At 35.2% G+C, this 61,144-nt stretch overlaps 4 protein-coding genes across 4 annotated transcripts; all 4 read left to right on the top strand.

Annotated features, from left to right (window-relative positions):
- Nucleotides 1-3,018: 3,018 nt before the first annotated feature.
- Nucleotides 3,019-15,619, top strand: LOC126691674 (zinc finger protein ZAT11-like). The gene is made up of 2 exons (XM_050386766.1): nt 3,019-3,638; nt 15,357-15,619. Exon 1 carries the CDS (start codon nt 3,101-3,103, stop codon nt 3,614-3,616), a length of 516 nt encoding a protein of 171 aa, XP_050242723.1. The 5' UTR covers nt 3,019-3,100; the 3' UTR covers nt 3,617-3,638; nt 15,357-15,619.
- LOC126691673 (zinc finger protein ZAT11-like) lies at nt 14,757-15,350 on the top strand. Its single transcript, XM_050386765.1, has one exon. It carries the CDS (start codon nt 14,820-14,822, stop codon nt 15,333-15,335), a length of 516 nt encoding a protein of 171 aa, XP_050242722.1. The 5' UTR covers nt 14,757-14,819; the 3' UTR covers nt 15,336-15,350.
- Nucleotides 15,620-21,547: 5,928 nt separating the features above from the next.
- Nucleotides 21,548-22,361, top strand: LOC126691675 (zinc finger protein ZAT11-like). Its single transcript, XM_050386767.1, has one exon. It carries the CDS (start codon nt 21,670-21,672, stop codon nt 22,180-22,182), a length of 513 nt encoding a protein of 170 aa, XP_050242724.1. The 5' UTR covers nt 21,548-21,669; the 3' UTR covers nt 22,183-22,361.
- A 4,981-nt stretch (nt 22,362-27,342) lies between these two features.
- LOC126691676 (zinc finger protein ZAT11-like) lies at nt 27,343-28,140 on the top strand. The gene has a single exon (XM_050386768.1). The coding sequence runs from the start codon at nt 27,460-27,462 to the stop codon at nt 27,970-27,972; it is 513 nt and encodes a 170-aa protein (XP_050242725.1). The 5' UTR covers nt 27,343-27,459; the 3' UTR covers nt 27,973-28,140.
- Nucleotides 28,141-61,144: the final 33,004 nt, after the last annotated feature.

Genomic DNA, 61,144 nt, shown 5'->3' with positions numbered 1-61,144 from the left:
TCCACAACATTTTCACCAAAAATTATAAATGGTAACTTGTTATTAGTTTTAATTTGAATCTATCACTAAAATTACTTTTTTATTTACTAATAACAACTAGTTATAACCAATCATTTACTATTCATTGTGAAAGTGATATAAAAATATTATGAACATAACATTTCTTTTTTCAAAATGGTTTAACAAATGCTTGAACGCACCTTTAACATTAAAAAAATATATAAACAGCAGACACTCTCCTTTCATATTCTTTCTTGATGAGAACGTAAGCTAACCAATCCTATAGTGTGCGTATACTTTAGGGAGCAGCACGGTGTGTAACTTTGTAAAATTCAACCCATAAGAAAAATATTGCGCAAACTGTGAGTCTGTGAACACACAGTACAATCTTGTATTCTTCGTCGTCTTGTATGAACGACCTGATATTTGACCGTTCCATAATTAACAACTAAAATCAACATCTGGACTAGACTGGGTATAAACTTTTGTGTAGTTTATCTGCTAGTACGTACCCACCAAAAAAGTTTGTGGCGGTTCCGAATTAAAAAAAGAAATCATGTTAATGAATGTTCTTAAGGTATATTAAGAAAGTTTTTAATATCACTTCTATGAGAAATATAAAATGCTATCAAAAAAATTAATTTTTTTTTTTTTATAAAATATTTTTAGAAATAGTTTATAAATCAATGCTCTTAAGACGTTAATTAAGATTTCAAATCTTGATGTACCCTGTTTTGGAGAGAAAATGGGATTAAGACACTTTTTGTGACCATAACCTACACCAACTTTGAGATTTCAAACTAGCAGGATTATTCGTAAAACCTTGGAAGCCAAAAGGAAGATTCATTTATTAGCTTAGCTCGCCACTCATGACCTCATATTAATCTGTTGGTTCACCAACTTAGAGTCACTACTTACGTCTCACCCCAAATTAAAAGAAATAATAATAATAATACAATAAAATATAAAGAAATTTTATTCCCACAACATTTTCACAATAAATTATAAGCAATTGGTTTTTATTAGCGGACAAAAAAATAATTGTAACAATGTGTTCATCAAATTAGAAATAATAATAATTTATCACTTATGATTTATGAGTAATGTTACATTCACAAACTATTTTACAATATTTTTACAAATTGCTGATATGGATCAAGTATTTTCAAAATAATAATTGGTAAGTAAAAATGTGATGTTAATGGTGGGCTCAGATTAGAACTAGTAAGAATTTGTCACATTAATATTTTGTAAAAATATTATAAAATAATTTATGATTGTAGTATTACTCATGATTTATTACAAAAATATTATAAAAGTACTATATAAATATATAGGACTTTTCTAAAATATAAAAGTCACAGTTCACATGTTATTTAATTTATATGCTTAATTAAGTATTAAGACAGGCCGCCACACGGTATGAAATTTGAACATTCGTCACCTATAGTGTGGAGGGCAGGGCACGTGGATAAAACTATATCATCAATTCATCATTCATCATTTAATACGAAAAAGACAATGAACTATTATAGATTCTTAACATAAAAGTAATATATACCAATAATATTGCTATTCTCTCGTGATTGCACTAGTCAAAGAAATAGTCCAAGTTCTGACTAATCTATATATATATATATAAAACCGAAGCCTCTGCTGGCACCACAATTTTCCACGTCAGCACAATATTTAAAAAATAAATATATAAAACCGAAGCTTCTGCTGGCACCACAATTTTCCACGTCAGCACAATATTTAAAAAATAAAAATAAAAACATTATAACACCTCAAAACCCTAGCAACCTTACCCTCAAAACCCTAGCAACCTTACCCCTCTCTCAAGTTAAGAAATATAAAGTCACAGTTTCTGCAAACTCTCTCTCTCCAAACGTAAATATCAAATTCAACCCCTTTAATTTCTCTTTATATTTTTGAGGCTTCTATAGAGTTATAGTGAGTTATGCTGATTTTGTTTTTTTTGTGTGTGTGTATAGATGGTCATAATACTCCGGTATTCCAAGAAAAATTTGTGTTTTCGTTAATTGAAGGCCTTAGAGAGATAAGTGTTGCAATTTGGAACAGCAATACAAAAGACGATTTCATTGGCAGCGGAAAGTAATTACTTTGTCTCATATTTTTGTTTTTTGAATTGATTTTGTGTGCTTTTTAGACCCTTTTGGATCAATTTTGTTAATTGGGTTTTTTTTTTTTTTTTTTTGATAGGGTCCAATTGGGGAAGGTTCTTTCAAAGGGTTACGATGACCGCACTTGGTATCTGTATACTAATAGTGGGGGGTAAGTGCTATAAATTACTAACCCTTTTAAGTGTATAATCTGTTTCTAAAATTATCTATAATATTTTGTCCTCCGAAAATTTTATCTCTTTAATTTTATTATATTGTGTTTCTTAAGGTATAGACAGATTTTCTTTGTTTCTTATTTTCAATAATAAATCATTTTATTGCAATACCGGTAATTGTTTGAGAAATCCAATATGTTCATATCTTTATAGAATAGAGAATAGTAGAAGCCAATTTTATAACAACTACTTAAATTAAGTTGACTTAATTCTATACAATTACAAAGTATAGCATGAAAGATAATGGAATTAATTGTTGTAATTTTTATTTTCTTTCCATGTTTTGAATTTCCATGTTTTTATTGTTGATGAGAAATTAAGGCTCAGTTGCACAATATGTGTAAATTCTTCAGAAGGCTACTTTAAATAGTAAGTCAATGTGTCTCTTATATTTGAGTATTAATTAGAATTATTTTCAAATGATTGTACCAATAAAAGTGAATGTGTATAAATTTTATTTAACTATCCCGTGCATCGCACGGGTTAGCGACTAGTAGTACTATATTTCTATAGTGTGAAACCGCTGCTCAGTCCAATCCCGTTCAATTTGGTCCAATAAACCATTCTAGACTTCTAGACCCTTTAACTGGCCCACACGCTACACGCCACACGCCACACGCCACACGCCTATTATAAATACCCAGACTTCCTTGCTTTTCTTCCTCGTTAAACATTTGCCTTTCATATCATTTTCGTTACCAAAAGTTCAACATTTGTGTTCAAACTTCTTTTTACATAGCTATGACAATGAAGAGGATGAGAGAAGATGGTGGGATAGAGAGCTTAGACATGGCTAATTGTCTAATGTTGCTCTCTCATAGCTTAGAGACCAAGCACAGGAAAGCCTCACGGGCTGATGTGTTTGAGTGCAAGACTTGTAATCGTCAATTCCCATCGTTTCAAGCTTTGGGTGGCCACAGATCAGCGAGCCACAAGAGACCAAAATTGATGGGGGAAGAACTGAAAGAGAGTACAAAAACTCAGAACTTGGGGAATAAGCCTAAGATGCATGAGTGCTCAATATGTGGGCTTGAGTTTGCTATGGGGCAAGCTTTGGGTGGTCACATGAGGAGGCATAGAGCAATGATGGATGGTGCATTTTCTTCCGCTATCATAGAAAAGAGAGTGCCGGTGCTGAAAAGATCAAATAGTAAGAGGGTTATGTGCTTGGACTTGAACTTGACACCTTTGGAGAATGATTTGAAGTTACTATTTGGGAAGAAGGCTCCTCAAATTGACTTTACTTTGATGATTTGATTTGATACCACAATTGTAGTAGGTGCTAACAATTTTTCATTTCAGATTCATTGATTTATTTTATGTACAATTCCATTCTTTTTAATTTTTTACAATTTTGTATTGAATATATTGGATCTTAGTTGTAAAAATGGTTTTGGCCTTTTGCATTGGCATGTCCTTAAGTTTGGCATTCATTGAGGAGATGAGAACACCTGCCTATGAAATTTCAGAGAAAGGAGTGAAGTTGGCTCTTACAGAAAGCAAGATACCGCATCTTCAGAGAACTCCTTTTGCAGATTTAAATTGACTTCTGATTAGTTAGTGTTAGTTTTAGTTAACTCCTTAATAATGATGGAAAGATATTAATTAAAGCTAGCTTGTTAGTATGTTAACTAAATCTCCTTTTTCCGTTAAGAATTGTGCTCATCAACTGATGAGCATGAGTCCAAATATCATATCACTAACAGGAGTAGTGGGTTTCTCCCATCCGTATTCAACGGAGTTCCAGACTCTCTCATCAATCGATTTTAGGAATGCTTTCATCCTTACTTTCCAATAAGCATAATTATTCCCATCAAAGTGAGGAGAAATAACTAAAGAGTATGTTCCATGACAATAGGGGTCAAGGATCAGCTTAGTGATCAAAAGATCAACAATAAGAGAGCAACTCGCTCTGATACAACTTGATAGTTTTTAGACCCCTTAAAACAATTGATTTAACCTAGGTAATTAGTCAAGTTGTTACTTAGTCCAATTTAACAAATCTAGGTTATCACAATCACAGAGATCATATTATGCAAAGCAGCGAAAAGATAAATAACACAAAGATATGATCACCCAGGAAACCAAACCGGTAAAAACCTGGGGAGGATTTGACCTAACTATCTTCAAGGTAAACTTGAATCCACTATCTTGAAAGAATCGAAATTCATACAATAAGACTTACAAGCCCCCACGCTCGATTTCTTATTACTACCAACCAGTAGAACTTACTGATACGACCACGTGCAAGCTCTGAATCCACGGACTCCTTCTTTCTTGGATTCACCACCAGATACAAGCACACCTGCTTGTGTTTTCTTTAAACTTCAATGGCAGCAACCGAGTTGATCATCAAGGTGTAGATAATATCTCCTCCTTGAAAACCCTAAGTTTGTGTAAAGGAAAGCTCTTTTAGATCTCACAAGAGATTTACACAAATAGCAATATAAGCAACACTAAAACGTGACTAGGGTTTGCCTTTTATACTTAGGACAAATTAGAAAACCCTAAACGTTTTAAACAACTAGGGCTGAGTTAGAAATCTATAGAAAAACACATTCTGCCTGAGATTCGATCGATCGAGCCTAAGTTTCGATCGATCGAGCCAGGCCAAAATGCACAATACTTTCTGCATTAGCTCGATTCCAACTTTACATAAAATATACAACTTTGAGCAAGACTAAAACACTTCTAAACACATTGTTTTGATCATGGTTTGCCAACAATACACATTAGAGTTCTAAATACATAAATACCTAAGTCTTTAGAACCTAACAGGTTGGTTATCTAATAATATTGCTAAACCTTTGCCATTTGTCACAGATCTTAACATAAGCCTCGGCATCCTTCTGCATGGTGGGCCAATAGTACCCTGCTCGCACAAGTTTGTGCACTAATGACCTTGACCCCGAATGGTTTCCGCAAATCCCCTCGTGTACCTCCCTCATGACGTAATCCGCATCTTCCGCACCCAAGCATCTCAAATATGGACGGGAGAAACCTCTTTTATACAGGATATCTTTTATTAAGACGAATCTCGCTGCCTGGACCTTCAGCTTTCTCGCGGCTTCCTTCCCGTCTGGCAAGACGCCATTCTTTAAGTATGAAACCAACGGTGTGGTCCAGTTACTCTCAGAGCCAATCTCCTGTACATCGTCGGGATCTATTAATGGATAAAATTGAACAAAAAAGAGTACGTTACCGAGAGTGATCATATGTTCTCCTGAAGCGGCTTTGGCAAGATGGTCGGCTTGCTCATTTTCTCCTCTGGGGATCTAGATGACCTTGACTTTCAAGTCACCTACTCTTTTCCTTACTTGATCCATATACTTCTTCATCCTCTCGTTCTTGCAGTCATAGTCTCCATTCACTAAATTAGTAATGACCTGAGAGTCGCAATAAATGACTACGCTCATGACCCCTGCCGCTTTGGTAAGATCGAGCCCCGCCATTAGTGCTTCGTATTCCGCTTCATTATTGGTAGTGGGGAAGTCGAGACGGACCATACACTCAACCATGTCCCCTTCGAGCGACAGTAGTACGATGCCGGCCCCCCTAGCTTGTCTGTTGGATGATCCGTCCGTATATATGCTCCAACGAAGGGACTCTTCTACCCCCTTGTCTTCGTCGTGAGTGAACTCTGCTATGAAGTCCGCGACAACCTGTCCTTTGATGGCAGTCCGTGGGCGATACTGGATATCAAACTCGCTCAACTCTATAGCCCATAGCGCTAATCAACCCGCGGCTTCAGGATTGCTTATCGTCCATCGCAAGGGTTTGTCGGTCAAAACGTTCACTGTATGGGCTTGAAAGTATGATTTGAGCTTGCGAGCTGCTGTTACTAATGCAAAGGCAAGTTTCTCCATAGGTGGGTATCTTTCTTCGGCACCGCGAAGCGCTCGGCTCGCGTAGTATACAGGCTTTTGCACCCTTTCTTCTTCTTTTACTAAAGCAGCGCTGACGACTGCGGGGGAAACGGCCAGATAGAGGAAAAGCTCTTCTCCTAACTGCGAGGGACTTAGCAGTAACGGGGAGGAGAGATAGGCCTTTAGCTCCTCGAATGCTTGCTGACATTCGGCTGTCCACTCAAATGATCTCTTTAACGTGCGAAAGAAGGGCAAACATTTATCTGTTGCCCTCGACACGAACCTATTTAGTGCTGCTATTTTTCCGTTGAGGTTTTGTACCTCCTTCACATTTCTTGGTGGTGTCATCTCCATAATTGCCCGGATCTTGTCCGGGTTGGCCTCGATCCCCCTTTGAGACACCATAAATCCTAGGAATTTTCCTGCCGTTACTCTGAAGGCGCATTTTCCTAGATTGAGATTCATGTTGTAAGAACGAAATGTGTCGAATGTTTCTTTAAGGTCTTCTAGGTGATCTTCCTCCCTTCGGCTTTTTACCAGTATGTCGTCCACGTAGACTTGGACATTCCTCCCAATTTGTTGCGCGAACATTTTGTTCATAAGCCTTTGGTACGTTACGCCTACATTCTTTAGGTGGAAGGGCATTACTTTATAACAGAAGAGGCCTTGACTGGTTACAAACGAAGTTTTCTCCTGATCAGCGTCGTGCATTCGGATTTGGTTGTAACCCAAGAAAGCGTCCATAAAGCTTAACAGCTGGTGCCGAGCCGTAGAGTCTATTAGAACGTCGACCCTTGGGAGGGGATACCTGTCTTTGGGGCAGGCCTTGTTAAGGTCGGTGAAGTCCACGCACATCCGCCACTTCTTGCTAGCTTTTTTAACCATTACTACGTTCTCCAGCCAATCGAGGTAGTAAACTTCCCTGATGAAACTTGCCTCCTGTAGTTTGCGGACTTCTTCCGCTATGGCCTGATCTCGCTCCGGGGCGAACACCCTCTTCTTCTGTCAAATGGGTGGGAAGGAAGGCGATACATTCAGCCTATGTACCATCACTGAAGAGTCTATCCCTGGCATGTCTTCATGGCTTCAGGCGAATACGTCCCGATTACTCCTAAGAAAGGTAATGAGCTCTTGGCGGATCGCGGGATTAACGAGGGTTCCAATTTTGGTCGTTCGGTCAGGATCGGAATTGTCAAGGAGTATCTCTTCAAGTTTCTTTTCCGGCTCCGTCACCATCCGGTGCTCTTCTATATTCATGGTCTGGACCTGATCCTCCATTTCCATCATGGCCACGTAGCATTCCTGTGCGGCCACCTGACTTCCACGTAGCTCTCCCACTCCGTAGTCGGTAGGGAACTTGATCATTAGGTGGTAGGTTGAAGTTACAGCCTTCCACGAATTAAGCGTGGGTCGTCCGAGGATAGCGTTGTAGGCAGACGAGCAATCGACCACTAGGAATGTTACGTCCTTGATGATCTGCTGAGGGTAATCGCCTACCATTATGGACAATGTGACCGCGCTCAGGGGGAATACCCGGCTCCCTCCAAAGCCAACGAGCGGGGCGTTCGTCGGAATCAATCGTTCCTTGTTGATCTTCATCTGCTGGAACGTTGGGTAGTATAGGATATCTGCTGAGCTGCCGTTGTCGACCAACACCCAGTGCATGTTGTAGTCTCCTACCCGTTTGTTGATGACAAGCACATCGTTATGCGGGTGGTGAAGACATCGCACATCTTCTTCTGTGAACCCAATAATGGGGCCTTCTCTCCGTGCTATCTTTGGCACAGCTCCCGTCAGCTGAACATTTTGTACCATCCTAAGGTAGGTTTTGCGGGCCTTTTTGGACGACCCAGCGGTAACTGTTCCTCCCATGATCATCCTTATGTCCCCTATGGGGGGTCTCGGTCGCTCATTATCCCGCCGGAGTTGCTGGTCTTGTGGGGGTGGATTTGTTCTCTCCTTACTGACGAACTTCTGCAGTTTTCCTTGTCTGATAAGGGACTCAATTTGCTGCTTTAGGTCATAGCAATCGGCCGTGTCATGACCATGGTCACGGTGGAAGCGGCAATATTTATCCCTAGATCGTTTGTTGGGATCATCCTTCAGCTTTCCAGGGAACATCAGAGCCCCTTCGTCCTTGATTTGCATTAGGACTTAATCTATCGGGCGGTCAATGGAGTGAAGCTTGTGAATCTTCCTCCCAGGGGCTTAGGGTGTCTTTCATCCTTTCGGTCTCCTGTCCTTACCTTCTTCCGGCCTTGGTCCTACCGTGTGTCTTCTTGCCTCTCTCTTTTCTTGGGTCTTTCTTCTCGGGCCAGCAGCACGTCTTCAGCATTTATATACTTGGTAGCCCTGTAAAGCATCTCTGACATGGTTTTCAGGTCGTTTTTGTACAGGGAGAACAAAAACTTACCCTTCTTAAGCCCATTAGTGAATGCCACTACAAGTATCTTGTCGTCGGCTTCGTCGATCAAAAGTGCCTCCTTATTGAAGCGGGATATGTAGGATCTTAGCGTCTCCTCCTCTCGCTGCTTGATGCTCATCAAGCAAGCCGTAAACTTCTTGTACCTATGTCCCCCGATGAAGTGCGCAGTAAATTGAGCGCTTAGCTCCTTGAAGGTGCTGATGGAGTTGGGTGTCAACCGGCTGAACCAAATTCTTGCCGCACCTTTCAGCATTGTAGGGAAGGCCCTACACATGATCGCATCTGCTACTCTTTGAAGGTGCATCAAGGTCTTAAAAGTCTCTAGGTAATCTAGAGGGTCCTTGACCCCGTCATAACTATCTATCTGTGGTATGGGGAACTTACTCGGCAGGGGGAAGGAGTTGACGGAGGCGGTGAATGGCAAGTCAGTTCAGTTAACAAGGTCGTCAAGATCGCTGGACACTCGTCCGTTGAGAGTGTTCATCATAACTTCCATCTATTCCTTCATTACCTGCATCTTCGCGATAATGAGTGGTGGAGCCGTATCCACGAGGGAGGGGAGGCTCACGTTTTGTCACTCCGGTCTACTTGGGCGTTACTGGCCTGTGGTCCCTCTTGATTCCTTCTTTCAGCGCTGGTTCCTTCTTGATCTGCTCCTTGGTTATCCAGTACTGCATTTTTCTGGCGTAGCTGCTCTTTCAGGTCGCGATTTTGTTTGGTGAGGCGTTCCATGGCAGCGGCGAGAGTTTTAACCTATCTCTCGATGGCGGTCGTGGGTGGTTCTTCTTCTTGAATGTCGTTAGTGGTTGCCATTGACCGAGTGAGCACCATGCAACTCTTTTGTCCAGGAAGCAATAATATGGCTTACAATCCGCGAAACGCTTCCCACAGACGGCGTCAACTGATGATGCCGAAAAAATCACCAGTAAGTCACATAGTCCTCGCACGATCGAAATAGCACCTGCACAACAAAAAGAAGAGGACCTAACAGAGAACACCGGTGTGATGCCTGCCAAATACCCTCCGAAAGTCAAGTTAGAACTATTCTCACAACTCTAGAGTGCTAGAGAGGGTAAATCATGTGTACCTTAGTTTGCGAGGGTGCTTGGGTTTTTATAGTAGTAGAGGGTTGACCTATTTTCCTTGGAATAGAAGTCCTTTCTTTATATGAGTCTTCTTGGGCATATTTCGCAGGATTCTTTCCATATAGGAATCCCTTTGGGTATCACTAAACGTGGAGAGCAAGACATTTCCTTATATACGCAATCATGGATGGCAAGCAATCCTTTACTAAGGTCGTCAGCTTACCCTACGCCTTCAGTTTTAATCACGTCAGCTTCATGATCCTGTCAGCCCTTGGGTATGCCTTGTCGGTGCCTCTTTCTAAATATCTCTTTCATCGATACCTTCAAATGAAGGCTGACGGGTTTAATTGTATCCATCCGCTTTTAACCGTCGGCTTGTCTTATTGTAAGTAATCTCTATTTTTATCCACATCAGTAATAATATTAATAACAATAATCAAACTGGACCGCGTAAAATTATGGTGCTAATACGATAATTTGGTGTAGGAGTTCTAACTACTATTCTATCAACCGACATCACACCATAAAAATGGTGGTGTTGAGATTTCACACTTGTTATTATATACACTATTTCACTTACACGCTTTTTGCACCATGGCTTTAAATCAAGATTTTAATTCAAAATTTTTTTTTTAATAACAAATGTGCACTAGTATTTACTAGAAAGAAAAAGAAAAAAGAAGAAGGAAGAGTTAACTAATGTCTTTAAGGGTATTGGTTTATGAAATATGTTAAAGTTTAGACCTCTTAAAAACACAGTTTGTTTAACCTAATATATTAGCTAAGTAGTTACTTAGATTAATTATTCAAATCTAGGTTAAACAATCATTACATGAAATAAACACAATGCAAAAATAAATAACACAAGATGTGATGACTCAGGAAAATCAATGAAATAACTCTTCTCAAGGTAAAAATCTGGGAGGGAACTATCTGAAGAGAACAGTCCACTATATCAAGTTGAGATTTACAATCAAGAATACCAATTCGTAGTAAATCTAACACAGTTATCAAATTGGGCTCTAACTCCACAGACTTCCTTGATTTGGATCTTGTTCTCACATGAACCAATTGTTCATGCTTTGATCTTCAATACACTTGATTGCTAAAGGCTTAGCAACAACTTTATTCCACCGATACTAGCAATCTGGATTTGATCTTTGGTAGGTGCTTGTAGAGTTAAAAGGTTACAAAACCTTACAGATCTCACAGGAGTAACTCTCAAGACTTGAAAAATGTGTATTAGGATTTTCCTTTTATACCTAGTAGTGTTGGACTCAAACCCTAGACATTTCGCGGGCTGTTGAGCCTTATTTAAAATTCTGTAGAATCACAGTTTGATCGGTCAAGGCTTCTCTTTGATTGGTTAAGCTTGACAGTTTTTGAATTCTTCTTTCTGCAGCTTGTATGTTCTTAAATCTTGACTTGTATCAATTTGAGTAATGTCTAAAACACTTCTAAGATAGTAAGATCTTATACTAGACTTGTTTTTGTTTTGAGTTTGCCAGCATATAATAAAATTAGTTTCTAAACATTTAAGACTAAATATTTAAAACCTAACAAAATATTTTTAGAAACTTTCTATAGAAAAAAAGAAAGAAGCAACTAACTTTTTTTACTGTTTTTTATATAAATGCTACAGCGACAAACTATTTTATAATATTTTTACAAACTATTAATGTGACAAATTCTTACTAATTCTAATTTAGGCCCATCACTAATGTCACATTTTTACTTACAATGACTATTTGGAAAATGTTAAAACCACGTTAGCAGTTTCTAAAAATGTTGTAAAATAATTTGTGTCAGTAGCATTACTCTTTTTATATTTCTCATGAAAGTGGTATTAAAACTCTCCTAAAAGATGAGTGCTTACGTCCACAACATTTTCATAAAAAATTATAAGTGGTAACTTGTTATTGGATCTAATTTGAATCTATCACTAAAATTACTTTTTTGTTTACTAATAACAACCAGTTACAACCTATCATTTACTATTCATTGTGAAAGTGATGTAAAAATATTGTGAACATAACATTTCTTTTTTCAAAATGGTTTAACAAATGCTTGAACGCACCTTTAACATGTGTCCTTAAAAAAATATATAAACAGCAGACACTCTCCTCTCATATTCTTTCTTCATGAGAACGTAAGCTACCAATCCTATAGTGTGCGTATACTTTAGGGAGCAGCAAAGTGTGTAACTTTGTAAAATTCAACCCAAAAGAAAAATATTGCGCAAACTGTGAACACAGTACAATCTTGTATTCTTTGTCATCTTGTATGAACGACCTGATATTCGACCGTTCCATAATTAACAACTAAAATCAACATCTGGACTAGACTGGGTATAAACTTATGTGTAGTTTATCTGCTAGTACCCACTAAAAAATTTTGTGGCAGGTTCCAAATAAAAATAAAAGGATCATGTTAATGAATGTTCTTAAGGTATATTAAGAAAGTTTTTAATATCATTTTTATGAAAAATATAAAATTCTATCAAAAAAATTAATTGCTTTGTCATTTTTCTATAAAATATTTTTAAAAATAGCTTATAAACCAATTCCCTTGAGATGTTAATTAAGATTTCAAATCTTGATGTACCCTGTTTTGGAAAGAAAATGGGATTAAGACACTTTTTGTGACCATAACCTACACCTAGTTTGAGATTTCAAACTAGCAGGATTATTCTTAAAACCTTGGAAGCCTAGAGGAAGATTCATTTATTAGCTTAGCTCGCCACTCATGACCTCATATTAATCTGTTTGGTTCACCAACTTAGAGTCACTACTTACGTCTCACCCCAAATTAAAAGAAATAATAATAATAATAAAATAAAATATAGAGAAATTTTATTTCCACAACATTTTCACAATAAATTATAAGCAATTGGTTTTTATTAGCGGACAAAAAAGTAATTGCAAAAATATGTTCAAATTAGAAATAATAATAATTTACCACTTATGATTTATGAGTAATGTCACGTTCACAAACTATTTTACAACATTTTTTACAAATTGCTGATATGGATTAAGTATTTTCAAAATAATTATTGGTAAGTAAAAATGTGATGTTAGTGGTGGGCTCAAATTAGAACTAGTAAGAATTTGTCACATTAATATTTTGTAAAAATATTGTAAAATAGTTTGTAATTGTAGTATTACTTATTGATTTATTGTAATAATATTATGAAAATACTGTATAAATATATAGTACTTTTCTAAGAGCATCCACAGCAATGGATCTATAATTTTAGCTATTTAGCACCAATAAAAGCTATTTTATCTATTTTATCTATTTTACCTACACACATGCTACAGCAGTGGATCTATTTTAGTTTTTAACATAATAAAATAATATAAACATCACAATAAAATATTATAACCACTACAATAAAATAATATATTCCACTACCCAAAAAAACATCACACCACCAACCACAACCACCTCTACCATCAGCCACAGCCACAACCACTACCAACACCACCACCACCAGTCCACAACAGGAAAAAAAAAAAAAAAAAAAACCCAAATCTCCAATCTTTTTCCTCAACCACAGCCACAACCACCACCAACACCACCACCACCACCACTACCAGCAGTCCACAGCAAAAAAAAAAAAAAAAAAAAAAAAAAAAAAAAAAAAAAAAAAAACCCACCACGAGCACAAGCCCACTGCCCACAACAGATCGGAAAACACAAACACAAACCCACATTGGCACTGGGCATGAGATAGCAGAGAGAGGGTGGAGCTCGGAGGTTTGGCCTTTGAGGTGGAGAACGCAAAGAGTGGTCGATGCTGGGCTGGGCTTCGGTCGACGTTAGGCAGAAACAAAGTGTGAGGATTGAGTAGAGAGGAGCAACGGACTGAGTAGAGAGGCACAATCTGATTAAAATGGAGGATTGGAAGAGGAAGAAAGAAGAGAAGCCAGAGAGAGAGAAAGAAAAAGAAAGAAAGAGAAAATATTTTTTTAATAGAAGAGGAGAGAGAAATTCAATAAAATAATTTTTTTTTTTTTTTTTTTAGCTCTCATGAACAGTACACATCTATCTATAGATGTGCACTGTAGCAATGGAGCTAAAATTTTTAGATTTAGCTTCACTGCTGCAGCAAGATTTTTGTGTTTATGGAGCTAAATTTTAGCATTATAGTTACACTGCTGCAAATGCTCTAAAATATAAAAGTCACAGTTCACATGTTATTTAATTTATATGCTTAATTAAGTATTAAGACAGGCCGCCACACGGTATAAAATTTGAACATCGTCACCAATAGTGTGGAGGGCAGGGCACGTGGATAAAACTATATCATCAATTCATCATTCATCATTTAATACGAAAAAGACAATGAACTATTATAGATTCTTAACATAAAAGTAATATACACCAATAATATTGGGCAAAATTTGCCAAATGGTAGATTTTTAGAAAATTTTTTGCCACATAGCATGCAGATGAAACATTTTAGTTAGTTGGACTGTTTTTGAAAATCGAGTTTAGCAAACTCGATTTCCAACCCATTTCCTTTTAGATAAAGTCGGACATGGACCAAAAAAAAGAAGAAAAAAGGTGGAACTCAAGTCTAAGAAACTCGAGTTAAATTTGTACAGAACTCGAGTTTTTCAAACTCAAGTTCCGTGTGAAAAAACTTGGAACTCGAGTTTCAAAAACTAGAATTTCATTTAAAAAAAAAAAAAGTCTAACTGACTAAAATGTTTCCTCCACATGTTTTTTTGCTAATATTTTTACAAAAATATGCTTTTCTGCCAATTTTTCCAATAATATTGCTATTCTCTCGTGATTGCACTAGTCAAAGAAATAGTCCAAGTTGCTACTAATGGTACTATATTTCTATAGTGTGAAACCGCTGCTCAGTCCAATCCCGTTCAATTTGGTCCAATAAACCATTTTAGACTTCTAGAGCCTTTAACTCGCCCACACGCCACACGCAACACGCCACACGTCACACGCCTATTATAAATACCCAGACTTCCTTGCTTTTCTTCCTCGTTTAACATTCGCCTTTCATATCATTTTCGTTACCAAAAGTTCAACATTTGTGTTCAACTTCTTTTTACATAGCTATGACAATGAAGAGAATGAGAGAAGATGGTGGGATAGAGAGCTTAGACATGGCTAATTGTCTAATGTTGCTCTCTCATAGCTTAGAGACCAAGCCCAGGAAAGCCTCACGGGCTGATATGTTTGAGTGCAAGACTTGTAATCGCCAATTCCCATCGTTTCAAGCTTTGGGTGGCCACAGATCAGCGAGCCACAAGAGACCAAAATTGATGGGGGAAGAACTGAAAGAGAGTATAAAAACTCAGAACTTGGGGAATAAGCCTAAGATGCATAAGTGCTCAATATGTGGGCTTGAGTTTGCTATGGGGCAAGCTTTGGGTGGTCACATGAGGAGGCATAGAGCAATGATGGATGGCGCATTTTCTTCCGCTACAACAGAAAAGAAAGTGCCGGTGCTGAAAAGATCAAATAGTAGGAGGGTTATGTGCTTGGACTTGAACTTGACACCTTTGGAGAATGATTTGAAGTTACTATTTGGGAAGAAGGCTCCTCAAATTGACTTTACTTTGATGATTTGATTTGAACCACAATTGTAGTAGGTGCTAACAATTTTTCATTTCAGATTCATTGATTTATTTTATGTACAATGCCATTCTTTTTAATTTTTTCCAATTTTGTATTGAATATATTGGATCTTAGTTGTAAAAATGGTTTTGGCCTTTTACATTGGCATGTCCTTAAATTTGGCATCCATTGAGGAGATGAGAACACCTGCCTATGAAATTTCAGAGAAAGGAGTGAAGTTGGCTCTTACAGAAAGCCAAATACCGCATCTTCAGAGAACTCCTTTTGCAGATTTAAATTGACTTCTGATTAGTTAGTGTTAGTTTTAGTTAACTCCTTAATAATGATGGAAAGATATTAATTAAAGCTAGCTTGTTAGTATGTTAACTAAATCTCCTCTTTCAATTAAGAATTGTGCTCATCAACAGATGAGCATGAGTCCAAATATCATGTCAAGGTTGAAATGTCTTAGATAATACAAATTTCTTATTCAGAAAACCTAGTGTATGTTTTAGAGCAACATGTATCTTATATAAAAGTTGAATAGTTCTTTTGGTAGATGGCACAATGTATCTTGTGACAACTCTTCTATATGAAGCATGTTGGAAGAAAATTATAATACTGTATGTATGTGCACAAATGCTCATTGACGGATAAGTATGAGTCCAAGTTGCTAAGCCAAAATTGAAATGTGTGAAGGTAGTTCCATGTGTAGTTTATCCAACATGTGCATTTTTTATGTTGATGTAGAATATTTCATTGGTGGCTGTGTTTTACCGAATAACTCTTACACGCTATTGGCTTATCTTGTGATTTACAATTTTATTTAGGAGGTCCAATCCATGACTCTTGGACTTGCTAAGCACTGTAAAGAGGGGTAGGGTGTTTGAAAAATTCAAATAAGAACTTAAAATTTGACTATTATGTTGAAAGTTAGCTAGCCTTAATTTCTTTTCCCTTACTTTAAAAAAAAATTATAATATAAAAATGTGGTGTTTCATTTTTTAGCTAGACTATTTTATTTCTTGTCCACGAGTCATCTTGGAAATCTCTTAGAACAATAGTACTATAGAATGTTCCAAAATTTTGAAAAAATACACCCTGTTTCGGATGTATGCTTATCCCCTCTCACAGCTAATAGACCCACATGCAATTGATAGGTTCCACCAACTATGAGGGGAAGAAGTATACAGGGAATACTTCCTCCGGAAGTTGATTTCCACTTGCTGTTCTTACATGTGAACATTTTCTAAACTTTCACCTGAAGAAGTATACACTCGAAATAGGGAATACTTCCTCCGGAAGTTGATTACCACTTGCTGCTCTTGCATGTGAACATTTTCTAAACCTTCACCTGAAATTTGCTCCAAATATTATTCCAAGACAAGTAATGTGCGGTGTGCCCCACACGTTGAGGCATTCTAGCTGCCATATTGATGCTAATATGATAATAACAATAATAATATTAATAACAATAATCAAACTGGACCGCGTAAAATTAAGGTGCTAATATGATAATTTGGTGTAGGAGTTCTAACTACTATTCTATCAACCAACACGAATACTACAAAACATTTTCATCCATAAAAATGGTGGTGTTATATATACAAATAGTATACTCACACACTTTTGTAGCATGACTTTAAGTCATGATTTTAGTTCAAAATAACTGTGTAATAACAAATATGAACTAGTATTTACTTATGAAAAAAAAAAAAAAAAAAACCCAATAACAAACCTTAAGGGTATTTTTAGAAATATTTTATAGAAAAAAAAAAAGGAAGCAACTAACTTTTTTGATAGTTTTTTTTTTTTTTTTTTTTTTCTCATGAAAGTGATATTAAAATTTTTCTAAAAAATGAGTGTTATGTTCACAATATTTCACAAAAAATTATAGGTAGTAACTTGTTGTTGGTTTTAATTTGAACTTAACTATCACTTAAATTTCTTTTTTATCCCTCAATAACAACTAGTTACAATTTGTCACTTACGATTTTTTATAAAAATGTTGTAGATATATAATTTTTCTTCCTAAAATAGTTTATTAACAAATACTCTAGACCACCTATTAACATTAGAAAAGATGTAGTTACAACCCTAAAGTGTGTGTATATTTTAGGGACAACCTTAGGCTACAACTTTATTTAATATTTTTTTATTGGAAATGAATTTTGACAAATCCACTATTGGATTATATCTTTTTTTTATATTCTTCATGCTTGCAAAATTTTTAGAAATTAAAGATTAATAGTTATGTTATCAATAAATTGTTTAAATTGCAAATTTTTATAGTTTAAAATTATGTATAAAATATAAGTTTATAAATCACATAATAAATAATATATGATTGATACAAAATTTGATATGTGTATTAAGAGCATAAAAAATATGTAATTCAATAGTTAAATTTTCAAAATATGTAATAATATTTATTTTATTAAATAAAATTGTAGTTTTAAGCTATAACCAATTTTGTAGTTCAACTTTGTTCATATTTAGGAGCAACACAATTTGTAACTCGTAAAATTCAACCTAAAAGAAAAATATTGCGTAAACTGTGAACACATAGTACAATCTTGTATTCTTTGTCGTCTTTGTATGAATGACATGGTCAGTGAAAATTTTTAAATTTCTAGTTGTAGTATCTAGGTCCTGGTTCGACCATCCCCTAACAACTCAAATCAACTCTCGGCGTTTTCTCTGTCAAGAGTGCAAACAAAGTGGCGGTAAAATATCTCACTAGAGCTAAGGGTAGCGAAGGTAGACCAGGGCAGGGTACGCGGATAATTCCAAAATGCCAGCTATTTGGAAGCTCATTTGCAACACACGGTGCCTAAACAAAATAAAGCACTTCGTGTGGAGAGCATGCTTCTGCATGCTCCCACGAAGCAATGTCCGCCGCATTGAAAATTTGAAAGGTCATAGTGGACAACAGGTGTGACCTTTTTGAAGAAAGTGAAACGTCCCGTTTCGCTTGACCAGTCCTTTCCTACTTCATCCTACGGAGGTTTTTCTTGCCTTACAAAAGTGATGGGTAGGAATGAGGCAAGATTTTAACCCCGCACCACGGGACGGGACAGTGATGAATTTAGACTTTTTAGATTTAACCCATCTCGCCCCACCTCACATTGATAAGGGCTTAATTGTAAATTTTTCATATCTTAAAATCCTACTATTTAAAAAGCATATTATCAACTTATTTTATTCTATTCAACAAGGTTTTCTGTCCTTTTTTTTTTTTTTTTTTTTTTATCAAGGTTGGAAATAAGGTATAAAATTTAACATTTTCTTTTGTTTTTATTATAAACAAATTTATATACTATTGAATCGTTGATTTTGTATTTTGAGATTTTTGTTTTTGTTGTGATATTGTCTTGTTAAACATTTCAATAATATTATTCAATTTTTGCTAAAAATTAGTTTGATTTGATGGGAGAAATTTATTTGTAATTTCAAGTATATTTTTATTAACGAAACAAGTTTTATTAAAAACAATTGTAATAGTTGTAGGTAAATTAACATGAAGTAAAGTTTTACAAGGTGTGGCAGGGCTTTGTAGGGTCCCAAGGAGTAGGGATGAGGTAAGAAAATTTTCCCCGTCATGCAGGGTAGTGCAAGGGCGGAAACCCCATCCTTCGAACCAGCCCCGACCCATTGCCATCCCTAGCCACATTCTATGGGAATGCAAAATAGCCAAAGAAACTTGGAACAACTCAAACTTCAAACTAGGCAACCTATGTTGTCCCCCAAAGGAATTCTTAGATGTGGTTTGGTTGCTCAAGGAGGACCAGGGAGATAGAAACAGAGCTAAAACTTGAAGTTATGGGGCAATTTTGCTGTTAGTTGTGTGCAATAACTCTAGCCTCCGACTCTGTTGCTTAACAGCTAATGGTTTATTTATTTGTGTGTTTTTATGTGTGCATCTAGGTATGGACAATATTATTTTGTTAATTTTTTTTAAAGGGTCAAGTAGTTTGTTTTTAGTAAAATTGATTGATTGGGCTTAATTACTTTTAGCTTTACTGTTAGTAATTTTTGTTCTTGGGTAATTTTTTTGGGCTTGCTTATTTTGTTTTAGATTTTAGATCTGACTTTAAATGGAGGTAAATGTTAAAGTTACAAAAAAAAAAAAAAAAAAAATTGTTAATATGGTCTTTTTTAACCAAAAAAAAAAATATTATTATTAATGTGGTAAGTGATTATTAGTAAGTAAAAATATGATGTAAGTAATGGACTTATATACAAACCAATAAGAATTTACTACTACAACGGTTTGTAAAAATATTGTTGAAAATTTTGTGGTTATAGTAGAGAATCAATAATATTGTTAAAAGAGAAAAGTATAATTTTATAAAACTAAATTGTTAAAATTGATACCTATGTATATATTAATATTTAAAAAAGGGTTGTGTTAACGGGCACCGTATGGTACTTGTTAACAACACATTTTTTGATAACTTTTTGGGTAACTTTTTCAGCTTTTGATAATTTTTCTTTATTTCTTTTGGTAATTTTTCTGACAACTTTTTTTTTGGTTTAATGAAACACAAAAAAGGAAACGTTAACAAGTACGGGACAGTGCTTGTTAACATTTCCCATTTTAAAAAAATAGGGGGGCCATTGCTTGAGAAATCTTCGCTATCACAGCCTGGAGCCTGTGGAATAACAGGAGCTCTGTTGAAAGTACATGCCTTCCTCAGCAACAGCTGGGTGATAAGCTGAGAGCATGCACTAGTCATCAGGACAGGCTGCCATCATGTGCAGCACAGAGTGCACCTCATCATCAGGGCAGGGTACAATTGGGTGCAACAGAGTGTGCACCTCAGCATTGAGGACAGCTGCAATCCAATGCAGCACAGCCTGCGTTGCATCATCAGGAGAAGACTAAAAGGGAAGTTACAACAAGATGGGAGCCATGAGCAAAAAACTAGTGTTTCCCTTGAGAGCTCTAGAAGTAGAAGCCAAAGCAGCCGAAGAGAAGGAATAATCGTCCTTGCATGGGATCTGGGTTTGAAGGACATAGTGGTACGTTGAAGGTGATTCCCAATTGGTCATACAGGCATTATAAGTGGATCTACCCCATCTGCTACCACCATCCAGAAGATCATTGAAGGCTTAACGTGATGTCTGCAGAAGTTTAATTCATGTAAAGCTTCCCACACCAGAAGAAGCAGCAACTCAGATTGTGTAACATGGATGGAGGACACTCCTCCCATTAGGGATAAACTTTTGTGTAGTTTATCTGCTAGTGCATGCCCACCAAAAAAGTGTGTGGCGGTTGCTATCCAATAAAAATAAATAAATCTTTTTTTACTTTTTTAGAAAAACATTTCGGATTAAGACACTTTTTGAGACCGTAACCTACACCAACTTTGAGATTTCAAACTAGCAGGATTATTCTTAAAACCTTGGAAGCTTCAAAGGAAGATTCATTTATTAGCTTAGCTCGCCACTCATGACCTCATGTTAATCTGTTGGTTCACCAACTTAGAGTCACTACTTACGTCATGAAAATGTAGTGTGTATCACATTTTTCTAAAATATAAAAGTCAACGATTTCACATGGTGTTTTAAAACCAATCTATCATTTCTGATTTATTATAAAAGTGCGGTAAGATATAGTGTATATTGCATTTTTCTAATATATAATAGTCAATGATTTTACATATTTTATGTGCTTAATTAAGACAAGCTGTCAAATAATATGAAATTGAGTTCTTTTAGTACCACACAAAGTAACACAGAAAAAGTCACAACTCACCCATGTGACGGGTTGTGGTTGGTGGAAGGGTGGTGGTAGGACATCCCTCTACCAACCATAACTCACTACATAGATGAGTTGTGACTTTTTTTTGCCATCTTATATGACATAAGACTTTTCTTATGAAATTTGAACACGTGAACATCGTCATAGGTGACGTGGAGGGCAGGACACGTTGGTAAAGCTATGTCATCATCCATATTTAATACGAAAAAAGACAATGTATTATTATAGTTTCTTAACAAAAAAGTAATATATTCTAATAATATTGCTATTCTCTCGTGATTGCAATAGTCAAAGAAACAGTCCAAGTTGCCTACTACTACTAATAGTACTATATTTCTTTAATGTGAAACCGCTGCTCAGTCCTCCCGTTCAATTTGGTCCAATAAACCATTCTAGACTTCTAGCTAGACCCTTTAACTCGCCCACACGCCTATTATAAATACCAAGACTTCCTTGCTTCTCTTCCTCGTTAAACATTTGCCTTTCATTAGTTTCATATCATTTACGTTACTAAAAGTTGACCTCTAAAAAACCCCCAACAACAACATTTTTGTGTTCTTACTTCTGTTTTTTACGTAGCTATGGCAATGAAGAGAATGAGAGAAGATGGTGGGATAGAGAGCTTAGACATGGCTAATTGTCTAATGCTACTCTCTCATAGCCTAGAGACCCAGCTCAAGAAAACCTCACGGGTTGATGTGTTTGAGTGCAAGACTTGTAATCGCCAATTCCCATCATTTCAAGCTCTTGGTGGCCACAGAGCTAGCCACAAGAGACCAAAATTAACGGGGGAAGAACTGAAAGAGCGTGCAAAAACTCAGAACCAGGAAAATAAGCCTAAGATGCATGAGTGCTCAATATGTGGGCTTGAGTTTGCTATGGGGCAGGCTTTGGGTGGTCACATGAGGAGGCATAGAGCAATGATGGATGGTTCATTTTCTTCCGCTGCCATAGAAAAGAAAGTGCCGGTGCTGAAAAGATCAAATAGTACGAGGGTTATGTGCTTGGACTTGAACTTGACACCTTTGGAGAATGATTTGAAGTTACTATTTGGGAAGAAGGCTCCTCAAATTGACTTTACTTTGATGATTTGATTTGATACCACAATTGTAGTGGGTGCTAACAATTTTTCTTTTCAGATTCATTGATTTTTTTTATATATATATATATATGTAAAATGCCATTCTTTTTAATTTTTTTCCAATTTTGTATTGAATATATTGGATCTTAGTTGTAAAAATGGTTTTGGCCTTTTGCATAGGCATGTCCTTAAGTTTGGCATCCATTAAGAAGAGGGGTGGAGCCAGAAATTTTTGTTTGGGAGGCCAAGTTGTGGTACTAATATATTTATCAAGATAACTCCGCGCGCACACACACACACATACATATATATACATACATACACGCTTTTTTATTATACACACACACACACATATATATACACACATTTTTTATAAGTTATATCTATATATATATATATACACACACCCAACAACAACAAAAAACTTAGTATTTTTAATCAAAATTATATTTGATGGCGATTTTTCATAAAATAAAATTCATTTTTACCATTTTCATAGTGAAATTCTTAAAAGTATTATTTTCGATACAAATTATCAAATTTTATACTAAAGTTAGTAAAAAAAAATTTTCCATTGAACTAATGCAATTTTCAAAAACTAACCCAAAATTTGGAGGAATAAGTTTAGCTACGAACATATTTGAGACTATCTTGCTCTAACCCATTATGTGGCTACTAAAGAGACATTTCATGTGTTGTTTTAATGACAAGATTTTTTTTAATAAGTCAGTAACTTGTTAAAAGCCACATAACGAGTTGAAAGAGATAGATTTAAACATGTTTGGTGCCAAACTTTATCAAATATTTTATAGATATAAGAGCACATTTTACAATAAAAAATAGAAGGCGAAAAGTACGTTTTAGTCCCTACATTTTCAAGCTATTCCCATTTTAGTCCCTACATTTTATTTTTACCTCTTTTAGTCCCTATCCTGAAAAACGCTTTCCATTTTAGTCTCTCCCGTTACATCAGAAACGGAGAAAGCTGACATGGCAAACAACAGGAATAAATAATACTAAATTAATGTCCACATGGCCTAAATTAATAATAAAAAAAAAAAATTTTGGCATTAAAAAATGCCATGTCAACATTTAAATTAAAAAATTAATTTATTAATTTTAACTAAATAAAAAAATTAAAAACTAAAAATCATATGAATAGAGATCTAAGTGTGTTTTGAACAAGAACATCAAGAACACAAACCTAGATCCAAGAACACAAACCCAGAAATTAAAAAAAAATCCAAACTCAAAATTCTGAACAAATCAAACTTAAATTCTCTAATTTCAATCAAAGCACAGCCATGAATCAAAGTAGAAATTCTTAAACCCGAATTTTAATTTCTCTACAAACTCACCCAAACTCAAATTAGCTACCCCCCCCCCCCCCCCCCAAAAAAAAAAAAAAACTCGATATTGGTAAAAACCTAACAAGATTGAAACCCAGCAAACTCAGGTGGTCTTTCATAGTTTTTAGCAAAACAAACCATGCGACTAAAACCCAGTGGTAGAACCCAGATCAACATATAAACCCGGTGGCAAAAACTGAGATCGGCATCCACAAACAATCCCAAAACCCATATTGAGGAGACAAAACTAGATCGGCGATGAGATTGGTGGACTTGATTGACACTGCAAACTAAGAAATCGATCCTAGAACTGGTTGCGACAACGATGGTGGAGCCGGTGATGAGTTGCGCCAATGAAATATGGAGGGGGAGAGAAGAACCAAGAGATGGAAGGTGATGAGCCCGAGGGTGAGTGACTGGTTGGGCTGCAAAATGTTTTTTTTTTTTTTTTTTTAAAAAAATTTCTAGGTTTGTGTTCTTGGATATAGGATTGTGTTCTTGTTGTTCTTGTTCAAGACACACTTAGATCTCAATTCATATGATTTTTAATTTTTAATTCTGTTTTTAATTTTTTTATTTAGTTAAAATTAATAAATTAATTTTTTTAATTTAGATGCTAGCGTGGCATTTTTTAATGCCAAAAAACATTTTTTATTATTAATTTAGGCCATGTGGATATTAATTTAATATTATTTATTCTTGCCGTTTGTCACATCAGCTTTCTTCGTTTCTGATGTAATGGCAAGAACCAAAACGAGAAGCGTTTTTCAGGATTGGGACTAAAAACAGTAAAAATAAAATGTAGGAACTAAAATGGGAATAGCTTGAAAATGTAGGGACTAAAAGGTGCTTTTCGCCAAATTAGAATTGAGAAAAATAAAGTTATATCTCTATAACTATTAGACCAATTTTTTTTTTAAGAGCATCATTAGACTAATTCAATTATTTGGGGGGAACTCTTATTTTTGTATAATAAATTTTAAAAATATAAAAATAATTATATATATTAAAAAAATTCAAAATTTTGGGGGGTGGACCTGTTACTTACCTCCGCCCTTGATTAAGGAGATGAGAACCGCTGCCTATGAAATTTCAGAGAAAAGAGTGAAGTTGGCTCTTACAGAAAGCAAGATACCGCGCGCATCTTCAGAGAACTCCTTTTGCAGATTTAAATTGACTTCTGATTAGTTAGTGTTAGTTTTAGTTAACTCCTTAATAATGATGGAAATATATTAATTAAAGCTAGCTTGTTAGTATGTTAACTAAATCTCCTTTTTCAATCAAGAATTGTGCTCATCAACTGACGAGCATGAGTCCAAATATCATGTCAAGGTTGAAATGTCTTGGATAATACAAATTTCTTATTCAGAAAACCTAGGAAGTGTATGTTTTAGAGCAACATGTATCTTATATAAAAGTTGAATAGTTCTTTTGGTAAATGGCACAATGTATCTTGTGACAATTCTTCTTTATGATTATGAAGCATGTTGGAAGAAAATTATAATGCTCTATTTATGTGCACAAAAGCTCATTAACTGATAAGTATGAGTCCAAGTTGTTAGGTCAAAATTGAAATGTGAAGGTAGTTTCATGTGTAGTTTATCCAACATGTGCATTTTTTTTTATGTTGATGTTGAATATTTCATTGGTGGCTGTGTTTTACCGAATAATTCTTACACGCTATTGCCTATTTATCTAGTGATTTACAATTTTATTTAGGAGGTCCAATCCATGACTCTTGGACTTGCTAAGCACTGTAAAGAGGGGTAGGGTGTTTGAAAAATTCAAATAAGAACTTAAAATTTGACTATTATGTTGAAAGTTAGCTAGCCTTAATTTCTTTTCCATTACTTTAAAAAACATTATAAATAAAAATGTGGTGTCTCAGTTTTTAATTAGACTATTCCATTTTTTGTTCACAAGTCTTCTTAAAAATCTCTTCAAACAATAATGCCGAATGTCCTAGAACTTGGAGAAAATATATCCTGTTTCGGGTATATATTTCTCGTCTCTCACAAATAGTCGACCCACAATTGACAGATCCCACCAACTATGAAAGGAAGAAGCATACCTGAAACAGAGAATACTTCTCCCAGAAGTTGGTTACCACTTGCTGCTCTTGCATGTGAACATTTTCTAAACATTCACCTGAAATTTCCTCCAAATATTATTCCATCAAGTAGTGTGCGGTGTGCCCCACACGTTGTGGCATTCTAGCTGCCATATTGATGGTGGCTTTTTCACTTATTATGTGAATACATAGCCGCGGAGTAAGGCAAAAACGGCGAAAGAAGGTCAATAATAATATTAATAACAATAATCAAACTGGACCGCGTAAAATTAAGGTGCTAATATGATAATTTGATGTAGCAGTTCTAACTACTATTCTATCAACCGACACGAATACTACAAAACACTCTGGAACGTTCCTCCATAAAAATGTTGGTGTTTATATATACAATAGTATACTCACACACTTTTTGTACCAAGACTTTAAGTCATGATTTTAGTTCAAAATAACTGGGTAATAACAAACATGCACTAGTATTTACTAAAAAAAAAAAAAGAAAAAAAAAAAAGAAGCAACTAACTTTTTTGATAGTTTTTTATATTTTTCATGAAATTGGTATTAAAATTTTCCTAAAAAAACGAGTATTACATCTATAATATTTTCACAAAAAATTATAGGTAGTAATTTCTTGTTGGTTTTAATTTGAACCTATCACTGAAATTACTTTTTTATCCATCAATAACAACTAGTTACAATATGCCGCACATGATTTTTTATAAAAATATTGTGGATATAGCATTTTTCTCCCTAAAATAGTTTATTAACAAATGCTCCAGACCACCTATTAACATTAGAAAAAATATAGTTACAAACCTAAAGTGTGCATATATTTTAGGGACAAAGTTTCGTTATAAAATTAGTTATAATCTTAAGCTACAACCTTACCCAATATCTTTTTATTAAAAATGAATTTTGACAAATCCATTATTGGATTATATCTTTTTCTTATATTCTTCATGCTTACAAAACTTTTAGAAAATTAAAGATTAATAGTTATGTTATCAAAAAATTGTTTAAATTGCAAGTTTTTATAGTTTAAAATTAAACATAAAATATAAATTTATAGATCATATAGTAAATAATATTTGATTGATACAAAATTTGATGTGTATTAAGAGCATAAAAAATATGTAATAATATTTATTTTATTGAGTAAGGATGTAGTCTTAAATTATAACCAGTTTTGTTGCTAAACTTTATCTATATTTTAGAGAGCAGCAGCACAGTGTGTATACATAGTACAATCTTGTATTCTTTGTAAAAATCACTGATCTGATTTCACATAAAAGTCACTGCTTTCACATAATATTTTATAAAAAATTTATAATTTATTATAAAAGTGCTATTAAAACTTCATGTACAATTCATTCCTCTAAAATATAAAAGTCAGTGATTAAGAAAAACCGTCATGCGGTATGAAATTTGAACAAGTGAACATTCGTCACCTATAACGTGGAGGGCAGGGCACGTGGATAAAACTATATCATCATTCATATTTAATACGAAAGGACAATGTATTATTATAGTTTCTTAACATAAAAGTAATATATTCTAATAATATTGCTATCCCTCGTGATTGCACTAGTCAAAGAAACAGTCCAAGTTGCCTACTACTACTAATAGTAGTACTACATTTCTATAATGTGAAACTGCTGCTCAGTCCTATCCCGTTCAATTTGGTCCAATAAACCATTCTAGACTTCTAGACCCTTTAACTCGCCCACACGCCTATTATAAATACCAAGACTTCCTTGCTTTTGATTACCAAAAAAGACTTCCTTGCTTTTCTTCCTCGTTAAACATTTGCTTTTCATATCATTTACGTTACCAAAAGTTCAACATTTGTGTTCTAACTTCTTTTTACGTAGCTATGACAATGAAGAGAATGAGAGAAGATGGTGGGATAGAGAACTTAGACATGGCTAATTGTCTAATGCTACTCTCTCAAAGCCTAGAGACCAAGCCCAGGAAAGCCTCACGGGTTGATGTGTTTGAGTGCAAGACTTGTAATCGCCAATTCCCATCGTTTCAAGCTCTTGGTGGCCACAGAGCGAGCCACAAGAGACCAAAATTGATGGGGGAAGAACTGAAAGAGCGTACAAAGTCTCAGAACCTGGGAAATAAGCCTAAGATGCATGAGTGCTCAATATGTGGGCTTGAGTTTGCTATGGGGCAAGCTTTGGGTGGTCACATGAGGAGGCATAGAGCAATGATGGATAGTGCATTTTCTTCCGCTGATATAGAAAAGAAAGTGCCTGTGCTGAAAAGATCAAATAGTACGCGGGTTATGTGCTTGGACTTGAACTTGACACCTTTGGAGAATGATTTGAAGTTACTATTTGGGAAGAAGGCTCCTCAAATTGACTTTACTTTGATGGTTTGATTTGATACCACAATTTGTAGTGGGTGCTAGCTATTTTTCATTTCAGATTCATTGATTTATTTCATGTACAATACCATTCTTTTTATTTTTTTACAATTTTTGTATTGAATTACAATTTTTTTTCTTATTTTGGTTCATGTCTAATGTATTAAAACTTTACATCCTCTATGTTGTTGGTTTGTTGGACACTTGGACTAATGGAATTCCTAATATTAGTTACGTTCAATTATATTCGTCATTTTGTAAGCAAAACAAAAAACCAAAAGGTTCATCTTGGCAAACAAAAAGAAAAGAAAAACCATCCATTCAATTTTGAAATGAGTTTTTATTGAGTCACTGGTAAGACTTGAATTTCAGATGTAATCTCACTCTAGAAATGCTTGAATGCCTCCTTGAGTATGAAAGGATTTGAGTGATAATTTTCTATTTACTTTGATTTATTATTATATATTAAAAAAAAAAAAAACATAATTTGCAATCTAGAAACATTATTTCCAATTTGACTTTAAAAAAAATAGAGCAAGGGCAGCCAATGAAAAAGCAAAATAAAACTCCAATTTGACTAATCTTCCCTCAATCACAGTTTGGTGGTAAACAGCAAACACCCCAGCACACAAGTTAGGTTTCCACTTTAGTACGTAGCCTTTATGTTTTCTTTTACTTCTTTCAAAAAGAGAGAATTCTCATTCAAATATTAAGAAGTTAATAAAATTACCCAGAAATGCATGTTCTGAATTCTAACTTCTAAGTCAAGAAAAGGAGTAGTACACGCCGTGAAAGACTACAATAAGCCGTGGGTGGTCAAATCTGGCATGTGTTGTGGGCTTTCTTCGTAGTTTCCTTTTCTGGGCCATCCTAAAAATATGAGCATCTTTCTGGAGATGGCCTAAAACAACATGTCCTACTCTTGTCCAACACGACATTGGTTTCACTGGGCCTGACCTAGCAAATTGGGAAACGTTATCCAAATTGGCTACTTGGAAATCAAAATTATTAAATGCAAGTCAAGACCAAGTTTATAATATATATATATATATTAAGAAATGTTAGTTACATAACACTTTCACAATATTTTCCCAACAATCTAACAGTAACAAAATATTATAACCAGTTACAGCATACCACCTAAGTTCGTTGTAAAAATATTATAAAAATAAAATTGCTCTTTTTTTTTTTTTTTACACGACTAACTCTTAAATTGTTTATTACTACTGTACATTTAGTGTTTCTACATCATGCATATGTTTTTTTTATTCCATATATAACATGTCTTGCAAAAAAAATCAAATTACATCAGCAGCCTCATAAGTCATAATATGCACACATAGTAACATTCTTATTTAAGCAACTAATAATGGAAAGGATCCTCGACTATCCTAAATAAAAGTGTATTTAGGAAGAAAATAAAAACAAAGTTAAAAAAAGAAGAAAGTCATACAATTGTAAAAAGTCAAAAGAGGATTTTGATTCATTATGTTGCTTGTGAAAATTGCTTTCAATGAAAATGACCAATCATCTTTCCAATAATGTCAATGAAACTTTCCATTACCATTAGTATATCCAAAGTGTTCTTTCAAAACCCATGTCTCGTAGCAACCAGTCCATGCTTTTGAATAAATAGTCAAAAATTATTTATCAATTGAAATGTGGGTTTTGGACAAAATTTATGTATAATAAGTTAAGTGCAGTGCATTTAGTTCCTTAATTGATTCTCAAAAAATAATTGATTCTCAAAAAAAAAAAAAGTTCCTAAATTAAATTCAAACATACAATTGAATTTAATTTAGCCTGTCACAAATTATTTCATTCTCAAAGAGATCATAATGAAATAGTGATGACTGAATTTTGGCCTTTTGCATTGGGATGTCCTTAAGTTTCAAATCCATTTTTACAACTAAGATCCATAGTTAAAACTTAAAAGGCTCCCTCTAAGTTTATCCATTTTGTATGGAACACATGACTAGGAAATTAACCTCATAACATGATCATTTCTTTTTAATAATTTTTTTATGCAAAGGTGACTAGCATTTATTTGTTCAACCATCAGGATCATTCCCGCTAAAAAATAAAAATGATTCCAATTTTTTTTTCAGTATTAATTAATTATACTAAAATGAAAAAGCTTAGCTAAAATTTTCTTGTGTTTTACAAATCATCATGCTTTCAAAGCAAATGAAAATGTTTTAATAAATTAGTTCGTTATAAGCATACCAAAATAGTGTATTGTCAAATAATACTATTGAATCTTGTCACTAAAAAAAATTATCTATGCATTAATTTAAAATTAGTCGTGGGAAATTTTCAAAAAAAAAATAGTTGTGGGAAGACAAGTGGTGAAGAGTGACCTAAACCGAAATTTAATTAACTAAATTAAGTAATCATCAAGATCTTGTTGGGAAATTTTATGTCTACGACGCCACGCAACCACCATGCCTCTCCGAAGGTATTTTGCTTGCAGCCTCAAGTCAAGTGTTACATCATCAGACATAGACATGGTAGTATTTCATTATTTAGGATTATTAGTTTATATATATGCATGGTTTGTAGAATTTTCTCAAACTGATCAAGAACTGGAAGGAGAATGGCTCCTTGATCAATTCTTCTAGAGGGAAGTAGCTCTAGCTAATACATGCTCCAATCATAAAGCTGAAAACCAAAAATAATATATAAAGCTAATAATATATTAATCATTTATTTTTCTTATCATTATTTAATGTAGGATTTCACTCACATGTGTATACTTAACAATTTTTTTGTATTAAATTGTACAAGAGAGTCTTTATATAGACACACTATGTGACAATGATATGCAGCTAAAAGCAAAGAAATGAACATGTGTGGCATGTGTCAATGGCCGTTGGCACATGTGGGCACATGAGATCTCCTGGCAACGAATGATTGGAGAAGTCATTTACTAGTTTGATCGATCTGAGTACAAGGAATTATATGGGATCAATTTCGCAATATACAAGCTCAATGAAGTCAAGGGATGATTAGAGAACTCCTTTACTAATGGATCGAACTACATAGGGCCATAAGGACGTGGCTCTGATACCATGTTGAGAGAGAGAGAGAGAACGTTCTATATATTTCTATGTATCAAACTGTACAAGATCAGTATATTTATGTGCATCATACTGTACAAGAGAGAGTCTTTATATGCACATTATGTGTGTAGTACAAGTAGTATGAGTGTAGCGCATGTACAACAACACAATGGACCCAGGCCCATTGGGCTAATAACCACTAACAGTATCAGGTAGGAACTAGGAAGTGCTTATCTAATCTAAGGGTCTCTATCACAAACATAACCAACTTTATATTCAAATGCCACTAGGGATTTTTGTGTTTAACTGTCATGAATCATGATCATCTGCTTCTCAAAAATAAAAAAAGAAGAATCATGATCGTCTATTTATATATATTATTGTTCGTAGAAATTTTTATCAATGAAAAGCTTCCTTAAACTTACTATTGGGTTTGCCAAAACATGGTTTTCACAGAAAATGATGGATCATTTTTCAAATCAGTCATTATAAGCTAATGTTTCTCCTAGATATATTACTTTAGAGCCCATGTCGGCAAGAAAATGATTGATGCATTGTATCTAATGCAAGCAGCAGCGCGTGCCTCCCGGAAGGTATATGGCTGCGTCAAGACTCGAGAGACAAACAAGTGGGTCAGTTACATCATGTGATATATATACGTAATAGTATTAGGGTCTAATTAAGTAATTAGAATATAACTTAGTTTACAAATATGCATGGTTAATTTTGTAGTATTTCTCAGTGTGATTATCAACAAGGACCACACTATAGTTCCTCTGGTATAGGGAATTCAGGGCTAGCTACTTGACCAATTCTAGCATACATCACTGTGATATAGGTCGGTCCAATATTATAAAGCTATTAATGGTCGTTTTTGGCTCTCGAAAGATCTTTTTTTATAATTATATATAAGGCTCTCGAATGATCTTATCCTCATTTACTATTTTCAACTGAAGCGTACGTCTCAGGTTCAAATCTTTTATTTCCATTTTAATTATTGAATTGAAAAATTAAAGAAAATGTATTTTAGGATTAGTTCAAGTTGTGGGGAAAATAATAAACTGCTCGCCACTCGATGCAGAGTAGTTTAAACAAATTTTAGATTCACTTAAGTCAGACATGAAGTTATTAATTTGGGAAAATTATTTATCTCGGGTGCAACCCATTCGTGCCTCCTGAGAGGTATAATTGCAGTCTCAATAGTGTTTAATTAGTCAGACTTGCATTATGTTTTCAGGGAAAAAAACAAGGCAGACTTGCATTATATATATTTAGGTATGGGACTTTGCTGAAGTGATCGAGAGGACCACACTAGTAGCTCTATTTGGAGGAGAATAGAGCTCTATGAACAACTGTAATAGACTAAGTGTGAGTTTGGATAGCACTAAGAATTAAATTTTCAACTGTGTTTGGCATTTTGTGTGGGTCCCGTGCACTATTCACGGAACCCACAAGTATGAATTTCAGCAATTTTTTTTTTTTTTAAATTAGGTCCCACGGCACTATTCATACATTTAAAAATTATTTGCTACAATATTTTCAGTTTTCAGCAATAAGCAGTATCTCAAACAGACCCTAACACATCATTGAGATATTTTGTCTTTTGCTTTAAGCTTGTATTTTTGTTTCTTGTTCTCTTAATTTCTAATTGAAGTACTTTTAAGCAAGAAAAAGGAAGGAGGGGGCAAACTCTAAAAGGACTAAAACATCATTGAATTGCTAATGCATGTAAATTTATAAGGGTACCTTTTACCTCAAACCAAATATGATTTTAACAGGCTCTCCTTTTTATATGCATCACTTACCATATGTGAGTCATGAGTCATGACTATGACACTAAGCTTTAATCCGTAAATTTATGTATGATGGTCAACTGAACTGTTTTAAGTTTTGATTTTACCAATTGTCCAGAAGATTTAAGTTGTTAAGAAATAGTAAATTTAAACATTTAACATAATTGATAAAATCATATCAAATAAATATCATTGCTCCTAACACATGGAAAGAGAGACAATGATTCTTTGCTGGATATATTCATGCTCATGCAGCTTCATACTAATCTCAAGTCCTTCACGATAACATCATTTTTTTTTTTTAATGTGTGAATTGAATGAATTTTCTCTTCGGTAAAAAACTGCTGCTCTATCTGGCAATATCATTTGCTTATTATGTTTAACTTTGTAATAATAATTTTATTCTTCTCTAAATTGCAGTCTCTAGATCTATGTCATCTAAGAAGGAAAGGTCAATCTTTCCGATTATCCAAACCACATGTTTTCTGCCTTTGAATTGAATTTTCTTTTCTAAAGAGAAGTAGTTATAATGGTCCAATCATGTGATTATTTTTGACTAATGAAAAGAGCCTAATTGTTTGAGAGAATCTCAAACTTATATACTTGCCACCTTCGGTTGCTATCCATGCATCACAATTATTCTTCTCAGAAGTCAAAAGACCTCAAAGTTAAATCCTGGTTACATGCATTTCAATGGACCAATAATTTGGAGATCCAAAGCACCAATCACAGTAACGATAACAGTTTAGTAATCGACTTTAAAATTCCCTTATAATGTAAATAGCCAATCAATGTTGGCAATCCATACTAATCAATCCTACCCAACTTTGATAATTAAATTTCACTATAAAAAAATAAATAAAAATAATGGTTCTTAACTTAAGTGGTGGAGGACCATGCTCTTTGAAAATGCATTCCTAACTGGTAACCAGTTATGCAGATTCTGAAGAAATCAAATTTGTTTGATTCTAATGGGATAAACAAACAAAATTTCTACTTTACAACTCGCAATGTGCTATAGTTGATTAGTTTAGCTACCCTCTTGGTCCCTCATCTAATTCAAGTTTACATTAATCGTAGATTCTAAGGATCTCTCAAACCAAAACAAAATTAGAGACTATTTTCCAACTCATGGGGTTCTATCACCTGAAATCATCAGTGACGAAACATTCCAATTTTATGCAAGGCTTTTAAGAGTCCTCGGTAGTCATTCAAGAAATTCATTGTACAACTTAATTTTCTAGTTTTATTCTTTAAGTCAATTGGTGAGAGCTACCTTTTTTAGTGGCTCGTGTTCCTTATTATAATTTTGATTATATTCTGCTACTATGTGTATCACGTTTCTGCTGTCAATTTTACCAAAATCATTTTAGAGAAACCATGATTTAGAGCAAAGAGACAATTAAAATGAAAGTCACTGCTGACGTGATTTATAGTGGGAAAAAATGTTTCTTGGTGGTTTTTATTTTTTTTATTCCTTATTGGAGTAACAGTTTCGCATAATGCCAGACTGAAAAATACAATGGAAATTTCGTTGAGACTTATTTGGCAGATGTCCCATATGTTATGGCCAAAACGCAGAAGATTCCTACTGAATCAGTGATAATGTGCTCATAAAAGAGAAATTCTATAGTGATGAATTTATATAAGAACCTGTAAAATCATGCAAACTCAACTTTTATAAAAAAATGTTGTGAATTTTTTTTTTTTGGTATATAACATTGCTCTAATATAAAAACACAGCATATTGCAAATAGCCTGGCCCATGAAGATCCATGATCCGTCTCTGTTCTTGCTATTTCTCAATTCAAAGAATAAATAATTAAGGAAAATGATCAAATTAACTATCAAACCATGTGGCAATTAATTTAATATATGCCTTATAATTGGAACTGCTCTCTAATATATTCAGCAAAAAAAAAACAAACAAAAACTGCTCTCTTGTATTATATTTATCAAAAGTTAACTTTTTTTATTTTATAAAAAAGTTAACTTTTGGGAGTTGGGAGCCCCACATTTGTTTATGGAGTAATAGAAAGCAAAAATAAGTAATTATGATAACATACAACTATGACATTGAGGTATCGGCCATGGGTGTGATAATTTGAAAAGCTTTCCAAATTTGAAGTTGGTATAGCTAGCCTATGATATAACCTATACCCTCCTTATTATTGCAAGGCTTCAAATTCTTCTCTTGTCAACGTGTCACAATAAAACTTCACAACATTTTTATAATATATTAAATTGTCAACTCACTATATCACAATAAAATAGAAATGGTTAGATTCAAGTTACACCTGATGTAACTCTAAGTAATGTTACACTACCCAATAACTTGTTATTGAATTAATATTTTGAAAATTCAACCGTTAAATTACATGTTCCATATGTTCTTAGCATGCATGCCAATTTTCATATCAATCGGATGTTATTTACCATTTGATCTATAAACTCATATTTTATGCATTATTTTAAACTACAAAAATTTGAATTTTAACAATTAATTAATGACATGACTATTAATTTTTAATCACCTCAAAATTTTGTAAGCATGAAGAATATACAAAGATAATGTAATCTAATATATATATATATATATATATAAGTATATCTCACAACAAATCTAAATAAGAGTATTGCGAAAATATTATAAAATTTTATTATGTGTTTAGGTATTTGAATATTGACCCCACCGATTCTTTCAATTCAAGTGATATCAAGAAGGATTCCATATGGAAATCACTTGGAAGCTGTAGAGGCCAGCTAATCAGGAGGTACTGTTAAGGCTATACTAACTGGGCCTGTGGCCCAATCCGAGGACATTAGACCATCCGAAAATGTCCAAATAAGATTATATGGAAAACGGAGTAAAGAGAAGAGTAGAGATAATATGAGATAAGTCCAACAAATGTCCGAGGATGAAAGTCATCTCGACAACAAGGGTCCGAGGTCAGTAAGAGTGTCACATCATTATGGACTTTCTTCGAAGTTACATCACAACTAAGAGTTGGACATCGGTCAAGGGGTTAGAAAGGAGAAGAGCAACAAATATCTTTAAAAAGCTATTACATCCGCATTAAATGCCTCCCAACCAACTCTTTGGCCGCATTAATGTGGAGGTGATGCCTGAACAGTGGTCAAGCAGCCTTACAGCTACTAGTTTATGGTTCTGGGAGATGTTGGATGGGACAACAAAGAGTTCCCCAAATCTAACCTACACATGTGTGGTAAGGATAATACCAAAATTGTAATATATAGCATGGGAAGATGTACTAAGAAGGGGGATCGAAAAAGAAATCAAGCAACTTTTACGATAAGACTGTGAACTCTTGTAAAGCTTTGTTGATCATCAAGACAATATAGTATAAGCTCCTCAGTTCACTCCGAGGACAAATCTTCTTATCTTACTTGTGTTTAGTAGTCTTAAATTAGCAAATTTTATCGTTTTTCCTATGGAGTAGATCTAGCTCTTTCATCCACACTCTCTAAATTTATTATTTGGGCTTCTTGGACTAAAACCCAATCCTATATTGGGTCCAATCCAATTTCAGTCCTTATAGAAGCATATTAGCATATTTTATGTGAATGGAAAATGATCATGACAATTACTTGAATTTATTATCAAAAAAGTTTTGTGAAGTTTTAAAAATTTATAGTTACGAATTTAATCATCTCTTATGGTGAACAAAAATAAGGTGAATTCATTTTCAAGCAACATCGAATTTAATCATCTCTTATGGTATATTGTTATGGCTGTGATGGGGGTTAGGTCGGTTTTTCTCTTTGAGGAAAAAGGGGAAAATGATTTAGCCAGAAGAAAATGTCAGGTTTATTAATCAGGATTAGGCATGACTTGCTGAAAATCCCTGAGTGACTATAGTCCATAGCGTGGCTAAAAAGCACTAATGAGTGGGGGTCATGCCACCCAGTTCTTGAAGAGCACAAAATTATTACCACGATTATTATATTATGCATGCTTGAAGGATCCCCTATAGAACATAATTATCATAATAGAGCTAATGATTAGGAAGCTAATTACCAGTAATCATAGTAGTCCTAATCTGATAATTGATTGGCTTCTAATTGCTACACTCATCTTTTTTTAATTAGTTAGTCCAATTCTTATTGCTGTTTTTGTCCAGCCATGGCCTAAAGTGAGGCATAGCTTGTGTTCAAATAAGTTTTTAATTAGTCTTGAACATATTTTATATCACTGATTAGTGATTGCGATTATGAATCTTAAACAACCCGACCCGCCAACACCACATGATTTGACAATTTGTGGGGACTAACAAATTCTCACCTTTTGAGTGACCCTTTCGAAGGAACTAAAGCCTAACCTATGATTGAGGATGATGATAAGGAATTTTACCAAAGCAAACTAATCTTCACTACAAAAGAATCTCAGAAAAGAGCATAATAGCATTCAGTTTCGGGTCCAAGTGCTTTTTTGGGGTGAAAAATGTCATGTAGGAGTGTTCACTTAAGGAGAGGATTGAAATAGCTTGACAATGACAATGATATAATCAATTTCATAGTTATAGGCATACATACACTCATTCATGAAAGATTAAATTTTTTTTCAGGAATTAAGTTGTGTTGTGTCCCTCCTAACATTTGCAAAAGGTTGTAATCATTTACCAAAAATTACACATGTTGATCAAGTACTTACACTTGTTTAGCTAGGCAACATCACTACATGAAAAGTTATCACCATCCAAGGAGAGGATGCAAGATGTGAGGAGTGAGGACACACCATTGTTATGGTGTTGATCGCCCCCACAATTGCAGTGCATTCATGCAAAAAAGTTTCAAGAATATATTTTAACCCTAATCATGCATGTATGATCATTAAAAAGTGACAACGATGAGTATAAAAAATCTATTGAATAGGTTGTAGTAGGACGACACAGTTCTCATCTACTCACATGACTGCAGGTCAGTTGCATAAGAAATATAGTGAGGGTCCCCAATAATTTATTTCTCAATTCTAACAATTGAAGCATGTTGTTTAACCTTGTTGAAGTGGGCCGTGTGGCTTGAATTGCCACAAGCCCACGTCGGTCCTTAGTTGCCAAATCCTATTTGTAATAGGAAACCTTTTTCTTTTTGTCTCTACCGACTTTAACATATACATATATATATATATTGTATTAAGTGCAAGCAGGGGCAGCCGTGAGATTAAAAGAGAGAAATCCTAATTAACCTAGTGAGCAAGCCGCATGAGAGAAAATAGAGAAAAGAGAGGCAGTCAGCTTCTATTCTTATTTTTTCTGTGAGAGAGTGCTAGGGTGTAATTGGGATTTGGGTTTCTTGAGAGTGTTCTTGTGCACTATTGTATTTTCCCTGATAATAGTGAAATCCCTGCAACTCCGTGGACGTAGGCAAATTGCCGAACCACGTAAATATTGTCTTGTGCGTGTGATTATTTTTCTTTGACGTGTGTTTTCTCTATTTGTTTTGTTTCTCACAGGTTGGGATTTTGGTTAAATTCCCTACAACTGGTATCAGAGCCTAGGGTTAGGTTTGAGTGGGAGCAATGACAGAGGAAGCAGGAAAGGCGTCTGGAATAGAAAAGTTTGATGGCACAGACTTCGCGTATTGGAGGATGCAGATTGAGGATTACCTTTATGGGAGGAAATTGCATCAACCGCTTCTAGGGGAAAAACCTGAGGCTATGAAGGCTGAGGAATGGGCTCTTCTTGACAGACAGGTACTAGGAGTTATCAGGTTAACTCTGTCTAGGTCTGTTGCACACAATGTTGTAAAGGAGAAGGCCACAGCAGATCTGATGAAAGCTTTGTCTGGTATGTATGAAAAGCCGTCAGCAAACAATAAGGTGCACTTGATGAAGAAACTGTTCAATCTGAAGATGGCAGAGAATGCATCAGTAGCACAACATCTGAATGAATTTAATACTATCACAAATCAATTGTCGTCTGTAGAAATTGATTTTGATGATGAGATTCGTGCTCTGATCGTCTTGGCTTTTTTGCCAAACAGTTGGGAGGCAATGAGGATGGCAGTAAGCAATTCTACAGGAAAGGAAAAACTCAAGTACAATGATATACGAGATTTAATTCTGGCTGAGGAGATTCGCAGAAGAGATGCAGGTGAATCCTCAGGATCTGGTTCTGCCCTAAACCTTGAGACAAGAGGCAGAGGTAATAACAGAAATTCAAATCGGGGCAGATCAAAATCCAGAAATTCTAATCGGAATAGAAGTAAATCTAGATCAGGCCAACAAGTACAATACTGGAATTGTGGGAAAACAGGTCACTTTAGAAATCAATGCAAAAGTCCTAAGAAGAAGAATGAAGATGATTCTGCTAATGCTGTAACAGAAGAGGTACAGGATGCATTACTTCTTGCAGTAGACAGTCCACTTGATGATTGGGTTTTGGATTCAGGAGCTTCGTTTCATACCACTCCACACCGAGAAATCATACAGAATTATGTTGCAGGTGATTTTGGTAAGGTGTATTTGGCTGATGGTTCAGCCTTGGATGTTGTGGGTATGGGAGATGTTCGAATATTGTTGCCCAATGGGTCTGTTTGGTTACTGGAGAAGATTCGACATATTCCTGACCTGAGGAGGAATCTGATTTCTGTTGGACAACTTGATGATGAAGGACATGCAATACTATTTGTTGGTGGTACTTGGAAGGTTACAAAGGGAGCTAGGGTATTGGCTCGTGGAAAGAAGACTGGTACTCTGTACATGACCTCAAGTCCAAGAGACACAATTGCAGTTGCTGATGCAAGTACTGATACAAGCCTATGGCACCGAAGACTTGGTCACATGAGTGAGAAAGGGATGAAGATGCTGCTGTCAAAAGGAAAACTACCAGAATTGAAGTCCATTGATTTTGACATGTGTGAAAGTTGCATCTTAGGAAAGCAGAAAAAGGTGAGCTTCTTGAAAACTGGCAGGACACCGAAGGCTAAAAAATTGGAGTTAGTACACACTGATTTGTGGGGGCCTTCTCCGGTTGCATCCCTTGGAGGTTCAAGGTACTACATCACTTTCATTGATGACTCAAGTAGAAAGGTATGGGTTTATTTTCTGAAAAATAAATCAGATGTATTTGAAACCTTTAAGAAGTGGAAGGCCATGGTTGAGACAGAAACAGGTTTGAAAGTAAAATGTTTGAGGTCAGATAATGGAGGAGAGTACATAGATGGAGGGTTCAGTGAGTATTGTGCTGCACAGGGAATTAGAATGGAGAAAACCATTCCTGGGACACCACAGCAGAATGGTGTGGCTGAGCGCATGAATAGAACTCTCAATGAGCGTGCTAGGAGTATGAGGTTGCATGCTGGACTACCAAAAACTTTTTGGGCTGATGCTGTTAGCACTGCAGCTTACCTGATAAACCGAGGACCTTCAGTTCCCATGGAGTTCAGACTTCCTGAGGAGATTTGGAGCGGTAAAGAGGTAAAGTTTTCACACTTAAAAGTTTTTGGTTGTGTTTCTTATGTTCATATTGATTCTGATGCTCGTAGTAAACTTGATGCAAAGTCTAAAATATGTTTTTTCATTGGCTATGGTGATGAGAAATTTGGCTATAGGTTTTGGGATGAACAAAACAGGAAAATCATCAGAAGTAGAAATGTGATATTTAATGAACAGGTTATGTACAACGACAGGTCTACTGTAGTGTCAGATGTTACAGGGATAGATCAAAAGAAATCTGAGTTTGTCAACTTAGATGAATTGACTGAAGGTACTGTCCAGAAAAGGGGTGAAGAAGATAAGGAGAATGTAAATTCACAGGTAGATCTGAGTACACCTGTAGCTGAAGTCCGCAGATCTTCCAGGAACATTAGACCTCCACAGCGTTATTCACCCACTTTAAATTATCTCCTGTTGACTGATGGTGGTGAGCCAGAGTGTTATGATGAAACCTTGCAAGATGAGAATTCAAGCAAGTGGGAGTTAGCCATGAAGGATGAGATGGATTCCTTGTTGGGGAATCAGACATGGGAACTGACTGAATTGCCAGTAGGAAAGAAGGCTTTGCACAACAAGTGGGTATACAGAATAAAGAATGAGTATGATGGTAGCAAACGTTACAAGGCCAGATTAGTTGTTAAAGGGTTCCAGCAGAAGGAAGGCATTGACTACACAGAGATATTTTCTCCAGTTGTGAAGATGTCAACAATCAGACTAGTACTGGGAATGGTGGCTGCAGAAAACTTACATCTTGAGCAGTTAGATGTGAAGACAGCATTCCTTCATGGTGACTTGGAGGAAGACCTTTACATGATTCAGCCAGAAGGGTTCATTGCTCAAGGACAAGAGAATTTAGTTTGCAAACTAAGAAAGAGCTTGTATGGCCTAAAACAAGCTCCTAGACAGTGGTACAAGAAATTTGACAGTTTTATGCACAGAATTGGGTTCAAGAGATGTGAAGCTGATCACTGTTGCTATGTTAAGTTTTTTGACAATTCTTACATCATATTACTGTTGTATGTGGATGATATGCTTATTGCAGGGTCTAGCATTGAGGAGATTAATAATCTGAAGAAGCAATTGTCCAAACAGTTTGCAATGAAGGATTTGGGAGCTGTAAAGCAAATCCTTGGTATGAGAATCATTAGAGACAAGGCTAATGGTACATTGAAGCTTTCACAGTCAGAGTATGTGAAGAAAGTTCTCAGCAGGTTCAACATGAATGAAGCTAAACCAGTGAGCACACCCTTGGGTAGTCATTTCAAACTAAGCAAAGAACAATCACCGAAGACAGAAGAAGAAAGGGACCACATGAGCAAGGTGCCCTATGCCTCAGCTATTGGCAGCTTGATGTATGCTATGGTGTGTACAAGGCCAGACATTGCACATGCAGTGGGAGTTGTGAGCAGATTCATGAGTAGGCCTGGAAAGCAGCATTGGGAGGCAGTCAAGTGGATTCTGAGATATCTGAAGGGTTCATCAGATACATGTCTTTGCTTCACAGGTGCAAGTTTGAAACTGCAGGGTTATGTAGATGCTGATTTTGCTGGTGATATTGATAGTAGAAAGAGTACTACTGGGTTTGTTTTTACTCTGGGTGGTACAGCTATATCATGGGCTTCAAATCTACAGAAGATTGTTACTTTGTCTAGTACAGAAGCTGAGTATGTTGCAGCAACTGAAGCTGGAAAGGAGATGATTTGGCTACATGGTTTCTTAGATGAATTGGGTAAGAAGCAGAAGATGGGCATTCTACACAGTGACAGTCAGAGTGCAATCTTTCTTGCCAAAAATTCGGCTTTTCATTCAAAGTCGAAGCACATACAGACAAAATACCACTTTATCCGTTATCTTGTTGAAGATAAGCTGGTAATGCTTGAGAAAATTTGTGGATCTAAGAACCCGGCAGACATGTTGACTAAGGGTGTCACTATTGAGAAGTTGAAGCTGTGCGCAGCTTCAATTGGTCTTCTAGCTTGAGGACAGGAGGATGAGTTGCAGGGATGAGGGATTGTGTTATGGAGGATTGTGGCTGATGTTTGCAGCTTGTGAGCCCTTAAGGGCTAAGGTGGAGCTGACGGAGGAGTTTGCTCATGTAGCTTGATCAATTCAAGCCAAGGTGGAGATTTGTTGAAGTGGGCCGTGTGGCTTGAATTGCCACAAGCCCACGTCGGTCCTTAGTTGCCAAATCCTATTTGTAATAGGAAACCTTTTTCTTTTTGTCTCTACCGACTTTAACATATACATATATATATATATATATATATATATATATATATTGTATTAAGTGCAAGCAGGGGCAGCCGTGAGATTAAAAGAGAGAAATCCTAATTAACCTAGTGAGCAAGCCGCATGAGAGAAAATAGAGAAAAGAGAGGCAGTCAGCTTCTATTCTTATTTTTTCTGTGAGAGAGTGCTAGGGTGTAATTGGGATTTGGGTTTCTTGAGAGTGTTCTTGTGCACTATTGTATTTTCCCTGATAATAGTGAAATCCCTGCAACTCCGTGGACGTAGGCAAATTGCCGAACCACGTAAATATTGTCTTGTGCGTGTGATTATTTTTCTTTGACGTGTGTTTTCTCTATTCGTTTTGTTTCTCACAGGTTGGGATTTTGGTTAAATTCCCTACAAACCTGTCAATGGTCATTAGTCTTTTGGTCTAATGGCTCCTAGATCCATATTGGTGGAAAATGTCAAGGATTCAATCTAGAGGGGGTAAGTCACTTGAGCCCAAGAGGTGGCAAAGTAGGTTTAGTTCGAGTAGACCTAATATTGTTGGCACAACCAAACAGGTTAAGCCAAGATGCAACCATCGACTGCTCATCAAGTATCCTGATCAAGACCCTAACATAGTTCCTCAATCAAAGGGAACAAGCCCACTAACTAACACTACCGAGGAAACACTATAGAAACCCCTCTAAATTAACTAGCGAGTCATGTGCACTCTATTATCTAAACACTCTTCCCACTTTTCTTAAACTCATTATATGATTTAGTTCACACTCTATTATCTAAACACTCTTGCCACTTTTCTTAAACTCATTATATGATTTAATACACACTCTATTATCTAAACACTCTTGCCACTTTTCTTAAACTCATCATATGATTTTCTGCATTAACTTAATCGTCAAAGTGCCTCTAATCAAACCCCATTGCTTGGTCTCCAACATAGTAAGTCCTTCTTATTGTATTAGTTTAGAATCCTTGTAGTAGTTTGATTTTCCATTAATTTATCCCACCTACACCATCATTCCTACTTTGACTGGGGATAAAAACAAATAACTTTCACCTTTTAAGCTATTCAATTTCGATGCATCACTTCTTTGGTTGGTTGATTTGCATTATTGAACAACAATTCCTAATCTCTTTCTGTTATGTTGTGTGTCTTTTCCTATCTCGCTCCAACCCCCCCCCCCCCCCTCTCCCTATTTTTTTCTTGGTTAGCATAATAATGCCAACACGATTATAACATTTTAGATTTTAATTTGTTTTTGTAATGAAAAGTAATTTAGACATTTAGTTACTTTGTAACGAAATATATCAACTTGTTGAATCAACCACCAATTATGCAATACTAGTTATTACCAACCACAGTTTATGCAAGTCATCAATTATAAAACATTAAGTGATAAAGTAAATAACACAAATATTGGTAACAAAGTAGAAAACCTATGGACATATTCAAAAGAAAAAAACCACTACAGTGTTCCCAAACTCAAAGGAGGAATTCATTTATATAGAATTAATGTTTATAGATGAATCATATCCATGAATCTAGACTATACAGGAATCATATCCATGAATCATCGCCAAATCATTTAGACTATTCTATCTAGAATTCCTTCCTCAAACAATGACTGTGACTCCAAGGACTGCCTTAAAGGGTTGGATGAAATGAACCCAATTAATTTTAATCATCGGAATAATCAAGATTATCACGGATGAGATATCTTGGCCTTGGTTTATGTTATTTACCTGTAAAAATAATAATAATAATAATAATAACAAAAATCTATGGTCTCTTTTTTTCATCGAAATTAGGTACGTATCGCCAAAAATTGTTAGTTAACTTAATTTTGATATTTCCTCACAATCCTAATACGGATGGGTACATTGATTAAGTAATCTAGAATGTGAGATTTGATAATCCACAAGTAGAAGTCATTTTAGTGCATATCATAAAAGGTCCACTAACTAATGCCTCGAATAATTTAATAACTCAAAAGCTAGCTTCCCTGGTAGATGAATCCTGCGATGAAGCAAAGAGACAATTCACTTGTAGGTTGGTTGTAGCATGGGGTCACCTTTTGACAATTTCTTCGGCAATAATATCATTTCTTGTTAATTGCTAATAATATCGTATAACATTCCCGTATCCCAGAATTCCACTATATCATTACTTTATAATGGCCTGAAACATGGAAGGTTCCAAGGACAAAGATTGGACCGGCCATATATATAAGCCACTATCTGTGAAATGTGAATGCGTTTTTTCAAGCTGCTTGCTATTGCGCCCGTCAAAAAGTTCTCCGAGGAAATTGATAAGGACATACGTGATACGTGTCCACAATATATGATTTAAAACCTAATTTTTAATATTATACTTCATTAAAGATTGTTTTTAATATTATACTTCATTTTCATTAATAAAGTGTGATGGGGCCATTGAAAAGTTTGAAATGGTTGGGGCCGCCATATTGGCATCAGCAATATAGATCATCAAAAATGCGTTGGGATTGTTAAAGTTGTTGATGGATTGAGGGACTAAAAAGAAAGAAAAAATGTGAAAGTGGTTGGATCTATCGATTACATTTACAATAGAAATTAAGCTCCTAACGATTACATATTTACTATTAAATATGTATGCTAATAAATCTAATATAGAGTTTATATACTAAAGAATTCTAGATTAATCCTAGGATTAGTTTGCTCTTGTTGTATAAACACATGACCCTACAATAGGTTTAGGTTTTTAGGGCCATGATATCTTTACACCACCCTTAAACTTCAAATGGATCCTTAGTTTGTAAGGTCTTGAATGCATAACGTGATTAGTTTGAAAATGTGGAAGGCGTTCTAAAGTAGCAAACGGCCACAGTTGATGATTATCGCCGACACAAATTGCTGCAAGTTGCTCCAATTAATGGAAGCATTGTGTGTGACTGGTGTTGCTAATGCTACGCGACATGTGGTTCATGAGAAATGTGTACCCTAAAAAGATTAAGGAGTGATCATGGTCAATGGGTGATTTGGGATGCTTGCACAGTGGGCTTGCATGGATTGGCATGATGCCGGAGATTGGGCACTAGGCAAGTAAGATGTTGGTATGCATGATAGCTGGTATTATAATGTGATGAGTAACATGGCATACTAACGTTTGGTTGACATGACAAGATCTTTTGTTATAGATATAGCATTAATGATAAGACTAACGTTTACTTGACATGATAAAATCTTTTGTTATAGACATAGCATTGATGATAAGACTAACATTTGGTAACTTTGCTTGAAATGACAAGACCTTGTATCAATACTTGACATAGGGGGCACTTTGGCATAGCTAGCTTAGTTGCTAGGGGGTGACTTGGAAACACATATTGATGCCACGTCAAGTGTGGTGGGTTTTTTTTTTTTTTTTTTTTTTTTTATTTTAATTAAGTGAATCACAATGGCTTGCAAAATATTTGGTTGTGACGTGTGGGTATTTGGATTTTGGAGTATCTGGCATTGATAATTGATAGTATATTAAAGTTGTTAAATGATTGAGGTATTGAAAGAGAGAAAAGAGAAAAGTGGAAGTAAGAATCTTACATTGTTCAACTTAACGGTCTAAGAAAATCTTTGACATTATATCTTAACTATTGAAATTATGTTTTATATTGAATTAATCTAATGTAGGGTTCATTTAGAACTCTAAGACAATCTTAGACTAATCCTAAGGTTAGTGTGCTTATTTTACAATTACGTGTGCCTATAATAGGTTTGGACCTTTTGGAGTATAATATCTCTAACATGATAATGCAATTCGATTTAAGTTAGAATGCAAAAATATTATGATAGGTTAATGTCTCATAAGTTGTTTGAAGACATGAGAAAAAGGTCCTAACCACATCAACAAAAGGCAGGATACACTAAGTTATAAGAGATTCAACAAAATAACAGTCAAAGGCGTGCTAATAAACAAATGCACACTCGCACAAACTTGACTTGTACTAGTTAGATAAATCTGAGTTCAAAGATTAGGGAAGAACATTCGATGCAGTCAAGCTTCACATAAGCTAGGATAAAAGTACATACACTTTTTATTTTCCTGATAAATAAACAAAAGTACGCATGCACTTTCTTCTTTACTTTCCAATGCTTTCTTTCTTTTGGTAAACGGATAGGTTTGCTTCCTCTCTCTGTGTTAGAATTTCTGCAGGTCTGACGTGGCCATGCCTCCCTTAAGGAGTTTCATGACGTCCTAGCCAGTCTTTTGTTTAATTAAGCCCTATCATAGAGGCATATCGGGTTAGGTTGTGGAAATGATTTTTGTCGAATCTCCAAAGGCCAATGGCTGAGAGCCACAATCACTAGAACACAACGTGGTCATGACACTTAGCAAACCAGCATTGGTACGTCTCTTTCTCTTTAAACTCCTTAGACCCAACAATACTATGATAATCATATAAAAACTAATCTCTTTTGAAAGTTCAAGTTATCTTTGTAAGGAAAACAAAAAAAAAAAAATAGAAAAGAGGTTCAACGTATCTTTGTTTATCTCAGATTAGAAATTAATTAAGGACGTTTAATCTTTTTTATTGTCACCTCTTACCAATAAAACCCTAACATGGGATATGATTGGTTTTCTGAGGAGATTTTCTTTCTTCACCTTCTCCCTAATCCTCAAGTTAATATTGACCGTAACATAAGGACATAGCACGTGTACGAAATAACATGTTACAGGTCGATTATATTGAGGTAATGGAGGGTCTATTTTACAATAATCACTCGACACATGTTCATATATGAAGGATATGCTTTCGTTGAGACAGCGATGTTACAAGTTAAAAGGTAGAAAAAGGCTCCAAATATGTACTTATCGTGCCACTTAGTAGCATTTTTTAAAAATAATTTTTCTGTGATAATGATAAATCTTTCAGAATCTTCGGTTGGCAACATATATGGCCAAGTGTATGTAGTCATATTTGGCTCGCTCCTTTGAAGAATTAGATGTGATTTTGTAGAGGCCGTTGCTTTTACCTTACCTCAATTCAGGGACGTAGTTAGCTTTGGAATAGGGGGGCAATGGCCCCCCTAAATTTTTTAAAAAAATATTATTATATATGTGTAATAATTTTAGCAATTTTGTTCTATAATTTTTTTTTCCCTTAAACAATATCATTGATTCTTTTAAGAGTAATGTTATACTCATAAACTTTTTTACAACATTCTTACAAAGTATTTTGGTAGCAAATTCTTATTGGTTCACACATGTACCTTTCACTCACATCATTTTTTTACTTACTGGTAACCACTTATTACATCAATAATATATAAAAAAGTTTGTAGTGCTAGTATTTTCTTCATTTTAGTGACTATAAAAAAAAATTATAGATCTAAAATCTAAAACAAAATATACAAGCACAAAAAAAATAAAAATAAAAAATAAGCTCAACAACAAAAATTACCAATAGTAAAACTTTAAAAAAAAAAATTAAGCTCAATTAACCAATTTTATTTAAAATAAACAACCCTATCATTTAAAAAATTATAAACAAAAATAGTTTTGTTCTTAATAACATAAATAAATAAATAAATAAATAAAAAATCTCAGTAGCTAAGTAGTAGTAAAGTGAAAGGTCGAAACCACTGCACACAGTTAACAGTAAAGTCACCTCCCTTAACTCAAAAGTCTAGCTCTGGCTCCGATTCCTACCTCAATTTAAGAAGAATATGCCTTATCAATTATTCATTTTATTGCGTTAATTTGTATAACATGATCATATGCTACTACTGCATTCAAAATTCCAAATTGAGTATGAAAACTACATCAAAAAGAACAGAGGGTAAAAAAAAAGTAGCTTAATTTTTCATATATGCTTTCTTATGGAGATTGCACTTGCACTGATTCGCCAAAAGAAAGCCAGACAAAACTGCAATTGGGACCGTAGAAGTCATTATTGAATTGTTGGAATATATACCAAGCCACATTTGATGGAGCATTCCAATGAAACTAGGAAAAAGTGAGGAAGATTGGCACTGTATTCTTCTTATAGATCCACCCAAAAAAAAAAAAAAAAAAAAAAAAAAAGGAAAACGATCGAGAACTTAGAATAAAAAATTATAAATAAACGACCACATTTTTAGTTGAATAGTTTTATCCAAAAAAGAAATAAGTGTTTGTTGAATTTTTACTACCGCCAGTAGTGCCCATTGTTTTATTTTTTCTGAAAGCCAGTCAGATAGATAATACTTTTTTCCTAAATACTTAAGATTTAAGAAGCCTATGTGTGTATATTCCTTCAGGATCTGGATTACCATCCGCAGATACCAGCTGGGTGACTAATTAATTTGTGTCACATCAAGGTTCCAATTGTAGCCACCATTTCAGTTTATTGGCTTTTTCTTCTTTTAAACTACAACTATTGAATTTGTCCATTAATTAGGGTCTTGACTCTTGAGGCTGGAGCTTTAAATGAATTGATAGAGTATTTTATAAATAAATTTTTTTTTAAGTCATTTCTTTTATTTAACAAACATGCTAATCAAACTCAATCTTAAATTTAGGCTTGATTATTAAGTGAGTCAAGCACAAATAAATTAACATGTTTAGAGGGTTATAAATAAGTCAAGCTTTGTCAAGTAGTACTGCATATTCAAACTTGGGTTGTCTGTAAAATTCAAAAGCTTAAACTTAGCTTGAGTTTGAGACAAGCCTATAATATTGTTTGAGCTTAAGCTCATGGAAAAGTAAAAAAAATCTTGAGCTTGACTTGACTTAGCTTGATTCATTAGTCAAGCCAAGCTCGAGTTTAATATCAAACTCAAACTCGAGCTCAAATCAAGCTTTTGAACTTAAGATCCAATAAAATTATATTATCAAATGCTCAAATTTTTCAAAATCAAGTAAACAAAAATTAAAAAATAACATACTCATTTTATCGTGCTTTTAGTCTGACCTATGATTAGCCGTTGTTCAAATTACAACTTTACAAAATTAAATCCATTAATTCATCATTCATTGTCTATAGCTTCATCAATTGTTTAAAATATAATTTTTACATCCAAATTAGATGGCAAAGAACTAGAAAAAGACTTGTGCCCCACTTATAAATTTTTTTTTTTATTAAAAAGTAACTAAAGTCTAAAGTGGTGCTTGATCAATTTAGAGAGAAGTAAAAAAATTAAGGTAAAGGATGGTCCAATATGAGACATGTTATTATTAAAATATGTGTAATGAGTTTATTTAGAAAGCAAATATCAAGCTTATAAATGAGTTTATAGTCAGCTTCTTTTGTATCGAGCTTTATAGCTCACGAGCTACTTATGAACAAATATTTTTGCTTAGGCTCAGCTTGTTTACTAAATAAGCCTAAAACTAATGCTCAAGTTTTGGCTTATTTATAAACAAATAAACATGAACGAGCTTTTTATCGAGTCAAGTCTGAATTGTTTATAAACAGTTTGATTCATTTACAACCTATTAGGATTAAGCTTGGAAGTATAAAGTTCAAGATATATATATAAAGAAATTCATAAGATTTCAAATTATTATTTATAATATATTGATAATTAAAAATGATTTATTTTGTAGTAAAAATTATATTTTAAAAATATAGGCTGGCCGGCTGGGTGAATTTTTTTTCTTTCCTTTTTTTGAGGCAGTGAATCTAGTTTCTATAAGTTTCATATAAGAAAATATGTTGGGAAAGTCATAGGCCTAAGGTCCATTTCGTTCACATTCCTGTCATGAGTAATGACACACAGCCGTTCACCCCTTACCATTACTTCTTTCTACGACCTCCTTTTCTAAACAAGACCATCTTTAATGTTTGATATGACCAACCCAAACAAATCAAATCAAAAGGCAAATCATCACAGTTGAAAAATGATGCATAGACCGCTAAGTAAAAGTTCAATCAATGATTAGCGTGTAAAGGAAACCGCTTTTGGTGCTACCCACACCCCTTTTTATGGTGTGTTTTTTGGATAGGCAGAAGAGACAGGACGGCGAAGAAGACCAGATGGAGAGGATAAACTATTACGCCTCCTGGAGGAGTTCTTCCCACTCTCTTCAATGGGGGAAAAAATCAGATTATTAAGGTGTCTGTTTAGAACTCATTTGATACTTATTTTTAAACATCAGTTTTTAGTTTTTATGACAATATATATAGGTAAAAAAGTGTATAGAAATACGTATAATATTATTTAAAAATTAAAAACATATATTTAAACACATTTATCAAACAGACCCTATTTACCACTGTGAGGACTCGATTTGTGACGACCCGTAATAGTGTTGGGTTCGCACGTAAAAAAGCCCCAACAATATCATTTGTAGAGAGTGGGTTTGAAAGGCTATGCCTTAGTCACCAGACGGTGGGTTTTTCGTGGTATTCATACATGATTTGAATCGTGTTCGCCCTGGGAGTCTTTCTCCTGGAGGCGGGCTGGGAGGCTTTGGTTTTTGGCAATTTTTCCCAGCCACTGCTCTGGATTATTTACTTTTCCTTTTATATTAATATGTGTTCCATATCCTTCGTCCACGTGTAGGATCGATTTTTCCAAGACTGATACTTGTCCCATCAGCCCATATCCAGAGTGGTTGGGGGTGGTTGTAAAAACTGGAGAGTATGGCTCTGTCAGGTGCAGAGTATTGAATGGCAGTAAGGGCAGCTTTCCCTGGTCATTAGACTTTCCAGCGTATCCTTCTCCATTGACCTAGATATTTTAGATTTTTTCCAAACTGTTCCTATACCGTTTTTGCCCTTCCTTCTAGTGAGACCTTGGACATGCCGAGGACTGAATCGTCCTCGGCTGTGTCCCAAGACTATTTTGTACTTGTATTACCGATCCTGGGTTGTAACCTTCCTCGGCTCGGGCCTTGGGCCCCAATGAATAAATGGGCCAGGGCCACAAATTATTGGGCCCCACAATAACCCCTCAAAATCCTACTGTCCGACCTCTTGGTTGGAGAGGAGGGTTTTGGTAATGCCAAGCCTTTATTACGGCTCGTTTAACTCGATCCTTCATTAATGTTGGTGTCTCTTCATCTACTCAGGAAACATACCGAGCTACAAGACATTCCTCTGAATTCATTCACAATGCGTTCCTGCCGTTTGATTATCCAAAACGCGCCTTTAATGATTTCCCTTTACGAGACCATTTTAAATTCGACGGTTATTGACGGTGTGGGGAAGTGAAACGGGTATATTCTCGTTTACAGATTTTCTTGGAAACCTGGACAGATTAAATACCTTCCGTTTTGCCCTTCATATAAGAAGAAAAGCAAGAGGTTATTTCTCTTGTACAGTGACCCTTTTAATTCTTCTGAAGTCTGAAACGCTTAGCCTCCTCCAGAGTTTACTTTATCCGCTAGTTACACCTTAAATTATGATACGTTCGAGATAGGAGTAAGTAATGAAGGAACCATACACTTCCCAGAAATACCATGTTCTTGTGAAGCTCAAAATGGCTCGGTCAGGGCAGGGATGGCAGAGACTCAAGATCCTTCTTACCCTCCTTTCAGCCAAAATCCGAAATAGGGGCTCGTCGCGTCAAACTTTTGGCGCGACTGAGCTGAGGTCACCCATTATCAGTACCAGCCGCTCTCTTATGAGTATAGCTAACATGGCACCAGCGTATTAGGAGTCAGGACTGACGCAGGGACAAAGTATCTCTGCTTCTTCCTCTCTTCCTTCACTAGCACCTCCTTTTGCCTCTCTTTCTTCTTCTTTCCACCACCAGATCCATCCTGGTGCTTTTCCTTCTTCCTCTTCTTCTCCTCTCCCACCAAGGAAGGTCCTCCTCTCAATATGGATGCTAATGGAGCAGAGTTTGGAAAGACTTGGGAGCAGAGCTTAAAAAGATTTATGGCTGTTCATTTGTTGTGTTTTTTTTTTTATTGTTTTAGTAACCTGTTTTCTATATAGGCTTGTTTAAGCCCTTCTTTGTACACTGTAATACCCCTTTATATTAATAAAAATCATCATTGTTTTATTTCGTATGTTCTATCTCTTCTTTTTGGAATGGATATGTCATAAATAAACGCACTACTTTGCGACTTCTTTTTTATTTCTATACTTTGAACGATGCTTAGAGCCAAAATCCCAGTTAATAAAAAGATCTTGCTCTGTGCTTATTGAAACTATCCGACTTAATAACGCTGAATCGAACAAATGATACTTAGGGCTGAAATCCTTATTAAGAAGAAAGGGAAAGATATTGTGATGAGCTTATTAGAGCTGTCTGGCCCAACAATGCTGACCTGAGAAAACAATACTTAGGGCCGAAATCCCTCACCAAGAAAAATGACGTTATCATGAACTTACGAGAACTATTTGGCACAATAATGCCAACCTGAACAAATGACACTTTGGGTCGAAACCCTTGCTAAGGAAAAGATATTATTATGAACTTAATAGAGTGGTTTGGCACAATAATGCCGACCAAGAAAACAATGCTTACCCCAAAATAGCCGAGATGACAGCTGAGTGCTCGGTGCGGTGTAGGAGGTAATCATCCGAGGACATATAACCCAAAAATCAACAGCCCCTACAGGTTGCTGAGTAATAAGGTGTTTCACCATCTTCCTAATAACTTTCATAACTTTAACCTCTTCTGGTATTTGATCCGAGGATTAAGCAACTTAGAATTTTTATTAAGTAGCTAACCTTTCCATAGGTTTGAGTCCGAGGACCATGCAATACCTTGGTTCTGTCCAAAACTTGATTTTGATAAGTAGTTGGTTTCCCCATAGGTTTGAGTCCGAGGACCATGCAATACCTTGGTTCTGTCCAAAACTTGATATTTATAAGTAGTTGGTTTCCCCATAGGTTTAAGTCCAAAGACCATGCAATACCTTGGTTCTGTCCAAAACTTGATTTTGATAAGTAGTTGGTTTCCCCATAGGTTTGAGTCTGAGGACCATGCAATACCTTGGTTCTGTCCAAAACTTGATTTTGATAAGTAGTTGGTTTCCCCATAGGTTTGAGTCCGAGGACCATGCAATACCTTGGTTCTGTCCAAAACTTGATATTTATAAGTAGTTGGTTTCCCCATAGGTTTGAGTCCAAAGACCATGCAATACCTTGGTTCTGTCCAAAACTTGATTTTGATAAGTAGTTGGTTTCCCCATAGGTTTGAGTCTGAGGACCATGCAATACCTTGGTTCTGTCCAAAACTTGATTTTGATAAGTAGTTGGTTTCCCCATAGGTTTAAGTCCGAGGACCATGCAATACCTTGGTTCTGTCCAAAACTTGATTTTGATAAGTAGTTGGTTTCCCCATAGGTTTAAGTCTGAGGACCATGCAGTACCTTGGTTCTGTCCAAAACTTGATTTTGATAAGTTGGGGGAACTATCCCCTCGGTTATGGTGTTGGACCTTGGTTTAAGGGGACTAGCTCCTCGGCCAAGCCCCTAGAACCATCCGTGCTGCTGACGCTACAAAGCGCAGCCCCTAGTGAAGAAACGTAGCCCCTAGTGGGACTTTACTCTAAAACATTATATCCGACTACTGAAAATGATGTGAAAGATTGTCTCCTCCCACTGCCTGTGCCAAAACACAAGCCTTTCCCACAGACGACGCCAATTGTGAGGACTCGATTTGTGACGATCCGTAATAGTGTTAGGTTCGCACGTAAAAAGGCCCCAACAATATCATTTGTAGAGCGTGGGTTTGAAAGACTAGGCCTTAGTCACCAGACGGTGGGTTTTTCGTGGTATTCATACATGATTTGAATCGTGTTCGCCTTGGAAGTCTTTCTCCTGGAGGCGGGCTGGGAGGCTCTGGTTTTTGGCTATTTTTCCCAGCCACTGCTCTGGATTGCTTACTTTTCCTTTTATATTAGTATGTGTTCCTTATCCTTCGTCCACATGTAGGATCGATTTTTCCAAGACTGATACTTGTCCCACCAGCCCATATCCAGAGTGGTTGGGGGTGGTTGTAAAAGCTGGAGAGTATGGCTCTATCAGGTACAGAGTATTGAATGGCAGTAAGGGCAGCTTTCCCTGATCGTTAGTCTTTCCAGCGTATCCTTCTCCATTGACCTAGATATTTTAGATTTTTTCCAAACTGTTCCTATACCGTTTTTGCCCTTCCTTCCAGTGAGACCTCGGACATGCCGAGGACTGAATCGTCCTCGGCTGTGTCCCAAGACTATTTTGTACTTGTATTACCGATCCTGGGCTGTAACCTTCCTCGGCTCGGGCCTTGGGCTCCAATGAATAAATGGGCCAGGGCCACAAATTATTGGGCCCCACAACCACGTTTTGCACAAAATTAATGTTCAAAATGTGATTTACTTTTTAGTAAAATTTATAAATCCTACCTTTTAGTCTTGGGTTTTTTTTTTTAATCGTGTTGTACTAAATGATAGCAATAACAAAATATGGTTTTTTTTTTCCTTTCAAAAAGCTCAATTTCAAAAAGGTTAAATCAAATTTACCCCTTACATCTCTTTCACAATAAAAAAATAATATGTCTGCAATATTTTTACAACAAATTCTAAATGACAGGTTGTTACTGGTTGTTATTGATAGGGCAAAAAAGTAATCTTAGTGTTAGTTTCAAATTTGAACCAATAACAACTAACCACTTATGATTTATTGTAAAAATATTGTAGACATAGCATCTCTCTTCACAATATATTACATCATTTATATGTGACCAGAGAGAGATGATGATATGTATGATCTATAAGATACTACCTCCTCTAATAGGGGGTGGACCTATAAGTAAAACCCACACTGCTTTTGAGGGAGGGAAGGACTCCACGAGAAAGGCTTTAACTCATGGTGTTTGGATTATTTTTTTGAAAGGATGGCATGAGATTTGGATTTTGGAGGGTTAAAGTATCCCTCCAAATCCCTTAATTTCATTGTGTGTTTGAATAGAAAGGGGAGTAGAAGGAAAGGATAGGGGATGATTGAATTCACTTTTCTTTGATGTTTTTAATGGGAGACAGAAAGGGCTTGAAGGGATTTAAATGGGTAAGACACCCCTCTAAACCCCTCATTTTATATTCCCCTTCACTTTTCTTTGATGTTTTTAATGGGAGACGGAAAGGGTTTGAAGGGATTTAAATGGGTAAGACACCCCTCTAAACCCCTCATTTTATATTCCCCTCCAAATTTCCCCAATTTGGAGGGAAAGGGGATCCACCTATATTTAAAATAAATAAATAAAAAAATTAATTGTCAACCTTACCTTCATGGTGTCAATTTATTGCTATTTCTTTAAATTAAACAAAATGAAGGTAATTATCAATTTATACAATGTCTTATTATTTCATCCCATTCTCATTTATTCTTTTAAAACATCCAAATAAAGGAAGAAATTTTATTCCGCTCCCCATACTTAATTTTATAATAACATTCAAATAATGGGAAGAGATATCATTCCCCTCCCATCTCCTCTCCTTTCCCCTCATACCCTCTATCCCCTCTCCTTTCAAACTTCCAAACACATTGTTAATTCCTCTAAAATGGGAGAATATATAGGGAAACAAGTTCCAATTTTTTTTTATATAAAATAAACATTAAATTATCAATTTTGCTCTTAAGATGTATTTTATGTCTATTTCTTTAAATTAAACAAAAGAGAGATATAATTGTTAATTTGTATGGTGTTTTACATGTCATCTCCTTCCCATTTTAATTTTTAAAACATTTGAAAAAAAAAAAAAAAAAAAAAAAGAGACAATATCCCTCTTTTTTTTTTTTTTTTTACTTAAAATCCCAATAAGGGGAATGGATAACCATTCTCCTCCCTTCTCCTACCTCTCATTTCACTACTCTCCTTTCCTTCCAAACATACCACTAGTCTTTTACGAAGTCACCACCTTTTTATTTATAGAAAAAAACACACAACGAAAAAGGAATAACATTCTAACACAAAGATGCATCACAAATTCCACTTGAAAGTAAAGGTAACTTTTAAGGAATTGTGGAGCAAATTATACTACACACAATACACTCTCTAAGTAACCACCTTTTGTTACCACTAATCTAAAACTGGCTCTCTCAATTATTTAATTTTAACTAGGAATCTAGAAGTATTGCTTTTTTTTCTTAATATGGAGTAATTAAAATCATGGTGCCTAAACTATAAATTTATGCACTTAACGATCAATGCCCTAATTCAAAATTAATATTTAGTTAGTATTATGCACATGCAATTTATAGAGTATTCAAAATTATATGTAAATTAAGAAAATACTTCAATAAAATTAACAATACTTTATGGTACTAAATGTTGGACTATTTAGAAGCAACATGTTCGTAAAGTGATTGCAATTGAAATGTAAATGTTATTTGTTTTTTATTTTTTTGAGAAGATGAAATGTAAATGTTGAGATAGATAAGTTGAAGTACAACAAAAATATAAGTTTAAATGAGAAAATTTACTTAAAGGTAGGGTGGCTCCTATTGATGAAAATAAGAGTTACCATAGTTAGTAAAATACGGTAATTATAAGAACGGGTCCAATTCGACGTCTTTCAAGAAAAGTACGTTTCAAAATTTTGGCAGAAAAATACGGAAACGGAGAAAGAACGACATGTGTATAGTACGAGTATAATATGTCTATTTTATTAAACAAATTGCAACAAAAATACGGAAACATTTTTCATGTAATTTTTGTTTAGATAACTACACGCATACAATATTAAATCATTTCTAGGTATTTCTATCTTATATTCAACAACAACAAAAAAATCAAATCAAATCTAGGTAGGTAAAGAAGAGTAAAATGTATTACGACGAATAACTTTTGTGCTGGGAACTGTAAGACACTTTTTTTTCTTTTCTTTTTTTTAATTTCCTCGAATCTGATAGCTTTTGTTTCAAGGGAAATTACATTTTACCATCCTAAACTATATCTCAGATTACATTTTGCACCCTAACTCTAAACTATGACCCTTGTTACACTTTGCACCCTGACATTAAGTTTGCTGTTAACTTGGATGGAAAAGTATGACATCATGTGAAATGACCTAATTACCTCTCTTCTCAATCCATTAAAAACAAAGAAGAAATTACACTATACCAGCGTAAACTATACTCTTGATTATACTTTATACCATAAACTTTATATTTCCATCCAAGTTAATGGTAAACTTAACGTCGAGGTGCAAAATGTAATAAGAGTCATTGTTTAGGGTGCAAAACGTGCATTTGAAAAGTTTAGGGTGCAAAGTGTAATTTAAGGTATAGTTTAAGATAGTAAAGTGTAATTTTTCTTTTGTTTTGAGAAATGATATGCTTACATATTTTTACAATACTTTTACAATAAATTTTAAGTGACAGGATGTTATTATAGCTAATACTGTTAAGCAAAAAAATAATTTCATAGATGGGTTCAAATTAGAATTAATAACAACTTACCATCTAGAATTTGTTACGAAAATGTTGTAAAATTACCATTTCTCTTTTTATTTTTTATTTTTTGGAACCTTTTAAGTTTCAATATTTAATATAATAAACATATTACACTGATACGTGCGTATGATAGGGTTAGAGGTTGATAGCTAACTATATATAGGTTTCATTTGAAATAGTTTCTCATCATACGTGTGGCCTTAATCTATCTCTATTAATAATGTTAACCTGCAATTGGACAAGTTGATTATTAACTTTGTACATTACTTTTATTTAAATTTGTATTGTTGAATTTTCAAACATTGTTGGGTTTGATTATTGCTTAGTTTTTTAATTTGATTGGGTTTTCCAGGTTCATATCTCATGGTTTTGGAGATGCTTGAGTCTCATTCATTCATTGAATGCAGCAATCTAAGGTTAGTTCTTTTTCTTCTTTCTTTTTTTGGTGGATATATGATGGCCTGTGGGTTATCTGCTTTTGGTGGTTGTATTTGGGAGTTTTGAACAACATTTGATGATTTGTTCTAAAAATGCACACCATGTGTTTTATGCTTTGTTCTATAAGCTTTGTAGTAGCCCAGTGGAGCTAGTGTGCCTACCTTATGCAATTTTAACTTACTAATTTACTTAATCATGGAGTAAGTAAAAAATTGAAAAATTTTCAATCAAATCTTGATGAAATAATAGATAGTAGATTGACAATGTTATTTAGATAGTGTCTTGCCGAAGTGGCATAGCATCTCTTTCTTTCCCTTTTTCTCTCATACTCAAAACTTACATTTAATATGATGCTAAATCATTTTGCAGGAGCAGAATTCCTGCGGTTTGTTCCACGGTGCAATCTATTTGTGACTCTTTCTCCGAAAATTGTTATGGAATATGCAATTTCGGGCATTAATTTTTTTTTTCTCCCCTCTAAATTGCTGCAATTAAAACGGTGGTTTGGAATTATTCTATAACTAGTTTCTTACTGTGTGAAATTGTTTTCAAATGCTGGTGTATAATATTCAATATTGTGATAACTTTGAAATGTAGCTCTTCATTATGAAAGTTCAGAATATATATATATATATATATATATATATATATATATATATATATATATATATATATACTATTTTGATGGTTAGCCATATCAGTATTTAGTCACATTGGATGGTATTGGCCAATGTTCCGTGGGTACCATCAAATGTGCCTAACAAAAAAAGGAACTGCCAAATGTGACATTGGTATTGACAAATGTGACATCAGTACCATCCAATATAATTATTAAAATAAAGAAAACATTAAATGAGATAATAGTACAGTCATATGTGATGATGGTACTGCTTAATGCAAAGTCAAAACCATCCGATGTGAGTAAAAAATAAGGAGACCACCAAATGTGGCAAACGTGCAGTCATATATAATGTTAATATTGCATAATACGATGATGGAATAATTAAACGTGGGTAAAAAAATAAGGGAACCATTGAATGTAACAAAAATACGATCATATGTGATGTTAATACTGTGTGATATGATTATGAAACTATTAAATGTGAGTAAAAATAAGGGAACTATCAAATGTGACAAATGTATAGTCATATGTAATATTAATACTGCATAATATGATGATGGAACAATGAAACATGGGTAAAAAAAATAAGGGAACCACCGAATGTAACAAAAATACGATCATATGTGATGTTGGTACTATGTGATATGACTATGAAACTATTAAATGTGAGTAAAAATAAGGGAACTACTAAATGTGACAACAATACAATCATATGTGATGGTAGTATTGTCTAATGTGAAGATGAAACCATCAAATATAAGTAAAAAATTAGGAAAATACTAAATGTGATAAAAGTACAATCATATGTGATATTAATACTACTTAATGTGACGATGGAATTATCAAATGTGAGCAAGCAATAAATGAATGTGCAAGAATATTTTTAAAAGTAAAGTAAGCTAATAAAAAAATATTATTGTAGGGACACGATTCTCAAACGGCCCAACAATGACGTTGGGCTCGCACGTGAAGGATCCCTCACAATAAGATTTGTAGAGAGTGGGCTTGAAAGGCTAGCGTTGGGCCACAGATCGTTAGTTCAGCCCGGATCTTAAGGGAATTCAGGTAAGAAAGGACTACAGTCAGGATATCCAAGCCCTACAGCTTTGTAACTTGAGGGATTGGACTCCTCGGATTATGTCCGAGGAGCACTAATGCCTTTCTCCGGTTACCCGGCGGTGGGTTTTCCGTGGTGGTGTACATATATTGTCCGGGCATTCTCCTCCCTGGAGTTTTTCCCAGGAAGTGAGATGGGGATCCTTTTTCTGATTAGTTTACCTTTTCTTTTATACTAACTTACGTTCGATGTCCCTCGTCCACGTGTAGGGTCAATTTTTCCAGGACTGATATTTGTCCCGTCAGTCTAATCCCGCAATTGTTGGGGATGGTTGATAAAGCTGAAGAATACTGCTATGTTAGGTGCAGAGCCTTATCTAGGAAGGGTAATAAGGGTAACTTTCCCAAGATATTTTAGATCTCCTCATGGATTTTTCTTATAGCTCTTTTTTACCCCTCTTCTTAAGGTAGCTTTGGGTCTGCCGAGGACTAAACTGTCCTCGGCTGCATCTCTGGGCCACCTTCAGCCTTATATTTTCGAGCTTGGGCCATAATACTTGGGCCATAATCTTTTTCGGCTTGGGCCTGTGGACTTCCCATGAGCAAGCGAGTCTGGCCCATAAATTACCGGACCCCACAATAGCCCCTCAAAACCCTGCTGTCCAACATCTTGGTTGGAAAGGTGGGTTTTGGTAATACCGAGCCTTTATTGTGGCTCATTTATTTCAACCCTTGACCGACGCTGGCGGCTCTTCACCTCCCCAAGGAATGTGTCGGTCTACAAGACATTTCCCTCAATTTGCGCACGACGCGTTTATGCCGTTTGGTTATCTGAAGCATGCCTTTAATATCCTTCTTTTACGAGACCTCCCAAATTCAACGGTTTTGATGGCGTGGGGGAATGAAACGGGTGTATTGATGTTTGCAGATCTCCTTGGAGATCTGCACACATTAAGTAATCTCCTCTTCGTCCCCTATATAAAGAGAAGAGACGAGAGTTGTTTCTCCCACAGATGAATCCCTTTAATCCCCACAAAATTTGAAACCCTTAGATTCCTTCCGGAGTTTATTCTTGCTCTCCGGTTACATCTTAGCCTGAAATACACTCACTGTAGTATTAAGCAATGAAGGAACCATTCCCTTCCCAGAAACACTATGTTCTAGCGAAGCTCAAAA

Source organism: Quercus robur, chromosome 7 (genome assembly GCF_932294415.1).
Source record: "Quercus robur chromosome 7, dhQueRobu3.1, whole genome shotgun sequence".
Taxonomy (NCBI): Eukaryota; Viridiplantae; Streptophyta; class Magnoliopsida; order Fagales; family Fagaceae; genus Quercus; species Quercus robur.
This window is presented reverse-complemented; position numbering and strand designations above follow the sequence as displayed.

Bases quoted from the DNA above. Each gene is read 5' to 3' on its own strand.
- LOC126691676 (XM_050386768.1), top strand. From the start codon at position 27,460: ATGACAATGAAGAGAATGAGAGAAGATGGTGGGATAGAGAACTTAGAC.
- LOC126691673 (XM_050386765.1), top strand. From the start codon at position 14,820: ATGACAATGAAGAGAATGAGAGAAGATGGTGGGATAGAGAGCTTAGAC.
- LOC126691675 (XM_050386767.1), top strand. From the start codon at position 21,670: ATGGCAATGAAGAGAATGAGAGAAGATGGTGGGATAGAGAGCTTAGAC.
- LOC126691674 (XM_050386766.1), top strand. From the start codon at position 3,101: ATGACAATGAAGAGGATGAGAGAAGATGGTGGGATAGAGAGCTTAGAC.